The 53,481-nt window shown below is 31.1% G+C and overlaps 7 protein-coding genes across 7 annotated transcripts; 2 read left to right on the top strand and 5 right to left on the bottom strand.

Annotated features, from left to right (window-relative positions):
- Positions 1–1,855: 1,855 nt before the first annotated feature.
- LOC130946203 (uncharacterized) lies at positions 1,856–3,556 on the bottom strand. Its single transcript, XM_057874876.1, has one exon. It carries the CDS (start codon positions 3,554–3,556, stop codon positions 1,856–1,858), a length of 1,701 nt encoding a protein of 566 aa, XP_057730859.1.
- A 5,241-nt stretch (positions 3,557–8,797) lies between these two features.
- Positions 8,798–12,564, bottom strand: LOC130943952 (uncharacterized). Its single transcript, XM_057872056.1, has 5 exons — positions 12,163–12,564; positions 10,712–10,960; positions 10,148–10,226; positions 9,365–9,443; positions 8,798–9,274 (listed from the first exon to the last, which is right to left on the bottom strand). The coding sequence occupies exons 1-5, from the start codon at positions 12,439–12,441 to the stop codon at positions 9,214–9,216; spliced, it is 747 nt and encodes a 248-aa protein (XP_057728039.1). The 5' UTR covers positions 12,442–12,564; the 3' UTR covers positions 8,798–9,213.
- A 1,542-nt stretch (positions 12,565–14,106) lies between these two features.
- LOC130946202 (uncharacterized) lies at positions 14,107–15,144 on the top strand. Its single transcript, XM_057874875.1, has one exon. The coding sequence runs from the start codon at positions 14,107–14,109 to the stop codon at positions 15,142–15,144; it is 1,038 nt and encodes a 345-aa protein (XP_057730858.1).
- Positions 15,145–15,235: 91 nt separating this feature from the next.
- On the top strand, positions 15,236–16,108 carry LOC130946201 (uncharacterized). Its single transcript, XM_057874874.1, has one exon. It carries the CDS (start codon positions 15,236–15,238, stop codon positions 16,106–16,108), a length of 873 nt encoding a protein of 290 aa, XP_057730857.1.
- Positions 16,109–26,478: 10,370 nt separating this feature from the next.
- Positions 26,479–28,299, bottom strand: LOC130946828 (F-box protein At1g67340). Its single transcript, XM_057875687.1, has 3 exons — positions 28,020–28,299; positions 27,762–27,924; positions 26,479–27,675 (listed from the first exon to the last, which is right to left on the bottom strand). The coding sequence occupies exons 1-3, from the start codon at positions 28,178–28,180 to the stop codon at positions 26,899–26,901; spliced, it is 1,101 nt and encodes a 366-aa protein (XP_057731670.1). The 5' UTR covers positions 28,181–28,299; the 3' UTR covers positions 26,479–26,898.
- An 8,425-nt stretch (positions 28,300–36,724) lies between these two features.
- Positions 36,725–37,948, bottom strand: LOC130946199 (uncharacterized). Its single transcript, XM_057874873.1, has one exon. The coding sequence runs from the start codon at positions 37,946–37,948 to the stop codon at positions 36,725–36,727; it is 1,224 nt and encodes a 407-aa protein (XP_057730856.1).
- A 1,562-nt stretch (positions 37,949–39,510) lies between these two features.
- LOC130946198 (uncharacterized) lies at positions 39,511–40,611 on the bottom strand. Its single transcript, XM_057874872.1, has one exon. The coding sequence runs from the start codon at positions 40,609–40,611 to the stop codon at positions 39,511–39,513; it is 1,101 nt and encodes a 366-aa protein (XP_057730855.1).
- Between the last annotated feature and the right edge of the window lie 12,870 nt (positions 40,612–53,481).

Raw genomic sequence — 53,481 nt, 5'->3', positions numbered from 1 at the left:
TATAAAATATACCTAACTCGTGAATTTGAACTTTATTTAAAGATTTATTGTTAGTTAATATATTGTTACATGTACAAAATAGAATTTAAACAATCAACACTTTAAATTTAACAAAAATCTAGTTCAAATTATTTTCTAAATTCACAATAGATACATTATAAATACTAAGAGAACATTTATCCTAAATTATGCTATTTTTTCTTAATGTTATATCTAATGAATCCTTACCTTATAAATTCACAATAGATACATTATTATATCTCTTGAATGCACTTATAATAATGGCACTCAATGTCATATATAGTTAACATCCAAAATTCGTGAACCATAACAATTAACAACTACGTACGTAACATCCAAAATTCGAATTAAAATGTGAAATCTGTTTTATTTAATAACAGATGTAATACACACGTGTTTCATATGTGACTGTTATATGTTGTGTTATAAATCTTTTGTTTTTATTGATTTGGATTTGTTGTCTACGAAGCATTACTAATCTTCTTGATCATTTTTATTGCTGGCTAATAATTTAGATAGTAATTTCTTCTCCGGTCTAATAATTATATAAGAAAAGTAAAATTGAAAAAAAAAAGTTAACCATACATCGATTGTCAATTAACAATAGAAGTAGATTTAAAACTAATCAAAAGCTTGGGAGACTAAATTGAAATAAATTAAATATTAAAAATATTTTTAAAAGTTATGTTGTCCTTCATATGTTATAGGGCAAAAAATCCAAATAAATCAAGGAGAGATTTTGTTTACCCAAATCACTCAAAATGAAAATTTTTTCAGCATTTCACCAATGACCATTTTAATGTAATTCGAATCAACATGAGTCGAACTTAAAATGCAAGTAATTCGAAATAACTTGCTTCGAATTACATATAAAAGGAATTGCATGTAATTCGAATCAAGTAGTATCGAATTAGTCAAGCATAAATCGAATTGTCTCGATTCTAATTAGTAGGCTTACGTTACTTTATGGAGTTGGAATCATATTGATTCGAATTATTCATTGTTGGTGACATTTGGTAATTCGAATTTAGTTGATTCGAATTATTAGTGAGTTGCTTATATAAGGAGTTCGAACCAAGCTCATTCGAATCAGTTTTCCTTCCTCATACCCCACCAAATCCTAGAGAAAACGATCCAGAATCTGTTCGGCAAAGAGTCGAGAGGCATATTGACGCGATGGGGGACGATCCGGGAAGGTTGTATCGTTTGGATGGAGTCGCTCATATCGCCGGGGTGATCAACGACGAGGTTAGTGGTTTTTGATAGTGGTATATGTTTAGTGGTTTTTGTTGTTACTATATGTTAATGGTTTATTAAAGTGGTGTTGCTAGTGGTTTATTATGGTGGTATTGCTAGTGGTTTATATAAGAGGTTTTGCATGCGGTTTTGTATAGTGATTTTCTATGCGGTTTTGTTGATGGTTTATGCTAGCGGTTTACGTAGGTGGTATAGGTAGTTGTTATATTGAGCGGTTTTGGCCGGTGGTTTTTGTAAGTGGAGTTGCCCTTGGTTTATGCTAGTTGTTTTTTGTATGCGGTTTTAGGCTGCTGTGTTTCTAGTGGTTATTTGGATGCGATTTGACAATGGGTTTTTGCTAGTGGTTTGATACATATCGTTTTTCAAGTGGTATTTATTAGCTGTTTATGTCCTGATTTGTATTTGTAACCGGTTTTTGAATCTGTTCTAATCATGTGGTCCATGTATTACGCAGCCCCGGCGTTGCATTTCGAGTATGCGGCGCCAGCAGGGAATGCGACTTGATGAGCGATACGTTTCATACTTGCAGATGGCCGAATTATACCATCTTGCGAGACTGAACGACAGATGGTTCCGATTAGCAGAGCCGCTTGTGAGTGCATTCGTCGAGAGGTGGTGTCCGGAGACGCACACTTTTCACATGCCGTTCGGGAAGTGCACCATCACACTTTAGGACGTGACGTACCAGTTGGGAGAGAAAGAATGACCAGGACTCAGCATTCTCACCCTCGACTAGTGCGAATGCAACAGGGAGTATGTTGCAGTTCCCGTCCTGTGCAATCGCAACAAGTAAAGTACCCCCATATTTGCCATATAGATGGGTCTCATCAATACTCACCAATGACTTGCAAAGACGAAATGCCTCGATATACGGTGGAAAAGTCCAGAACAGTATGTGAAAATAAGCTTGAGATTCGTCCAGCTGTCCCCCAACTCGAACAGGGCTAGTTCGAAGAACTGCAATAGAACCAGGCATGGTCAGCTGCACTCCTAACACCCACATTGGGAGCTCATTGTAAGACTCATCCCAGTCACCATAAATGACGGCCACAGCCTTCTGCTTCGCCATCCAGACCCTCCTGTAGGTATGCCTAAACCCATAGTGTGAGGCAGTCGCATTTAGGAGCACCTTGATGCTGACGGATGCATTGGCTCTAACCATTGGCATAATGAATGCCGATATCACATGATAATCCAAACTCCTGTGATCGCTGGAGATAGAGCTGGCCAGACAAGTATGCAGTCCATTGTACCGTTTGACCTCCCAAATGCCCTTACGCTGCCGGAGACTCAGCCTAATCAACCATGTGCACCCATTCCCGAACTCAGAACACTTGCCAATATAACGACAATAATCAGACTCCACTACCTTGTACTGTACACCTCGGCGGATGCTGTAAGTCTTCACACTTGACAGGGCATCCTCCTTATCCTGAAATTGCTGACCAACCTGAAACTCTGTCATACCAGCTGACCCTTCTGCATCTCTAGCGCCAAATCCAGTAGGCTCCCCAGGTACCCCCGCCTCCCTCATGGCATCCAGGTCCAAAGATGAAAAATGAGAAGGGTATTGCTGTGTGCCAGAGCTAGAACCACCACCTGCACCGGCAGGCTCACTCGCTGTAATATCATCGCCACTGTCATCAGCAATCATATCCGGCTCTACATCATCATCCTCTAGATCATCAAACAATCCATCTCCAGCCCCAGCCGGTGCAACACACTGTACAGAGGTAGGTAGAAGTTCCACTGTTCCAACCTCGTCGCCAACACTGCCGTTGAGATCAACAGCAAACGAAGGGGAGGCGACAGGCGGGGCGGGTGGCTCGTACGCAGAGACTGAGGAAGATGCCACGGCAGGTCTTGAGCTAGAACCGGCAACCGTCGCTAAAGTGTTGGTATTCCAGTTCGAACCCCCCGAGTTGGACACCACATCAACCAGCTTTGCCAATAGCTCTGGTGTCCTCACTTCGAAAAACTGCCGGCGACAAAGAAACATGACCTGCAAGTCCTCATCACTCCCGATCGTGAAACAATCATACTTCACGCTATCTTGGAGCACCGAGATTGGAATGCGATAGAAAAACTTCTTAACCCTTTTCACACCATCCAGACCAAGTTTCAGCAGTACAGACCTAGCAAGGTCATAATAGCTTGTCGTAGAACTCACGATAATACAGAGAGGATCCTTATCGGTGAACTTGACACCGGAACGAGTTTTCCTCTTAATCGATCCTCTGTGGTGTACCAACAATATAAAACTGTCCTCACCAGCCATATGACCCCTCAATAATGAGAGCAACTCACGTTCATCACATATATATACAGGTCTCGAACACACTAATTCGAAACAACCTAATTCGCACTATATATATATATATATATATATATATATATATATATATATATATATATTCGAATCAAGTCAACTCGAATTAAGGATTGCTTCTTGTTTCTTAGTAATTCGAATCGACCTAATTTGAATTCTGTTTAGGTCATTTTTCCTAATAGTTCGAATCGACTAGATTCGATTTAACAATGCATAATTTGAACCATGTTGATTCGAATTACATACAATTTCTTTTATATGTAATTCGAAGCAAGTTGTTTCGAATTACTTGCATTTTGAGTTCGAATAATGTTGATTCGAATTACATTAAAATGGTCATTGGTTGATTGCTGATAAAATTTTGGTTTTGGCTGATTTGGGTAGAAAACTTCTCAGCCTGATTTATTTGGATTTTTTGCCCTATGTTATATGAATAAGGACCAAATTAAAAATTTATTTTTAATTAAAAAAATAAATTAAAAAATATAAAAAAAAGTTTGAATTTTCTCCTATTAAAATATGTAATAAGTGTTCTTAATTAATAGTTTAATTATTCTGTTAAACTTTATAATTTTATTAAATTTTTAATTAAATTTGTATATTTTTTTATTTTTAATTATATTTTTAAATTATTTTTAATTTTATAATTAAATTTTTTTATATCACAAAATATTTTTTTTAAATATAATTAAAATTTTAATTATAAATATCTTTAATTTATAAAAAAATATTCAATTAACTTTAGTTTTTTTTTAATAGCTAAACCCATAAGGGAAAAAAAATTTGTAGCGCACTCTTCTCGTGGCAAATTTTTAATCGGCAAATTTCAGTGCTCAATGACATTGACATCAAAACGTAGCTATAAAAGTAAAGTATTATTATTACTCTATGTTTCACTTAATTAAATGGCTAGATATATAATCACCGTACGTATTGAGATGAAGAACAACTAACCCTCATCATTGAGGAAAGAGAATGTAAAATATTAAACCTTTGTTTTTATCTTATTTTTATTTATTTTTATTTTTTATAAATAATATTCTAGATATATTTAAATTTATTTTTATAATTTTTAATTCAATAAAAAAACAATTAATCATCAATTTCAATCAATACAAAATATATTATTTTTTATTTTTTCTTTTATAATTCTATTACAAAGAAAAAAAGAACTGAAATAATTTTGCAACATCAATATTTTAAGATATCTAATTAAATCATACCGGTTTGATTAAGGATTTAAAAGAGCAGGATATAGAATTTTATGAATGTACGCAATATTATCCATAAAATCTACTTAGATAAAAGTTTATAGAAAAAAAATGTGTCCAATAAATTTTTTTAGAAGAATTATTTTCAAACTACACTAAATAGAGCCTCTCTCAATTGAAAAGATTTACTTCAATGGAAATGGACTAAGTTTTGAGCAAGCTTTAGATTTTTGGCAGTATTCTGTTTACCACTCTAGACAGAGCCTCTTGTTTTAAGTGGTCGATTACTTTTTGTTTTAAATTGTATTTTCCACCAAACATTAGGTTAGGCTTAGGCTGTCAAACGGACTATTTCGACTCATTTAGGTTTGGACCGTTAAGTTTGAGGGTTAAACGGACTGGTTCGTTTAAGTTCGTTTTATTTGTGGGTCAAGATTTTTTAGTCTCGACTGTTTATGGTAAGTCCAATGAATTAAACGGACCAGTCTATTTATCATTTTATTTTATTTTTTAAAAAATATTTTAACAAAAAATAATATTTTTAGGTCAAAAATAATTAAAAGATAATTTTTTTAATTGATGAGTCAGATTTTCGAGTCGGATCGGAAGAAATATTAGCTAAAAGTGCTATTTTTTTAAAAAAATGTAAAAAAAAATTTAAACGGGCCACCTATTTAGTTCGCGGACTAGTCCGTTTAACCCGTCTTTTTTTTTTCGAGTTAATCGGGTTCAGCCCGTTTAACCCGAAATTTAAACGGTCTTAATTTTAGAGGTAAAGCCTACTCATTTAAACGGATAAAATAGGCTGACTCGATGGATTTAGCCCATTTTAACGGCGCTAACTTAGGCTTGCCTTTATATATATAATTGAATTTTATAAATCAAATTTCAATGCAATTCTTCTATGAACAATTAAATGCTAATTAAAATACTTTTTTTAGTTGATTTGATTATACATGATGTGTTAAAGAATAATAAGTAGGAGTTCTAATTTATTTTTTTTAATACTTAAGTAAATAAAAAATTTAAATATATGTTTTTTTGAAAACATCACATTACATAAAAAATTTAAATCATTTAAAAATTAAAAAATAATTAGAAGAATCAATTAAGACTCTTAATTTTTTTATGCGAAAATGAGGACAATCTTCATCAACAAAGCATCTGTTTGTATATCTAATACATTTCAAATATAATATTTCTCTAACATTAGTCTAATACATGTATTTTTTGTCTCTAAATATATCTTAATAAAAATTAAAAATATTTTTTTAAATATGTTAAGATATAATTAAATATCATCATATGTCTATGTAAATTTTTATTCTTAAAATAAAATTTAAAAGTATATATATTATTATTTGTTAATATAAAAAATTATTTTATATAATTCTTATAATTAAAAAAAACGTTAAAATATTTTTAAAATTAGTTTGATACAACTAATTTATGTTTTATATATGTATCTCATACAAATATTAAAATTAATATATTCGCATAGCGTGTCATATCTCATATCATATCACCCTCCCATTCCATGCTTCGTAGGTCGCACATATAAATTTTGCAACAACGTGGTACGTCTCACCTTGATAATTTGGTATTGTAAAAAGCGAAAACTTACATATAGTTATTTTTATGTAAAGTTATTAAATTATTATTTAAAAATTTTTAATTAATAATTTCGTATAATGATAATTTTATGTGAAATTCACGTGAATTTCCAGAAAAAAATGAAATATAGCGTACAAAATTGAAAAAAGCAGTCAGTCCTTGACGTTTTTTAATTTTTAATATGCCAATTAGATTTGTGTAATACGTAAAAATAAAATTTTGGGTGTGTAATATATAGATATGGAATTTATAATGGTGCCTACAAAAAGTGATAACTTCAATTTGAAGAAATTGTTAATAACGATCTCACTGAAGAGAAGAGAGAGAAGGTGAAAAAAAATCAGGAACCGTTGGATCATTGATCAACGGCTGGGATCAATTTATAAAATTAAGACTACCGATTTTATAGTGACAGATATTTCAAAAAAAAAATATATATCCTACTTCAAATCGTTAGTCTCATTTTGATATTTTTTATCCCTTCCTAAAATCATTAATCACGTTTTTTGTGACGTTGACAACTTTCAACAGTATATTACACCAAATTAATATAATATTAACGTATTATACTCCTCACTTTATAATATCCAAAAAAATTAGCCGAATCTTGATTCTTGAATATCTACAAAGGAAAAAGACGGAGCCCTTTAAAAATTAAAATTTAATTGTCCCAATGATCCATTTTACATGTGTGTATAAATCTAAAAAAAAATATTCACACAACTATAAGATTTTCTAGATATAGCACTTTGTTTGTACACGAAAAAAAAATTAATATGTTATCTTAATATAACACGATTAAACTCCTGGACAACCAAATCGTCTTGATTTAAAACATGCATTAAGTATGAAATGTAATTAAGTTGAAATCACATATATTTTCAACCAAAAGCTATTATGGTTAATATTTAATATTTTGACGTCTTCTGTGACCCTGGAATATTTTATGACCAACTTTTTATGTACAATGTAATATGTATTCTCTAGCTGACCTGAACAGAACAAATAATGTCTTACAACTCACTTGAGCACTAAAATGTTGTAAATTATTCTATTCTAACCACTAAAAATTGTGACGAACAGTTTAAATTAAAAGATTATTTAATTTACATTCATTTTTTTTTCTTTTTCTCAATATGCCCTCTACTTAAAACGCAACCCTTGCTTTGTCAATCACCACTGTTACTCCATAATAAGCCATATAGTTGAGAGATTTGAAAATAATTTCAGTTCATTTCTAACTATAGAAAAGGCTATGGGAAAAGCGAATCGAGACAAAAAATTGGTCGCTAGCACAAAAAAATGATGACAAAAAAGAACTCACAAACGGTGAAAAGTTAGATCGCTCTATTTCGTTCTTGTGTTATTTTGGCTCATGGATACACGATGGTGATTGGTGGCACTGTTTTATGGCTCTCTTTTTCTTTTCCTATGTTCAATGGTGGACATTCACCTATAATTATTTTCATGTGAAATTATTTATTGAGAACTAAATAATTATTATCTAATTACTTTTAACTATTAAATTTACGTAAAAATCACATGTGGATTTTCACCATGTATAATGAGGTTGATGTTGGACAATAAGTGGTGTGTGTTAGCTATGGTAATAATCAGACCACATGGTGATTGTTGACAAGAGGAAGAAGATGAGAATATTCATGTACTTTGCTATTTTAGTTTTATTTTATTTTATTTTCTTTTATTGTCTTCCTCTCCCTTTTATTTAGTGTCCCGTGCAGCTATGCTGCTAAAGTTGAGTTTCATTTTCGTGGTGTATTTTCAGTTGGTTCATAGTAGTTTTGGACTTATAATGGTCTCAAGTTTAAAAGTTATATTCAAAATTGATTCTTGAAATTCCTTTTTACACATCAAGACCATATCTTTTTTAAATTACAATGACTACAAATGAAAAAACTACCTCATCGCAAACAGAAGTTCAATACAGATAAATAGAGAAAATGTCCGTTTTGATCCTTGACCATTTATACGAAGGAGTCTCTAACCATCTAAGTAATTAGTCTAAACCACATTTGTAACTGATTGTCAAATAGTGACCTAAAGTGTCAGTCAGGTATAAATGTTAAGTGAAAATAATTTTCTAAAATAAAAACTAATAAGCTCCTTAATTAAAACAAATATACCTCATTGAGAAAAGGGTTTAGAAAAGTGTGCATTAAACTTAATATCTTTTTTTTTTTCTATTGTAATGAAAAGAACACAATCTTTACTTTTCACCATTACATTACTCTAATAAAACTCATTTAAAACTCTTATTTTGAGTTTTTTTTTTTTTAATATCAGTATTCTAAGATATCCACTGCAATATATTTAGCAGTTAGCACATGATTGGATTCAGTGAAAAACTTAGAATTTGCTAAGTCCGATTTAAATCATCTAAAGTGAAGGTTAAGTGTAAAATAAAAACTTAGAAAACATTGCACAAGATACCCAGGGTAATGAATCATGCAATTGACCCGGTTAAACCTGAGACGCATCATTCATTCATTACCTAAGTTGATGAAAATGATGAATTACTTACAACGTAGATTAATGCTGATCCATGATTTCCTAAGTTGATGTAGTGGTCATCCGATAGAAATATAAATTTGCTACAAATAAGACTACAGCAAATATGAACTACCATCACTCCCTGTGGCGAATGGTTTTCTTACCTTCAAAGATAAATGTTGTGGAGCAGCAGCATTGCTTCAAGCCTACCACTGGAGTGGGGACACAGAAGGAAGTTCCCGGTCATTGTTCCGCGACTGTTTCTCTAGTTTATACCATAGTATGCTGCTTCGGGAATATTGGGGAGAGCAACTTCTCCAACTCCACTAAACTGAAACCAAATCAGCATAATGTAAACTGAAGTACGATGATAAAGATTTCGCACCTAAACCACATTAAGAAAACCTGCTATTTCACTTACATCTCGTATTTCTGATAGGCTTCGTTTCTTTTGGCCACGTACAAATCGCTATCTTTGGGCAGATTATTTATGGAACAACCTGCAAAATCGAGATGAAGGAAGAAGCTTTCGTTATAGTACTGCAGAGATTTCCAGTTTAGATCGCATGAGAAAAAAGCCTAACTATTCAACAAATTGAAGAAGCCTAACTCAGATATAATGCGAGTTTAAAATGGTCTGCTAGTATGCTATTTGTTTCCCATTACGAGACAATTGAGATGAATCGCTTCCAACCAACATATTTAGAAATGGGTTAGACCTATGAGTACAATTAAGATCTTGAACTAAACACCGCAAAGCCAACTAAATCTCCCTATCCAGAATAAAGAAATAAACTCAAAACCATAGAACTCTTTCCCACTACAGCTCACAGACCTACACATTGAGGGCTGCAAAGGCTACAGGAGAGTGAAAATTAAATGTTAAAAGAAAAAAGGAGTAATTTAGAGTGAATAGTAATCATCCTCGTCGACAGTGTAGCTCAACCCACAATGTATAGACAATAAAATAAATTTGATCACAAATAGCAAATTAATAATTACATTTTGCATTACTTTTCAAAAGTCTCATAATTGATCCCTAACCTCTTCCCTTTCCCCCAAACTAAGTCATGGCCCACTATGCTCCTTCTGTCCTACATATAGGCTAATTCACAGAAATGAGTCAATTTTGGCTGACTGAAAGTGAAACATTCTTCTGTACAGTACCAGAGAAAACTTAAAAGATAAGAGGGATAGAGCATACTTGGAACCGGGGATGCGTGTTTCATCGCTACATCTTTATGAACCATCAATGAAGTGTCTTTCTCAAGCTTTTCTATACCCTGTCCAAGTTAACAAGTAGCATGTGATATATATATTATATAAAAGCATTACCAAGTGTACAGTATTGCGAGGAATCAACTGTTTTCACACATAGGTAACCACTAGCTGGCAAAGCCATTAAATTTACACAGTATCTAACTTAGAAACTTCCACCAATGCCAACTCTCTCCCCTTTTTATTTGGGTGTGGTTTGTAAATTGACAATGGGGATGTGATGGATTGAAACCAATAACATCTCCACACAGCTCATGATAACTAGGGGAAATACCACTTGAACTGAATATGAAACCTTTTAAATGGCTATAGACATGGGAGATGGCAGACGAACACAACCAAATTAAATTAGATACAAGAAATTAAGAATGGGAAGGATGAAGCTGCCTTCGAACATGGATATGCCAAAACAGTACCCACTTAACTCAAAGTGCAAAGCAACCAAGGTCCCCTCCCCAATATTTAGAAATGAATAAATAAGATTGAATACCTTTTTCTTTTCCCTTCTTTTCAATATCTTTAAATGGCATTTTTTGATGTAGTGCATCAAATGATATTTAGAATGTCTTGAGCATAACTGTTCTTGGACCTTGGGGTTCTCTGTTAACCACTCAGAAATATCCTTGGACTTAACCACCTCATCCTTATCCAAAGTTTCTAACCATGAATAAACTGGTAACCATTGATCCGTGCGTTGAAACCGTGCATTTGGAAGATCAAGCTGATTTACTTCCTTTTCCTGCCACATTTGAAAGATTAAACAACGTCAAGTGTAGAAAATTACAAAGTTGTCCGGTTTTATGTTAAAGGAATCTTTTCAAGAAGCAAAAGCTTATACGTAGATCACCCAAAGGCAAGCAACCTACATACTATAAATCTCCTAGTTGTTTGGGACTGGGAGAAAGAAAAGGGGGGAGGGGGTTCTATTTATTGGGAAAAAAATGATATTGACCAATAGAAGATTGTAGTTTCCAACAATGAGCATCTTCAATGAACAGGGGTCTGATACATGACTAGTCAGTTACTAAAGCAAATAGAGGGTTGGGGAGCATTTGAAATCATAGATCAGCCATGTTTGCTCTGCATTCAGCTAAAACAGACACCTATAGAGCCAAAGTGTTGTGTCCCCAAACCCCAAGTAACCAACTAAATCCCGGTGCACATTCTTTGTATTCAACAACTAAAACAAAGCCTTCTCCCATTAGTGGCGTCATTTACCTAAATCAAATGATTACATTATGTCCTGTAACATTTATGTACTTCTTAACAATCCCTCTGTAATTTTTCTTAGTTTCTTTCTAACTCTAACATGTACAGCATGAAAGGACAACCAATAATAAAGAACAACAAAGACCATAAAAATTCAAGACATTCCTTACCTTATTACACATATAGAGATACTTTTGCGGCATATTCAAAATCAAATAAAATAATTAGATAAGAACATGGCATCCCAATATCACACTCTTAAGCAATTCCTCAAATTCATTCATTTTTTTCGACAACCAACCCCACAACTTCGGTGACTCTTTCCGACAATTTATTCTAATGAACAAATATAAAGGCCTGTTTGGTTTGGAAAATCATTTTCTATTTGAGAATAGACAAAACATTAAAATATTGTTTTCTATCTTCTTTTTCCTGTTTTCGTTCTTCGTTTCCTAAAATCATAAATACAGAAAACACTCAAAATAAAAACGAATATAAAAATGAAAATAGAAACACAAAAGTAAAAGCCATAAGTTTTCTTAGGTAATGAAGAAGCTTCTATACGTTACAAAACTCCTGGTCCTAATTAATGAGCTCATCTAACTTGGGGAACAAATCGTTTCATTAAATCCAAAATCATCAACAAAATTAATTAAAAAATCTCGTAATTAATTCCTTCCAAAGTTTAAAAAGAACAAAAAGCGATGTAATTATCGAAACTGCGGTAACTACCTCGGGGTTTTGGGAAGGGAGCCTCATGCAGTTCTGAATGGAGATGAGTCTGAGGCAGAGATCGGAGCGAGGCATGGATCGGAGACCTTCGGGGAGAGAAGCGAGGTTGGCGTCGAGCCATGCCTCAACCTCCGGCATCGTCACTTCTTTCGCCTCCGCGAACGAGCTCAGCCATGCACGCGCCATCGTCTCCCATTCTTGCTGCGACTGGTCGTTGTTCTGCTCTTGCTGTTCTTGCTGCGGCGGCGGCGGCGGCGCATCACCGGAGGAGTTGAACATTTTGTATGGTGGTGGTGTGGCGATGGAGTGTGAGTGGTGCAAACGGCATCTCCGGCGGAGAGTGAGTCAGGAGAAAGGGGTTTCAGAATTTAGATTGGTTAGCGTTTTGGGTTTAGGAAAGGCCAAAACGACACCGCTTCCTTCACTATTTTAGTGTTTTGTTTTGAGAGTGGTGTTAAATAATTTGAAATATTTCAGTAAATTTTTATTTATCAGCTCTCACTTATCAATTTTAAATAAAATTAATTATAAATCACAAAAAAATAATTATATCAATTTTTAATATTATTTAATAATTTTTAACTAATAATTTTATATTAATATCCGAATTTTCGCTCTCATAAATGCACACTATATGACTAAAAAAAAAGTGAAAAATTACATGAGTAATTAAGGATTACTCTAGCACATTTTAGTTTCTCAGTACCATGTCAAGAGGTGATTCTCATCTTATTTATCTTAAATGTACATTAAAATTAATTATTAATATAAAATATATATTAAAAATATAATAAATTATATATATTTATACACAAAACATATATAAATATTTTTATCGTATTAACAATAATATTTGGTAATTTTCTTATATACAAGGAATTTTATACAATATAGTAAAAATAAAACAAGATAAGTAATTACGAAGTATCTCATTTGTACTGCCAAAATAAATAATAGAAAAAAATTGTGAATCTTTAGAATGTATATATAATTGTAAATATTATATTTATTTAAAAAAAACCTTAAAAATGCATCAATAGAATACTAGCATTAATATATGTACACTAACCGTGGAGAGCTTTCGAATATCGGAGAGATTTTGGAGAAGAATTAAACGAGATAACATAAGATGAGAAGACACTATATCCAACTCAAAATCTTAAGGTGTTAAATTAATGGATTTCTCATTTTATAAACTCTTCACTTTTTCTTATTTTTTTTATGTGTGACTAACTTCAACACTTCTCACACTTGCAACATTAACACAATCATTGTAACAAGAACATTTCTAAACAATTTAGATGTTGTTCCATTAAATATAAAAGAAGAATATTTGTTGCAATTTTCTGCGGGGATATTATTATTATTATTATTATTATTATTATTATTATTATTATTATTATTATTATTATTAGTAGTTATATATTCACACGCGTCACACTCTCACACATATAATATTTTTTTTTAATCAAATTTATATTATATGAGACTTGAATCTAAGACCTCTTGATAAAAAAAATCATAAATTACTTGAATTAAGGTTCATTGGCAATGTGTTATCTCAACCAAGTATCGAAGGATATTTGTAGCTTTATGTTTGAATATAAAGTAGTATTGATCCATCACTCATACGGGAACAAAATCCTCTCTCCTTGTCGTTCTGCTAGGGCACAAAGAGAGTAGCGAACAGTACCGTTTCTTTAGCAAATCGTGAATAGATTCGCCATTCGTGCTGAGACAGCGGTACAATCCTGAAAAATGGAAGCTGCAACGTCAGAACCAATAAAGGAAAACGTTCAAACAACTGAGGTAAAAGAATGAACAGAGGAATACATTGAATGTGAAGAAAGAGATGTAGAAGAAGGGGTACAAAAGTGCAAGCACAGCGTGGTAGGTAAGTTGATAACTACAAAAACCATTAACCCTGTGTGGGTCCATACAGCCATGAACAACATCTGGAGAAAGCCTGTGGGTTTTAATATGATAGAGATCAGACCCAAACTATACCAGTTCTTTTTTGAAAGAGAGGCTGACATGAGGAGAGTACTCAAAGGCAACCCTTGGACATTCCGAAATGCATGGTTGCTTGTCAAGAAATGGGAAAGGAGCATAAACCCCATGGACATGGATTTCTCAAGTGCTAAAATACAGATTCAGATCTGGAACATGCCCGAGCATTGCAAAACAACAACTCTGGGAAGGAAGATAGCTAGCATAATGGGAAGAGTAAAGGAATGCGACCTCTATTCAGCAGGCCCAGGAAAAGGTAGCTTCATCAAAGCAAATATTCAGATGAACTTGGCTGAACCGGTGAGAAAAGGAATCTATATGGGAAGCAAGGAGGACGGGCAAACTTGGGTGGATTTCAGGTTTGAAAGGCTTCCAACCTTTTGTTACTACTGTGGCTTAATAGGACATGATGAGGTAAGTTGTGAAAAGCGTGAAGCTGAAGAGGATAGTGGTAGAGCGAAGTCAAAGGAGCTAGGGCCATGGCTAAGGGCAGAGATAACAGGAACAAAAATGGAGCAGTCAGGACCACAAAAGCAAACGGAAGAAAGACGACTAGTAGCTGGAGCAAAAGGAATAACACAAGCTGGGAAAAGAGATGTCATAGAGAAAATGGTTGAACTAACAGTGAAAGAACCCATTATTAGCACTGAGAAGAAAGCAGAGCAAAACCAAGGAGAGGAAGAGCACAGGAAAGCCCGAGAAGAGACCAAACAGAACCAAAAGACAGAAGAGGAAGGGAAGATAAAGGGGCCAAAGGGAAAAGATATAGATAGTTCCAAGAAGGTGGACAATATAGAAACAACCAAAGATAGCAACAACAAACAGAAGCAACAACCAGAAAAAAATAAAAGCCATGAAAACAACTGCAAGAAATGGAAAAGGATGGCAAGGAAAAACTCAAATACAACATCCACAGAGGAGGAAAAACAAAAGAACTGGGAAAGAGGAAGATGGATGAAGTCAGCGAAGTAGGGATTAAAGAGGGGGAGATGTCTACCAAAAAACAGCAACGAGGCACACTACAGAATATGGCAGAGGCTACTTTGCAGCCCTGCCCCCATCAATGAGGCTTATAAGTTGGAACTGTCGTGGGCTTGGAAACCCATGGGCAGTTAGAGCTTTGAATAAGCTCTTGAAACAACAAGCTCCCAACCTTGTGTTCCTAATGGAAACAAGGAGAAAAGCAACGGAAATAGGAAGGATAAGGAACAAAGGAGGCTTACAAAATGTGGTGGGTGTGGACTGCGAAGGGGAAGCGAGACATGGAGCAGGAGGACTAGCAGTTTTATGGGACGATAGCATAGACATGAGTGTTAACTCTATGTCCTTAAATCACATAGACATGGTGATTCAGGCTAAGATCGGAGGCCAGCCGTGGAGGGTTACTGGTTTTTACGGCTGTCCAGACTCAGCAAACAAGCAAAAATCCTGGGAGCTACTGAACACCCTAGGCCAAGCACAAAGTATACCATGGATGGTGTTTGGGGACTTTAACCAAGTTCTAGAACAAAAGGAGAAAAAAGGAAGGCTGCCCGTGACTTTCACCCAAACAAGAGGTTTTCAAGAAGCATTACAACTAAACCAGCTCCTTGATTTGGGGTTTGTAGGGCATTCCTTCACCTGGACAAATAACCAACCAGGTGACTCTAATGTCCAAGAGAGGCTAGATCGAGCTGTAGCAACTATAGATTGGCAAGAGGCCTTTTCGGAAGCAGTGGTACAACATCTACAAAGGTATAGGTCTGATCATTGTCCTATATTAGTTGATGTTGCAGGGACAAGGGTAAGAAGAAGGAAGAGGCCACATCTCTTCAGGTTCAAAGAAATGTGGTTGGAACGGGCAGAATGTAAAGAGATAGTGAACAGGGCATGGACAAATAGACAGAACAAGATCTGGGGAAAGCTAAAAAACTGCGGCAAGGTATTAGATGAATGAGGGCAGGAGAATTTTGGGGATATACCAAAGGAAATGAAAAATCAGCAGAGAAAACTAGATCAGCTAACAATAATGGAGCAATCTGAAGAAACAATCAGGAAAACAAAAGAGGTCCAAGAAAAATTGGATGAATTGCTTAAACTTGAGGAAATCTGGTGGGCTCAAAGGTCGGGGGCAAATTGGTTGAAATTTGGAGACAAGAACACAAGATATTTTCACCAAAAAGCATCCCAAAGGAGCAAGAGGAACCGAATAGAGAGAATCAGTGATGATGCGGGGATCTTATATGAAGAAGAAGGAAAAATTGAAGAGATTATTGTCAGTTTCTATGAAAAGCTGTTCAAATCTGAAGAAACAATGGACATAGAGCAAGCAACAGAGGTAGTAATAGGAAGAATTACACAAGAGGAGTACAGCATTTTGGAAGAAGAATTTACAAGAGACGAAGTTAAGAAGGCCCTCGATCAAATGCACCCTACAAAGGCCCCCGAACCGGATGGCATGCCGGCCCTTTTTTATCAGAAAATATGGGACATTGTTGGAGAAGATACTTCAAATTGGGTGCTGAATTTCCTGAATGGTGAAGGTGACCCAACCAAGATGAATGAAACCTACATTTGCCTAATCCCCAAAATAAAAAACCCCAAGCATACAAAAGAGTTCAGACTAATATCCCTCTGCAATGTGATTTTTAAGATAGCAACAAAAACCATTGCAAATAGGATGAAACAAATTCTGCCAAGGATAGTGGGTGAATATCAGAGTGCCTTCGTTCCCGGAAGACTGATTACGGATAATGGTTTAGTGGCTTTTGACATCTTCCACTATATGAGGAAAAAGAAAACGGGGGCAAGAGGATTCATTGGTATAAAGTTACATATGGCAAAGGCGTATGACTGAATTGAATGGCCTTTTCTTTTGGAAGTTCTCAAAGCTATGGGTTTTCCCCGAAAATGGATCAACCTGATTGGTAAGTGTGTTAGCATTGTTTCCTTTTCGGTTCTCATTAATGGTATCCCCTCCACAAAATTTAAGCCATCAAGAGGAATAAGGCAAGGGAATCCATTATCCCCTTACCTGTTTATTCTTTGCGCAAAAGTGTTGTCCGGACTACTTATCAGAGCTCAGGAAAGGAAGCTGATTCACGGGATCAGAATATCTAGAGAAGCACCTGAGGTTTCTCACCTTTTCTTTGCAGACGACAGCATTATTTTCACAAGAACATCAGACAGTGACATTCAAGAAGTCAAAGACATTCTTCAAATCTACCAACAAGCCTCCGGCCAAAGAGTCAACTTGGATAAATCGAAACTCTCCTTTAGCCGAAACGTGCCTCCTATCAGACAGACGCTCATCGAAGATTGGATTGGAATTAAGGCAGGGGAAAATCACTCAAAATATTTGGGAATTCCAACCTTTGTTGGAAGATCCAAGAAACAAATATTTGAGTTTGTTCAAGATCAAATTTGGAAGAAGCTTAAAGGGTGGAAGGAAAAATGTCTCTCAAAGGTTGGTAAAGAAGTGTTAATTAAATCCATCATCCAATCCATACCTTCTTATATTATGGGGTGTTTTCAAATTCCTAAGAGTCTTTGCCAACATATAGAAGGAATGGTCAGCAGGTTCTACTGGGGAAGCAAAAATGGAGAGAGAAAAATCCATTGGATAAAGTGGTCAAAGCTGTACAGATCGAAAGAAGAAGGCGGTAGGGGTTTCAGGAGTTTCGAAGCTTTTAATCAAGCAATCTTGGCGAAGCAAGGTTGGAGGCTTATTCAGAACCCGGACTCTTTGGCAGCCAAAATACTCAAAGCTAGATATTACAACAGGAAAAACTTTTTGAGATCGGATTTAGGCTACAATCCAAGCTACACTTGGAGAAGTATTTGGGGAGCAAAGTGGGTGATACAAATGGGGGTTTATGGAGAATAGGAACAGACAAGTCAGTTAGAATTTTGGGGGATCCGTGGCTTCCTAATCAAAACGGGTTTAAGAGTTGGAGCTCATGTCCAAGCTTTGATCAGGAAACCACAGTGGATAACTTAATTGACCAAGAAACTCTGCAATGGAAAGAACAACTCATAAGGCAAAATTTTCTAGCCTTTGAGACAGATCAAATTCTCAAAATTCCCATAGACATCAATCAACAAGAAGACTATTTCTATTGGAAAAATTCAGCAAATGGAGAGTATAAAGTGAAGAAGGCATACCACATGATTATGTCGCAAAACATAAATCAAGCACAGGCAAGCATCCAAAACCATCATCACACCTTTTCCTGGAAAGCATTTTGGGCGATCAAAGCTCCCAAAAGAACCTTGAATTTTGTCTGGCGGCTTATCTCCAAAGGTCTCCCCACAAAAACAAATCTGCAAAAAAGAGGGATAACCGGCTCAACGCTATGCCCACGGTATTGGCAACGAGAAGAAACTGAAACTCACCTCTTCAGAGATTGTCCTTGGTAACAGAGGTTCTGGTTTGCATCTCCCTTTACCCTTCGGACTGCCTTTACAGAGGATCAAATGCTGGAAGAGTGGATTGAAAAACTCCTAGAACAAATTGAAAAAAAGAAGAGGGGTTTCCTGTTGGAGTGTATCCATGGAATTTAGTGGGAGAGGAATAGGTTGATCTTCGATGGAATCTCCTCCAACCCGGAAGATGTCATCGAGCGCGCTGCCGCCAGGTTCTGTGAATTTGAAGAGACACAGAATCATCGCTCTTCACCCGTTGAAGCACCTCCACCGGGGAGTCTCAGTCACAGTTCATGGGAGATGCCACCATCAGGAGCGTACAAGCTTAATTTTGATGCATCTTGTTCCAGCGATGGGAAGAGGGGAGCAGGAGCAGTAATTAGAGGTGGTGAGGGAGTTATTATGGTAGCTGGCATATGGAAGCTCCCAACTGACTTATCAATTGCTGAAGTAGAGGCAACCGCGTGTCTTCTTGGCCTAAATATGGCGTTACAGGGGTATTTTTTTGATATAATCATAGAGGGTGATAACATAAATATTATTAAGGGGCTTAGGAATGCTCAGTCTTACAGGAATAGTTTGGGCTTAATTCTCTCAAACTGCAATCATCTTTTGAATAGGTTTAGAAATTTTCAGATTTTTCATGTAAAGAGAAATGAAAACCTTATTGCTCATAGTCTAGCAAAATTAGCCCTATCCAACTTAGATACTATATGGGTGGAAGAAGCTCCCCTTAAAATTTGTAATCTGGCCTATTTGGACTTGCTAGGTCCGCTTTAATCTAATACTTTCTCCTTCAAAAAAAAAAAAATAAAGTAGTATTGATCCAGTTGACAAAAACAATAGTGAAATTGGTCCAGCACAAAAAAAGAAAAAGAAAAAAAAGGTACAGGAAGAAATGAATTCGGTCAACGAAGGGTACTTGAGAAGAGATCATTACATGACCCAAAAAACTCAGTCTAGGAAAGGAAGATATTTTGCCATAGAATTATAATTTAAATAATATAATTTTTTTATTTTTTTTTTTAAATCTTAAATTTGAGTATATTTTTAATTTTAAAAAAAAAGAAAAATATTTTATTTTGTGAATATAAATTATTGATAATTATATTATTTGTACCATTATTTTCGTAAATATTTTTGGGTGTACTGTTTTAGTTTCTAAGATAATAGTAAATATGATTTAAAAAAAATCAAATACATAAATAAAGATTATTTAAGAAAACGAAAAATATATATAAAAAAATACAAATATTATTTCTCGTGCATAAGAAGCATCGCACGGGATAAATATTGCTTCATTGATTGAGTACCACTATAAATAAGAAATTCTTAACTTTCTAAATTTTTAATAGTAGTTTTATTTTCCTTAATTTTTTCCCCTTCAAATTTAATATGTTAAATATTGCTTGTAATTCAGTCTGTTGGAAAAATTAATCTGTGCTATCGCTTTTAGTCTAAGTGATATTATTTCTAACCTTATTCATATAAATAAATAATTACCTTTGTTAAAAATGCAAATAAATTCTAGTTTTTGTTCTTTATTCACATGAATGGTTTTATACTTTTTGCAGGAAAATAATAAAATTTTATAATCATTCCTTTTGATGGCCATTCTAATTACCAGATATAGAAAAAAAATAAATGTGTTTTTCAAATCTTTATAAGAAATTATTATTAGAGACTTTAAAGCTATGAACTCTTTATTAGCTTTTTAAAATTGTTAGAAAAATATATACTCCAAAAATCAAATTCCGATCACATAATGAGGACATGAGGTGAATTAATATTACGCCACACATCTAAAATTATTACAAGATGGCTAATTATATGAAGATATTTTGTATAAAGATGATAATTAAAAAATTTTAATTAGATAATTTAATATATTTAATTAAATTATTTAACATATAATATATATCAATATTTTAAATATTATTTTCATATGAATAGAAAACACATATTCATAGAATTAAACAATAAAGTGCTCTCTAATATTAATCGTCTGCATCAACAAGACTTTCAAGATTTTAATTTCATCATCAAAGTTTTTAAAACTAAAAAAATTGCACGCGTTGATTCTTCATCTCTTTATCTAATTTGTTTAAAATGGTAGGCTTTGTCTCTAAAAATAAGTCAGTTTAAATTTTAGACTAAACGGACTGAGTTTAATTAACTCGAAAAAAAAAATAACGAGTTAAACAGGTTAATCTGCGAACTTACGGATGGCCCGTTTTTTTTTGTACTTTAAAAAAAATTAGTACGTTTAATTGATATTTCTCTAGATTTGATCTAAAAATTCAATTCATCAACTAAAAGATATTATTTTTTTAAAGACTTTTGACTTTAAAGTAATATTTTTTGTGAAAATATTTTTCAAAAATTAAAATAAAATGATAAATAAACTGGTCCGTTTAATCCATTGGACTGATCATAAACGATCCAGACTGAAAAATTATGATCCGCAAGTAAAACGGATTTAAATGGTCAACCTATTTAACCCACAGATTTAATGGACCAAATCTAAATGGGTCGGATTAACCCGTTTGACGGTCCTATCTTTTATGTTGGACTAGACAAAATGATGTTATTTTAGTATTAATATTAAATACTTAATGACAGGGGTGTTCAAATCCAAACCGATCCAAATTAAAGCGTTTATCCAATCAAATTCAAATCGAAAACCGATTAAAACCTCACTAATTCGAATTTAATTGGATCTTATTTTTTGCAAACCGCTGGATCGGATCGAATTTCGGATATACTTTTTTACAACCGATCCAATCCAATACAAACCATACAATGTGTTATAATATTATTATTTTATTATTATGTTTACAATTATACTTATAACATATTTAATTTTTTATACATTTTTTGTATTTTTCATGTATTATTATTATTTAATAGATATTTTATATTCAAAATGTGATTTATTTATTTATTTTAACTACCGTATAATTTTATTTCTATTGTTATGTTATCATTGGTGTTTTAAGATATTGTTAAGAGTTGTTATGTCATTGTTGGTTATTTGAAATTTGATGTTGAGACATGTTATATATATTTAAATTTTTTAATTTACAAAATCGTAAATCCAATCTAATCCAAACCGCTCGAAATTGGATCGGATCGGATCGAATTTTTTTTAAAAAAACCATCCAATTCAAACCGTACCGCAAGTAAACATAGTGTTCAGATCGGACAAATTTTTGACTCAAAACCGATTCAAACTGCATTGTGAACACCCTACTTAATGACACTGATGTCATTTAATATTAATAAACCACAAAACGGCTTATGTGGTAAAAAAATATAATCATTAAGATTAAATGATATTATTTCATTAAGCTTTAGGACTAAAACTAAAACCTGATTTCATGTATCCTAACATAAAAAATATGTACTAGATCATTCACAGCATGAAAAATATTTCAACCAAAAAAAAGTGAAGAACTAAAATGATAATTTTAGTACAATTAAATTCTCAAAGACTTAAAGAAACGGTCAATCTCAACAACTATTTTAGAATTAAATTTCATTCTGGTATGAGTAATAATCACCTAATTATAACAATAATGTATAATTAGTTGTTTTGTGTTTGGAAGGGATCCAAGAAAAAAGAAAGAAAAATGGTACAAGTTGACAAGTGAGGTGGACCTTAGGCCTCAGTGTATCCGTCAAAAATAAAATCAAAATCATCATGAATCACGGCTTTGAATACCTTCATCTTCTTCTTCTTCTTCCTCTGATCTTCCTTATGCAATGTCACGACAACATCGATAACGTAATTAACATGGAACCTCTCTTTCTCTTGCACCTTCTCTTCACTTTTTATTTCATGCTCTCGCTTTCAAGTAACACAAAATTGCCACCCTCATCACCCTCCCCTTTTATCAAACTAATTTAATTATTTAATAACAGTCATCCAATCAATCCAAAAATTTTTAATATTAAACATTTTAATTCTGAAATTTTAAAATACACGGAACAATTTAAAACGTATTTTTATTAGACAACACAATTTTTTAATTTAATTTTTTTAATCAAAATAATTATTTTATAAATTTTAAATTCTTTTAGAGATTGTTTTGAAATGTTTTCGACTCTTCAAAAATTGTTTTATATTTTACTTGTGCAATAAAATTAACGTTTAATATTTTTGTTAGTTTTATAATTTTATTAAATTTTTAATTAAGTTTCTATATTTTTTTAATTAAATTTTAATAATATTTTTAATTTTATAATTAAATCATTTTGTATATAAAATGTTAAAATTAATATAATATTTTTTTTTAAATATATATAATTAAAGATCTAATTAAAATTTTAATTATAAATTTTTTAATTTACAAAAAAATATTCATTTAATTTTAATATTTTTTACATTAAAAATAATTTAATTATAAAATTAAAAATAATATAAAAATTTAATTATAAATTTGATAAAATTATAAAAATTAATAGAATAATTAAAAAGAAATTGTATTGTCTAATGCAAATAACATTGAAAATTAAAATATTTAATTTTAAATAATTATTCTGAATTTAATTAAGACTATATGCTTAATTAAGTGTTTAAAAACCCATTTGAGAAAAGTTCCAACAACGCCCACACCCACTATAGTTGGTATCTTTATTATACGGACACCATAGTACCACATGCACCAGTCACATACATTAATCCAAATCCAACAAACGCACACAATATAAACATGAAAGTTAATCACTTTTCTATTTTTCTTTTTGTTTTCTCCTTTTCTTTTTTGGCCTTAGATAATAGATAGAGATCACAACTTCCAATACGATAGACTCGAGCGACTAAGATAGGAACAAAGCAAAAGTAAATATTTTCATTTAGTATTTTTTCGAATTACGTTCTTTACAATTAATATTCGACGCTCCCTTCACTATTTTAGTGTTTTGTTTTGCGGGTCGCACAAACATCGAAAGGATTTACATGAAATTGATAGTTAAAAATATTAAATAATTTAAATAATTTAATTAAACTTTTATTTAATAATTTTTATTATTAATTTTATATCAAATTAATTATACTTAAATTTTTATTATATATAAAATTTATATTTAAAAAAATAATATTTAATAATTTTTAATTATTAATTTTACATTACTATAAGAGTTTTCACTCTCACAAATGTACAATATGACTAAATAAAAAATTGCATAAATAATTAAGGATTACTCTTGCGGTTAAAATTTTGATATGAATAATTTTAATGTGAAATATGATAATATTTATTCATTTTAATATTTTATACTGATATAATGATAGTGACGTTTTGTAAAATAAATATTTTTTTAAATATAAAAAGATAAAACGTCACCAACATTTTATAAAAAAATATTTTTTTATTATAAAAATGTCATTGACGTTTTGTAAAAAAAATATTATTTTAATTATATAAAGAAAAAATATCATTGACATTTTGTAAACACTCACAATAATATTTAACACCTAATTTAAATCACTTTTAAAATTTTACCACTCATAATCCAACATACAAAAATAAAAGTTCTTACTCTTGCACATTTTAGTTTTTACGTTATCATGTCAAAAGGTGATTCTCATATTATTTATCTTAAATATATTTTAAAATTAATTATTAAAATTTATTATTAATATAAAATATATATAAAAATATAATAAATTAAATATATAATGATTAATTTTTATATATATATATATTTATTGTATTAGTATTTGGTAATTTTTTTTTATATACAAGGAATTTTATACAACATAGTAAAATAAAACAAGATGTCATTTAACGTGTCTTATGTCGTAAAAAAAATATGATCATTAAGATTAAATGATATCATTTTATTAAACATTAGGACTAAAACTAAAACCTTATAATTTCATCTAGTATTTTTCTTTTCTTTTTTGGCTTTAGATAATAGATAGACATCACAAGTTCCAATTTGATAGACTCGAGCGACTAAGAAAGGTAAAAGAAAAAATAAATATTTTCATTTAGTATCTTTTAGAATTACGTTTTTTACCATTAATATTCAACAAAATAGAACATGAGTAAGAAAAACCACTAATTATTGATAAAAAGTAATTCCTAATTTTTATCTGTTATGTGTTTCGCTTTGTTAATTTGGACTAATAATAATATTTATTGGTTTTAACTTTTAATTAAGCCAATGTTGTCTTTCGGATTCAATAAGTTTAATGTTTTGGTTTTTTATTTAATAATATGCGTAACCTTTTATAGCAATTTTCAAAATCATCATTTAAAAATAAAGTTGCATACTTACACAATTATTAATTAACAACTATAACTTTTGATTTAAGAATGAGTTTATAAAAATTACGATCATCAATCAAATAAAATAGTGAATTTTAAAATTAACAGATTTCGATAATGTAATAATATACAATTTTATATTTATGTAAAATTCTTATACATTGTTAGTGTCTATAATTAAATTATTAAATTAATGGTATATCGTATTAAAAATTAAAATAAAGTCATGGATTTTTAAATAGATATGAATAATAGAAATAATTACTTATATGTTAAATTTTGAAATTAATTTATTTTTTACAGTTCATACTATGTCCTAAATATATCCGTCAACAATATGATAGACTTGACTAAAGAATATACTTGGTTGAGAAGTTAAAAATACGTGAAATTTCTATAAATATATGCAGACTCAATCATATTATATATATTTTTAATTTTAACTTTAATCTCAACCAAGCACATATTCCAAGAAAAGAACAAAGGAGAAGCAATTATTGAATGTCATGAATGTGTATTTTACTATGTAATAAAAAAATTTAAAAAGTAAAACCAAACTCTTTAGTGAGGACAAGTGGAGTAAGCATATGAATAACTTATGGCTTAATTCGTGGGGAACTAGAGAGCCCCCATGTAGGCATAGATTTTGTTGTGATAGCTCAATTTCAACCAAAAACATTTCATATTTAGTTAATGGATTTAATCACACCCCCACTTAATTGGATATTGAAACTGACACAAAACGCCGACGTTCATTTTCATTTCATGGTTGCTTTTATGAATATATGCAATTCCCTTTCAATCCTTTTCTTTTTTGAAAAAGTATAAGAACTCAATGATCTAAGCGTACACTGTATACAATAATAATTTAAAAAATATTAGAGATATGATTATCAGTATTATATTGTCTTGTCAAATTACAAAAAGTTAAGAGTTCGATTCTTAGTAAACCCCAAAATTAGCTTTAGTTTTTAAAATGAGTAGTTTTATAACATAAAATATTTATTATTTTTGGTATTCGAATAATTATTCTAAATAGTATAAATGATGTTCATTTTATTCATAGACTAAAAATTTAGCTTATTATACACTTAAACCATTGACTCATTGACTCCCTAACAGTACTCTTTTTTTCTCTCTCCCCAAAACTAAGTATCACCTCTCTTATTTTTCTCTCTAGTTATTTTTTCTGCCTTTTATATCTCTTTCTCGAATGCTCTTCTTTCTCTTTCCATTCGTAACCAAATTTGCTTCCAAAATGTTGCTTCCTTCCTCGTAATTAGTAGCAAATAGTAACCTAATGAATGTTCTAATGAAACACATCCACAATATAACATATAATTGAATATTTGTAGAGTTTTGTAACTTTCAAAGTTGAATATATTTTTCTTACTCTATTTAAATATAATTACTGCTTTGTACCTTTAATTAAATTTAAATTTCATATAACAATCTTTTTTTATCACTCATTAATTAAGAATAAAACGCAGCATATATTTGTAGCCACATTCAAAAAAGTGAAACACATGAGAAATAATATATTAAAAAAGGAGTAAGATAGCGTTTTATTTTTCCTTCCCACGTTTTCTGAATATTAAACAACAATTTGTAAATGAAAAATAAAAGAAAAGCAGCATACCCTCCATTCTAAATACACTGAATTTTAACTGTAATAAAATTTTTAAGTTAGAAAATTACTAAACCTTTTAAGTGTTAATTGTGTAACTCGTTTTAATTAGTACGACATTTTGTATAAGAAAATATAGCCTGGGGTAATCTAAATCATCACTACGTCGTTAATTAAGACTAAAAAAACAATTAAAAAACATGTTTAAAATGTACTATTAGCATCTAATCAGTATTCAGATTTTTCAAAGGAATCCTCTCAAAGCCTCCAAAATAGGCAAAAACCTTCCCATTCTGTCACTGTACACATAATCATTTCTGGAACGTACTAATCTCCATTTTTAAACTCATCGAATCCCTTTTCTTTTTTCTTTTTTTTTTTTCTATTTTTCACCTATTCGGATTAGTGTATTATACCTCAAACGACGCCGTTTCTCACGTCCACGTCGTTTCCCACTCCATCGCCGCCACCGCCACCAACAACAACCGCACCACCACCGTCCTCCTCCAACGGCCAAATCTCCGCGGGCGAACACTCCATCTTATGCCGCAGCTTCCAATCCAACGCCTGACACCCTCTCGAGCAGTAATTCACCTTACCGCAAACCGAACACCTTCGAAATTCGTGAGGCCGGGTCTCGGGTCGACCGCACCCGATGTGCGCGCAAAGCCTCAAACCGTTTCCCAATCTTCCCCGACCCGATTCAAACCACTCTCTCAGAAACCAATTCGCCGGTTGAACCTCGGGAACCGCAACACTGTAACCGTAATCACTAAGCAACGGACACACTGCAGACGAAACCGACGCCGCCGACGACGAATGGTTGCTCAGCGTGTTTCGCCACGTCAGCAACGACGCCGAAGAGGAAGACCGCGCCACGGCGCGTAACACGAACGCGAGCTCTCGCGCGTTTGCCTGGACGAGGAGCTTCCTTCCCTCTGCGACGTTCTGGCGAACGCCGTAACCGTCTTGGAGGCAGTGTCCGAGCTCTCTGAGCGCGTCAATGTGACCGAGAAGCGAGGCGCGTGCGCACAGCGCCACGCCCGCGCGTAGGTCCTTGTCGCCCTTCGTGCCTCCGCTGCCGTTGAACTGTATAACCGCCAAAGAGTACAGAGCCGGCGCGTGAGATTTCATCGCAGCCTTCGCCATCAACGATAACCCGCTCTCCCTGTTTTCCAAACAGTAAAATCGGATCTACACCAAAAAAAAAAAAGAAAAAAATAAGAGAATGTTGCGTTTTGAATGAGTGTGTCGTTTATTAGTGTTAACTGATTACTAACCATTCCGAGAGTGTAGGATGCGTGGAGGTTTCCGGCGTTAACGCAGTTTCTGAGAAACCGGTGAGCTGATTCCGACCAGTTTTTGGCTTTAATGGCGAATAGTTTTGGACCAGCTTTGGATAAAACGACACGGTTCAGGCCTAAACGGTTCAATCTCTTGCATCTGTTTTTATAATTTCATATTTATTTATTACTTAAATTTTTGAAATCTTTGTTACGAGAAAATGAACGAATGAATGAAGATACAATAAAACTTACGTGGAAAGAACGTTGATTAGATCGCAAGGAGAAGAGGCAGTGGAGGTGAGCTTAGAGAGAATTGAAACGACGACGTCGTCTGGAAGAGCGTCCAAGAGGTCGTGCTTCTTCTTCTTCTTGTGATGGCTGCTCACTTGTCTGTGTCTCAATGGCCTTCTCATGTTTCTTCTAATTTCTTCTTGTTTGCATTCAGGTAATTGAATTAAGGCCGCGTTTGGGTGTGTGTTTGCGGAACGGAGAAACGAAGGAGACAATGGTTAGAGAGAGGCATTTATATTTGGAAGTGGAATCAGCAAAAGCTAATGGGACTGTTGCATTGGACCCCACGTATCACAAGCGTCAGTTTTCTATATTCCTTTGCATTCTTTATTAGTCTAATCTCTAATGCAATGCAATAACTCCATTTTCTCTTTTTTTAAAATAGTTTTAAATTGTAATTTCTGGAAATGTATTCGTACGGTTTAGCGTGTTTGACCGTGTTGTATTGCGTTGGGTCCCTGTTATTAATTAAGATTCAGGTAAATATATAATATAAATAGGGGGTAGTGAAAATGATTGTAGTAGACTAATGGTTGATTAGTGTTAATAAGGGGGGAGATGAGGAAGGCGTTGGAGTTGCAGATTTAGAAGCGACTGGTCAAATGGAGTAATTAATAGTCACTGACTCACTGGTTAGTGCTTTCCACCCTCTCTAACTCGCATTCTGCTTTTTGCCTTTGCATTTTAATTTTAGCGAAAATTCAATGTAGTTAACTTCGTATAAAATTAATAATTAAAAAGGGTTAAATAAAAATTTAATGAATTTAATTAAATTATTTAATGTTTTTAACTGTTAATTTTATATAAAATTAATTGCATCTGAATTTTTATTTTTAGTTTTTAATTCTTAATATTAAAAGTTCATTTGAAAATTTTTAAAAGTAATTTTTTTGAGTTTTTGATTTATGAAACGTAATAGTATTAATGTCTAGTATAATTTTTAAAATTAAATTACATTTTTTTAAAAAAAATTTAAGAATTTATAAAAAAGTTTAAAAAATAAATTTTTTAATAGTATTACTACTTTTTATTATATTTCTATAAAATAAGCACTTTTAGAACTAAAAGTTCAAACACAAAATAATTTATTTATAAATAATTTTTAATATAATTATTTATTTTTTAAGCTATTTTTTTTAAAAAATTAATTAAATTATTTATTCAAACTGAATCATTAACTAAATTAATAATCAAATTTTATTTTCCGTAAACCTCTAATTAATTCTTAAAAATTTTTAAATATTTTTTATTAAAAATATAAACAAAATTTAAAATTTAATATATTTATTTTATATTTTACATTTATAGCTTATCCCGTAATAAAATTTATGAAGAATTTATTTGTAAGATATGCTAATTAAAAATTTGACTAGAGACAACTGGAGATCGAAATATCTGATTTTTTTAAAGACTAATTTAAATGTTTATTTCTTTTATTTGAAAAACTTTTCATTAAAATATTTTGTTTTGATATATTGGTAACTTAAAAATATTTTTATATTATTGGTTAATTAGATTTATGTGTTTATATAATTATTGAAGTAATGAAACTGTAAAATAATAATTATTTTTATGTGGTAATATATAATTAAATAGTTAAATGTCTGATAGTATGTTAAAAGAAAAAAAATAGAACCAATATTTTGTAGTCAATAATCAATTTAAGAGTCCTTATTTTGTTAGAAAAAAATCGCTAGCTCTCTTCCTTTTTTTTTAGTGTTTGCTCAGTCACCATTTTATTAACTTCTTAACTGATTATTTGCTGGAAAAAAAGTTTGTTTTCTAACAAAATTAACATTAATTTCATTTTTTATTAATAAATGAGAGAAAAGTCTAATACAATAAATCATAAATTAAGAGTAACACTATGGCAAAAAATATATATAGAAACAATATTTTGTTTTATTATTTCATTTTTAATCTTTTAAATTAAGTTTTACAAATAAAAAGATGAACATTTTTCATATTGTCTATTAAGTATTAACATTAAATTGGTTAAATAAAATATGAACAAATTCGTATTTTTTTTCAAAAGTAATACTGATTGTACATCAAGTACTTCTTATATTTGTCTATAAAGACAGTTATTATTAATTAATTGTGTCTTTAAATTATTTTTAAATAAAAAAAGAAAAATAATTATTTTAGTTCTTCAGGCCGGTCTGAAAAAAGAAAAATTGACTAAAAATTTAAATTTAAACTAGTGTGCTAAGTTACGCTAACCCGAAGCTCAACACATAAAATAGATCAGAATTTGTTTCTAAACGAAAGCGGCAATGTGAACTCGCTTTCAATTTTGATTTCAATTGCTTTTACTTATCGTTTTCTCATCAAAATAAAGCTATCAAAACACAATATATGACTTTATATAAAACCCCTTATATATATATATATATATATATATATATATATATATATATATATATATATTATTAGAAAGTTTTCGAGTATACCGATATTTAATAAATTTTGATCGTTAATTTTAGTTATATATTTTTTATAATTAAGATTAATAATTAAAAATTATTAAAATATAAGTATATTAGTATACTTAAAAATTTTCTTATATTATTAGTCTTTGTTTAAAAAAAGTTTATTTTCTTCACTTGTCTTGTGATGAAAGCTGCTTATTATTTTCGTCTTTCTTTAGATAAATGAGTTTTTAGTTTATTTTCCGATAAAAATTTTAGATGCAGTTAATTTTATATGAAATTAATAGTTAATAACTGTTAGATAATATTTTAATTAAATTTATTAAATTATTTAATAATTTTTAACTATCACCTGAAGTCAATTGTACTTGAATTTTTATTTTATTTTTCTCTTTTTTATAGTGTATGTGAATGTAACAAATAAAAGTGGATCAATCGTATTTTAAAATTTGGGAACACTCATATAAAGACGCTTAAAACGTCTTTTTTTAAAGATTTTTTTAATAATTAAAATTTAACATATATAATTGATCAAACTGTATTATTTTTGTCAAAATTAGACTAAACAAACTAATTTGATCGAAAATCGATAAATCAATTCTTAAATCGATCTATTTTTTTTTATAGAAAATGACTATAATATCCCAATTATAAAAAAATGACTTAAAATATTTCTATTATATATTTTAAAAACTCTAAATCCTAATCTTTCTCTTCTCTCTATGTCATCATTATATTAGAATTTAGGATATTTAAAATTAATATATATAATAAAAATATTTTAGTTATTTTTTATAATAAGAGTATTATAGCCATTTTCTATAAAAAATAATATTAATTTAGATCGATTTAAGATTTAATTTATCGATTTTTCAGTCAAATCAGTTTGTTTAGTCTAATTTTAATAAAAATAATACCGTTTGATCGATTATATAAGTTAAATTTTAATTATTAAAAAATATCTTTAAAAAAAGATGTTTTAAACGTATTTATATGAACGACTTCTTAAAATATATTTATTCAATTTTAATAAGAAAACTCCATCGTAGATTTTTTCCTAGTTAAAAATAAAATATGTTGGTCCTAGAAGTTTGAAGAGGACAAGATTTCTTAAATGTTATACAGTTCCAAGATGATAAGTGAAATCCAGTAATCAATATCCCATTTGACAAATGAAAAATAATTTAGTATAAGAAATTAGATATGTATAATACAAAGTAAGAATTAAATTTACAATTATAATTTATGTCCAAATTCTTTTTATTAGTGTTCTTTCAATATAAAATTTAAAAATTTCATGACCATGATAGCTTTAAAGTAAGTGCAATTAAAATTAAAATTTTATATTAAAATAATTTTGATATCTAAATAATGGAGTGTCACGGAAGATAAACTTCTAAGTTTTAATGAAGGCTGTTCGATCTTATCATCAATTAAGCTAATCTTAATTGACTTGCTCTACTTTTGTTTTTATTCTTTTTATTCTTTTTTTTTTTCTCGTTAATCATACACTTTTAACCTAAGATGAACAATCTTTTCTTTGATGAATAATTATCGAATTTTAGTTGACTATTATTACACTATGACTGCCGAATAATATAAGGTTGATTATGTTTGAAGAATATGGTGTAATCAAATTTGTGTTCTTACCATATTAATTTTCTAGATTGGTCTTTTGAAACCTTTGGTCCATTGGATTTGGAACTCTTGTCTTTCTTATAACCCAAGCGCTAGCTTGGTTTACACTCTATCGTCTACAAATATATATTTTAAATTTATTGATTGATTTATTATTATTATTTTTAAATGTTTTAATTTCTTGGTTAATTAATCATATACGTCAAGTCATAAGTGGAAGTAGAATGGACATCCCCCTCAATTATATTGGATCAATCAAACTAGCTAGGCGGCAATTATTTTATTAAAAAATTACTAGAAATCAATTAAATCATCAATAAATTGTTAGAATTTGGTTAGTTAACATTTTCTTATTGTACTATTCAATTGTTTTATGTTGTGTTTTACTGATTTTTTTTTATTTATTAACCACGATAATCAATTATCAATCGATGTGAATTGACAAGTTAAAGAATATATCAAAAGAAATTCAAAGATAAAAAGACGAAAAATAAAGAAACTTAGATTTTTTTTTTTGATGTATTCGTTTTTGTCAGTGTGGCAATAGAATATTAGTAGCGTTTTGTGGAGAGATAGAGACGGAAAGACTGAGATTGAGAGATAGAGATTAAAATAAATTTTAGTATTCTATTTGGTATAAAATGAGAAACAGAAATTGAAACAAAAATAAAATTTTAATTTAATTTGTACAAAAGGTAAAATTGGAATTAATTAATTGAAATGAAGGTATTTTAGGTATAAAATTTTATTAAAGTTTCAGTCTTTATCTCTAAAAATTTTAGTTCTCTGTGTCCTCATTTTTTGGAGGTACTGGAATATTGAAATTTTTAGGACAGAGATAGAAATTTTAGTACCAGTTTCTGAACCAACAAACATAATATTGAGTCTCAATTTCTCAGTTTCTGTCTCAGTATCTTAAAACAAACACTACAAGAGTACTTTTCAAATAGTTCCAACCCCCATTTTCTAATTCTAAGGATTTTATTCATAACTCATAAGTAATTTTCGATTTACTAAAATTTATATATAATTTTTATTTAAAATTAGGTTAATTAACATTATTTTCCTTGTACTGTGTAATTGTTTTATTAGGTTGTTCATTAACGAACAAAGGAAAATGGTGGGATACATGATCTAACTTTCACGGCTAGCTAGGTAGATTAGATAAGGAGCAGAAATAATAAAGAATAATTAAATTTATATCTATTAACACACATGGTAGGTGAAGCATGCCATGAACATATGAAAAATAATGAATACGTTAAGCACAGCCCCCAAGCAAAATCAATCTCTCTTTTAATTTTAATCTTTTATTATCTTTGTTACACTTTCATATTTCTACGCATAACGCAAGTTGAGGGTACATAGAATAAAAGCACACAAGTTGGGGTTTGTGAAAGAGTAGTTTTGCAATCAAGTTAAAGCTACATAGATATTTTTTAAGAAAATATATGGAATTGTGCATGGGTGGGGACATGACCAAACAAAAAATAAATAAATAAGAAAAGTAAATGAATAATAATGATTCTTGGTCTCCTAGTTTTTCTTTTCTCCTTATCGCCATACCCCATATGGAACTAACTAATTTGGTTTTGGATAAGATCTGAATTGAAGGTGTGTGGATGGAGTTGGTGAAACACAAATCCTTTTGCTCTCTTCTAAATAAATCCAAGTAGAAAAGTGATGAATATATTCGAACCTACGGTTTGGTAGAAAATAAGTGCGGCGTTTTAATTTGCCCTTTTCTTATTTATTACATGCAACATGATGAAACTTCTAGCACATAGTAAACCATTAATTAATTAATTAATTAATAACTAAAGTGAATAAAGGTTAATTAGATCAATAAGCCGAAGCCACACCTACCCAAAAAAGAAAATAAGGCTCAGCGTGATTATTGCAGGTTTGGCATAGTAATAAATTTTTATAAATTTTAATATTTTTGTATTTTATAAATTTGTATAAATTTTTATATTTTTGTATTTTTATATTTAGTTCTTTTATAAATTTTTTTATTTTTGTATTTTATAATATGTATGTAACACGAATAAGTATATATATTAGAATAATTATCATCTGTGTACAAATATACTGATAATTAAGTAGATCAAATTCAATTCTAAAAGTTAATTGATAAAAAATGAAATGAACTTCATAAAAAAAAATAAAAAACGAAATGAATTTTAATTTTTTTTTTTGAATTAAAGGGAGCTCAATACAATAGAGTGGAGCAAGAACAAAGCCACAAGGTCATGAAAACATAAATTACAAACAACTTCTTATTAACTTCGACATTGTGTCAACAATCAAAGGGTTCACCGCCAATCCATTCCTCTGCAGACGCAAATGACTTGTTTATAATTTCCCGCATACTGGAACTGTGATTTCGAAACAGCCTGCTATTCCTTTCTAACCAGATTGTCCAGATAACAGCAAAGAACCCAAGGAACCACCTCTTTCTCTCCACCTTCCATATTGCCATGTTTATCCAGTTTTTGAAGTGTTCCTTGAGATTACCGGGAGGGCACCAACTCCTACCAAACGCATGCAGCCAAGCACACCACACCTGCCAGGTGATATCACAACCAAGAAACAAATGGAACACAGTTTCCTCAGACTTAGAGCATAGCATACACAGCGTATCATTCTGATCAATAACACGTAGTCTACACAACCGGTCCTTAGTATTCACCCTTCCAATCAGCACAAACCAAGACAAGAGCTCAATCCTTGGAGGGACGAACCCTTTTCAAATGGCCCGCGTGAAACTATAACTTGTAACTTCAGCCGGAAGGGCTTCCGCTTGCATTATCTTTGTAAAAGAGTTCATTGAATAAACACCTGTGTTATCAAATTTCCAAGTCACCGTATCCTCTCTTTCATTTGTAGGCTTGGCTGACTGTAGTGTCTCATGAAGCTGTCCTACCAGATCCAACTCCCATTGAAACAACTCCCTCCTCCACTGGAAGCTCCAAATCCAGTCCAAGCCATCCCAAAACCCACAATCTCCTACGCAGGCGCCGGTAAGGGCTGAAACCGAGAAGAGTCTAGGAAACTTATCTTTCAACGTCCCGTTAGGCAACCAGCTATCCTCCCAAAAGCGGATCGTTCTGCCATTCCCGAGCACCCTGGACAAACCACTTATCATCTTTTCTCGCAGTCACGGCTCACAGACCTGAAGCTGACAGATATCCTTCCAAGGACCTCCTCGGGTGGGTACAGGCTGGTCACGCAGCATTACCGCAGGATCCATATTGGTACATGAGCAGACCACCTTCTTCCAAAGTGGGCAATCTTCTCTTGAGAACCTCCACCACCACTTAAATAGCAACGCAAAATTTCGAATAACTGCATCTCCGACCCCCAGTCCACCTGCTTTCTTTGGAGCCATAATAACTTCCCATTTTACAAGGGGTAACCCTTGCCTCCCCCCATCTGAACTCCACAAGAACTGTCGTTGTAAAGAAATCAGCTTCTCAGCCACTGCCTTTGGCATCTTGTATAAGCTGAGGTAGTAAATAGGGAGGCTACTAAGCACCGACTTAATTAGGACCAACTTGCCTGCCTTGTTCAGAGTCTTCGCTTTCCACAAACTCAGCTTCCCCTCAACCTTGTCAATTATTGGTTTCCACGTCTTCAACCTTTTCGGATTTGCACCCAAGGGAATGCCCATATATCTTGTTGGTAGAGACGCCTCTGTACATCCCAATAACCGACACATCCTGCTGACCCACAGCCTATCACAGTTGACAGGGATAATGTTGGACTTCTCAAAATTTATGCTCAGGCCAGACATCAGTTCAAAACATCGCAACAGTCGCTGATAATTCCTTATGGTCGCCTCTTCAGGTGGGCAGAATAGAATAGTATCATCTGCAAACTGCAAGTGAGACAACTCAATACGATCCTTCCCAACCAACAACGGAGAGATGCGTCCGTTCCTTACTGCCTCACCAATCATCCTATGCAGAACATCCACGACTAGAACAAACAGGAAAGGTGATAGCGGATCTCCTTGTCTCAACCCCCTCTCTATTTTAAATGGCTTCGACGGTGATCCATTGATAAGAACCGACATAGAGGCAAAACAAACACATTCCCTGACCCAGCCCCTCCATCTCTGACCAAACCCCATCTTCTGTAACACAATATCCACAAAGGCCCACTTGACTCTATCATAAGCCTTTTGAACATCTAGCTTGATTATCGCGGAACTCCTTTTCCTTGATTTCAACCAGTGCATAGTCTCACAGGCAATCAAAGCTCCATCGTGTATTTTCCTACCCTTCATGAACGCGCTTTGAGTCTCACCGATAAGATCCGGCATTACCCTCCTCATTCTCCGAACCAGCACCTTAGAAATTACCTTATAGACACACCCACCATACTAATTGGCCTTAGATCCTTTATTTCTCTCGCACCAGTAAACTTTGGTGCCAGCGCCACCCAAGTGACATTCGACTCACTAGGCAGTTTACCGGACTGGAAGAAACCTGACACCGCTCCAGTGAATTCGCCACCTAATTCCTCCCAGCACTTCTTTATAAAGTTCATATTATATCCATCGCTGCCTGGAGCCTTTGTTGACTCACAATCTCAAACTGCCTCCTTTATTTCTGTAGGTGTTGGCATCAGTTCTAGCTCCCTTGCATCTTCCTCAATAATCCGCTTTACTAGCCCATCCCTAAACCCAATATTCGGCGACGGCTCCTGATGGTACAAGTCTTTGTAGAAATCCCGTATAGCAATCTTTATCCTTGCTTGATTCCTTACCAACCTCCCATTAACCATTAAAGCATCAATCCGATTGGATCTCCTTCGCGAAGAGGCCAGGGTGTGGAAGTAGCGTGTGTTTTTATCTATCTCTTTTGCATGGCAAGACCTTGACATCTGCTTCCAGTGTAATTCCTGACGTATGTACCATTTTTTACAGCAGCTCACAAGCGCCTTTCTCCTAGCTTCAACAGTCCCATCATCCACTCCAGGGCTTGTTATATCATCCACTTTTTTAATTTCATCCTCAATCTGTGTAATCCTTTTATCCACATCCCCAAAGTTCTTTTTATGCCAACTGCTCAATGGACTTGTCAAAGCCTTCAATTTTTCCATGAACTGCCTGTCGCCTAGAGCTCTCCACTCTTCTTTTACCATCTTTAGAAATCCAGTATGCGTGAACCAAGAATCTAAACTTCGAAACGGCCTTGGCCCCCCTCTCAACTGATAGACCTTCAAGATCAACGGACAGTGGTCAGATAACCCTCTTGGTCCACCCCGCAGCCTAGTTTCCGGAAACATATCTAACCACTCCAAACTCACCAGAACCCTATCAATACGACTGCAGGACTGCCCTCTGAACCAAGTGAACAACCGGTCAATGATTGTCAAGTCCACTAACTCCATATCCTGTATCCATGATTTAAACTCCGCGGCAGTCACCGTCAAAGAATCAGCGCCCTTCCTATCCTCTACCTGTGTTATCTCATTGAAATCCCCCAGATAGCAAACCGGAACCTGACACATTCCAAACAGGAAACTCAATTCTTCCCATGTAGCAAGCTTTGCCCTCCTCTCATGCGGGCCATAAACCAGACAGAAAGCACAAGGAAAATTATTCCGAAGCAACACACCCTCCACACACAACCACCGACTCCCCTTATAGCAATTATTCAACTGAAATACTGTCTCATCCCACATCAATAACAGCCCTCCAGAAGCACCAGCTGACCCAATATACTCCCATTTAACAGCATCAGCACCCCACAGTTGCACTACATCAAAGGTTGTCACAACTTCTTTTTTTGTCTCTATCAATCCTAACATATTTACCTTAAATTTCCTACGAAAATTCTTTATCATGCTTAATTTACCCACTCCCGCTAACCCCCTAATATTCCAGGAACTAAAAATCATTTTGAAACATTTCCACACACCATTTTCTGAGTTTTCGGTCTACTCCGCTGTGCTTTCTCCTTCTGCTTAGCCAACCTTTTCTTCTCCGCCAGTGCCTCGTTCTGAGCCTGGAGTATTGCCATGATGTCATCTTTCTCATCATACTGCTCGGCTCCAGATTCCACAGCAAGCTTCCAAGCTTCCCGGTTTTCCATCATGTCAGCTTCCCTTCTATTATTATCGGACATGTCCTGTACGGCCTCATTCCCAGCCACAGAAGGTTCATTCGTCAATTCCACCCGGTGATCCCCTGCAATCCCCGATGCTGGACCTACTGCCCCCTTGGAGTCCCCTGTGGCATCAGCCTTCCCACAAGCCTCTCCTCCCGGTCTACCCCTCCACTTCTCTGGCTCACCTCCATGCAAAGTTATTTCCACCCGTGGGTTTCCTAGGCGGAGCCCGTCCCTCACCATCTGACCGCAAGCCCCAGCCCCCCGGCCGCCCGTACCTGTGCCACCAGCAGCCACCCCCGACTCCGTTTCTCCATGAGAGAGCAACACCACCAAGCCATCGTCCCTTACCAGCATGTTTCCCGCTCCGGCCTCCCCCGATCCCGCCTCCCATCGCGTTGGTTGACTGTCAAGCTGAGTGGCCCCGAGCCCCACCCTTCTACTCGTCCTGGCCGAAGTATCCGGTGCCAGACCCCGCGAACCCAGCCTAGCCCCACCGCCATCAGATCGAGTCTTGCCCGGAACCGATTCCCCTTCCGCCAGACCCACCACTGCGTCACCATCCGTCATCACCACCGGCCCGTCACCCGGACTCCCCTTGGCCGTCGTAGGCGCTGAGTCCCGAAGGTCGTAAGTCGGCCTTCTGCATCCCACCCTGATAGCGTCGTTAGTGCCATCAACCCTACTGCTATCCACACAGCAGCATTCCATGGGCGCGTGTCCTCCAACCCGACCCGCCCGCAAGACCCCCTTCCCAATGTCTTCATTCAGTTCCATCTGAGGCCCAGCACTTAGGCCCACTTCTAACCCATCAATAACCTCAACATTTGGGCCTTGTGTATTTTGTTCCTAGCTAGCTACCGTTTTTTTGGATGACTCCATTTGGGCCCCAACCAAATAACACTCCCTACCCGACCCATGTGCAGTCACCCCTCCTTGCACCGTGCTTGTTTTCCCATTCCCAACCAGCATCTGGTCATGTACTACCGATACTGCACCAGGATTAGCCATTACCATTCTAGGAGAAAAATCCGCACTCCTTTCCGTTGCAATTTTCAAATTCAAAAAATTGTTTCCCCATTCATTCAAGATCTCAGGCTGAATTAACGCTCTACCCTCCTCGATCTCCTCCACCGTACACGGCATGGCCATCAACTCGGCCGTCGTGTCCTGTCCCGCCACCGTGCTAGAAGTGCGACGACAGTCCGGCGGATCAATTTTGTTCGCATGATGTTGGGCCACAGCATCCTGTGCCAAGTCTCCCTATGGTTCCCACGCATCCTCACCCAACTCCGTTACATGGACGTCGAAGCCACCCGACCCAACAGTTAACCGGAGGCTGTCAGAGATAGTTTCTAACCTCCACGTATCAACTAACACACGTCTAGCCCAGAACGATGTGGCTGAGCGTGTTGCCGCATCTACCTCAATCACTTCTCCCCACTGGCCCCCAATTGCACAGAAAGTCTCTACCGTCCAAGCATGCAGCGGAACCCCATAACACGTAAGCCACACCCTTCTCTTGTCACAGCGTTCCCGTTCCTTCCAACGGCAGACTTGATGAAAAATCTGCGGGATCCCATCGCCAGAGCTTTCCAGTGCCTCCTCTGCACTTTGGACACTATCAAAGATCAACAGAGCCTTATATTTCCCCATGTCACAAATTTTCACAACTTGCGGCCAAACCTTCCGGACTGATTCGCTTAATGATCGAACATTGAATGCTCTCGTGGCACTCCCAACGACACTCCGATTCAGCCATTCTAAGTTATCCTTTGATACAGATATCTCCAATCCCCTCCTCTCCACCAAAAGTGGCCCCTCTGCGGGTGTAGGGGCTGAATTGACTAAAGGCATCCGACCAACCCCATGACTCCTGTGCTCAGATGACATTAGATCCCCTGCACGCATCTCTTTGCCAACATTGACCCCCTGCTGCTTGGGCTGAATCCGACTCCCAGCCATCCCCTCAACAATAGCTCCCCGCCCCTTTGACTCGTCTCTCCTATATTTGGCTTCCCCTACAAAAATCTCTGATCCCCTTATTCGCAAGTGATTCATCTCTGCAACCGCTTTCAGAGCTCCCCCCTTCGTAGTGTACCTTATGAACGCGAACAGGTAAACAACTCCATTCCTCATCTTCCTTGAAAGATAGATATCGTTTATCCTCCCCGTCCAAGAAAACCTATCAAATAACTCCCGTTTTGAAATGTCACATGGTAATCTGTCCACAAACACACTGAACGAATCCCGCTCCAGGCGCACGTACTCCTCACGATTCCAAACTCTCAAGTCCTTTTCCAATCTGGTTGAAGCACTATACCTACCCTGCGCTGTGTTCCCCCACCCTGCGCTATCCCTCATGGGCGCTGCTCTCATGATGACTCAATGTTACCCCTAAAATTATGACATCTAAGTTATAATTTTTTATATCCTGTTTGTATAAAAGAGTACAGTTTTTATAGATAATTAATCGTGTATATAATATATTTTATTAATAAAAATAATTAATTTTCAAATTTATTATACAAAAATATGATCTAAACGTATAAAATTAAACTCAAATAAAATTTGTCTCATAATTATAAAAACTATAAATTAAACATCCTTATTATTGCTAGCTATTTCTAAGGGTAACTACTTAGAAAGTATGATTTGATGACTTATATATATAACATTTCAAGAACTTGCTTAACGAGTGAAAATGACCTCAAATACATTTATAAGATCTGTCACTGCTTCTTCTCAATACAAGACTTTTATAAGTTTATAATTAAATTTTTATATTTTTTTAATTAAATTCTTACATTATTTTAATTTTATAATTAAATTTTTTTTATAGCACAAAATATAGAGTTAACTGAATATTTATCTACAAATTAAAGGTCTCCACAATTAAAAATTTAATTACATTTTTAATTTTATATTTTTTTAAAAAATATTTTATTAATTTTAATATTTTTGATATGAAATGATGACCTAATTACAAATTTAAAAGTAATATAAAGACCTAATTAAAAAGAAAAAAAATATAAAAACATACTTAAAATTTTGATAAAAATATAAAGACTAATAACATAATTAAATATATATTTTTTGTAATAATATAATATAATATAATTATAAAAAAATTAGTGTAATTTATGCTATTTAAATAGTGTGATCCAATAGATAAGTGACGCTAATTATAATTGACGTGAAGGCCACAAGTTTAATAGCTAAGAAGGGGTCATTATTGATCATAATAAATTTCGATGTATTTGTGAAACTAACTATATATAGGAAAGGAACTAATCAAAAGATAGATTAGAAATAAGTAAGGTTCATGTCTCTGACTTTTATTTTAGATGCTAACTGAAAATTCTAGCACTTGAATTGAAGCACGTAAAGACAAATGATTAAGGTGCCAAATAGTTTTCTTGGTCAGCCAGAAAAAGAAAACCAAATTAAAAGGTGGATGGAACATACATACACTGCGTAAAAATTTGACCTTATAATAATTACCAACCCACTTGTTCATATGAATTAGGTTAATGGAGATTTAAGCATCAATAACGTTACTCTAGTTCCATAATCATCATCATATGGATAAAAATTTTTAATTATTTATAAATTATTGATGATTTAATCTTATCGGTTGATGCTAATATTTGATAGACGTATTAAACTAAAACTAATGACACATAAAAATAGTCAATTTTTTGTTTATAATGTTGTGTTTGTTTATAAAGACAAGACAGATATAAAATCGTGTTTGACAGAAGAAATATAGACAGAGATAATATATCTAGGGACACTAAATTAGTGTATTTTGTATTTATCATAACAGAAAGAATACAGAGACACTAATAAAGGACAGCTTATTTTTTATTTTTCTTTCATTATTCTTGTTAGTTTTTTATAATTATATTTTTTATTATTATATTTATTTTTTGTCTCAAATTTTTTTAATGCAAAAAAAAAATGAGAATAAATTAGATTTTTATAATTTGTTCTAGTTTATTATCAAATAGGATATAAGAACACAAAATTTTGTGTCTCTATCTTTTATGTCTTGTTCTTTATCAGTGTCTTGTCTTATCCTGTTTTTAGAAACAAACGCAACCTGTATGACGTTTTACTGAAAACACTAAAAAACTGTTATCATAATAAACGTCTTAAAAAAATAAAAAAAATAAAAAAATCAATCTTAAAGTTTAATTCTATTATAATCAAAATTCATTATAATAACCAATCTAATTTAAAAATCACCATTTTTAAGATTTTAATTAATACTTTTGCTTAAATTAATTTCTACAATATATACTAAATTAATGAGTATTATTTATTGTCAAATCATGCATTGAAGGTAAATGATAATTAAGTAATTAACATACACATATGATATATATATATATATATATGTTTAAAATTGAATTAATTTAGGGGAAAATAAAAAGTAATAATAATAATAAGTAATTTTGCAAATAATATTCGGTAAATGATGATCAATGAGTGTTGACCCACATAAAAACCTTTTTTGCTAAAAAAATTCATTAAAGGAATGAGATGAATTTTGTTACCTACACGGATTATAATTGCTTCCTAATAACACTTTTTACTTTTATTTTTTTGTGTTGAAAATTCAGCAACGTCCAGAAGGTCATAATCCAACTAAAATTCGGGTGTCACGTCAGTCAGTGGATGCTTGCCAATTTCTTTATTTGATGCATTTTTATTTTTATTATTGTTATTAAATTATTTATCTTTTTCTTTTTTCCCATAAAAATATGTATGTTTTAGTGTGCATCTTTTTCATCGATTTCTTGCAAAATTATCAACTCATGACTGCATCGTTTTTCAGTCTTGGCGAATGTGGAATATTATCTAAGGCAAGAATTTAATTACTAAAATGAATATTATTGGGCTAATATATAATTCTTAAAGACATACACTCATAATTATTTTTAAATTAGCCACACACTAAATGAATTATTATATATTTCTAAATATATATATATTAATTTATATATTCTCCAATTAAATAATCAGCTATCAAAATAATTAATCATGCTATAATATAATAATTAAATTTATTTATAGTAATATAATAAAAAAAATTGAGATATTAAATATATATTTCTATATGTATAACTTTTTTTTTTGTATACCTGTAATATGATTTAAAAAATTCATAAATATTTTTTATTAAATATTGAGTATTTTACCGGATTATTGGCAAAATGTTAAATAATACTTGCTAAATATATTTTAAATAAAAGATTGATTAAATAATGCATTGTGATTGATTACATACAAAATAATAAAGTAGGACTAAGTCAAATTGCAACCATGCAACTCTCAATCACAACAATAATTTTATGATAAAATTTTAAATACAGTGAACTTTACATAAAATTGATAATAGTTAAAATTTTTTAAATAATTTAAAAGATTTGACTTAATTTTTATTTAATAATTTTTAATTATCAACTTTATATAAAGTTGAATGTATTTAGTTTCTATCTAATTTTATTTATATTATATTATCTCCTATCCTTTTTTGTCTATTTGGATGTCGATCGCCATAAAAGGGTTATATTTTTTGCATCATAAACGGAAATATGTGTTAATATTAGATTATGGTAAAGGTATAGACCAAATGTAGAAATATGAAAATAAAAGAGAGCATCAACTAAATCATTTTGATAAAAATTGTGAAAATAACCCATGAACTCTATTCATATACAGTGAGATTTTGAATTCCGTTTGGTTTTGAGAATAATACAAAATAAAAGACAGAAATATATAAATTAATGTTTTATATTTTTTGGTGATAAATTGAATATAAGATAAAAAAAATCCGATTTTTCTTTATTTTTTCTTCACATATTTAAGAATAAAATATATAATTATAAAAATTTAATAATAAAAAAATAAAAAATAAGTTGTATCTTTATTAAATATTTTAATATTTTTATATATTTATTATCTATTAAACATAATTTTGTGTTATGTTCATGTTTCAATGTCGTATTTTTATAAACAAACACAACTTTAAAGTCGGAATAGCAACAATTTTAAACTGCCACAAAATTTGTAATGAGAGTTCGCCAATCGCACTAATATTAGATATGGAAAAACGGTTCGCAAAATGGTTTATAAAGTAATCTATGTGCTTGGGAAGGACCATAACAAAGATGTTGAAAAATGAAAACTTTTCCATTTAAGTTATTAAAGTCAATAGAAGATTATATTATCAAAACCTTTAATTTGTCAACCACACATGTACGTGCTTGTCATGTAAAATCCTGAAGATATTGTGTTTGGTATTAATTTATTATTAGTAATTACTCCAGTAAAATATTTTTACATGAAAATAATATTGTGACCTGTATGTTTGATCTGATCTTTTGACATATTTTATAAAAAAAATTATAAATAAATAATTTTTAATTAATTCATTTTAAATAATTATAATTAATAATTATTAATTTTATAATTTTTAAAACATAAAATTTAAATAATTATTAATTAATAATAATTAATTAATATGAAGTAAAATTCAAAAATACTTATCAACTTATTATTGGCTAAACTTTTATTAAGTACTTAGTAGGATTGTTTTATAAAACATGTTTAATCTCATATATTATATATACGGGGATATCAATAATGTTTAAGAACCTACAATATTCTCATGAATACATTTAAAAGGAGATCAATATTATATATCATATCATGAATAATATTATATGTTCAACAAATATTTTTTTGTCAATATTTGACCAATATATTTATAAAAAATATATAATTTATATTTATATTTTTAAAGATATGCACATATAAATTAATAAATTTATTTATTAAAAATAATTTAATATTTATACTAGTCAAATAACAACTAAAAATATTAAAAATGACTGTATATGAGAATTTCTTATATTATTACCACACCATTGTTGAGTTGATAAGTGATAACAATGCTTAACCCAATATAGTATGTAATCCCTATACCGCTACATCCTAAAAACAGAAATGAAGAATTAATATAAAATAAAAAAATACCATTATATATATTATTATTCATGCGTATGTATAAAGAACAAATTGAAAAGACTAATTTGGCGACTGAATAATAATGCAATTTTGTTTCGTATAACATGAAGAGTCCTACGTTATCATTGCCGTCTTGCGTGTTACTTAATTCCTTCAATTCATTCATTCATTTCTTCAAAATAATTTTGTATTCATCATCATCTTCACTTGCAACTTGCAAATTAAATTATTTATACATACATATATAAAATAAAATTATATATAATCTATGAAACATGTCGTATTATGGCGTGCAACGTGAAGAGCGTTATGGGATTATTTCATGTTGGATCAATAATATAAAGGCATGCATATACTAGTGATCATGATCATTATATAATTCATGATTTTTCTCTTCTTCTTTTTTTTTTTTAATTTAAATTATGATCATGCAAGCAAAAACTTGTATTGGCCAGCATCTCAGTTTGCATGGAATTGTTTACATATTTATTTATTTTTGGTCGGGGGACAAATTCGTATATAATATTCTTAGTGCCGTATGCCGTATATATTTATTAATAATAATAATAAGAGAGTTATTCCGATAAAGACATCTAAAATAACTTTTTTTAAAGATATTTTTTAATAATTAAAATTTAATACATATAATCGATTAAATCGTATTATTTTTGTCAAAATTAGGCTAAACAAATTAATTTAACCGAAAAATAGTGAATCAAATTTTAAATCAGTCTAAATTAATATTATTTTTTATAAAATATGATTACAATACTCCTATTATAAAAATGACTAAAATACTTTTATTATAAAAAATATAATAAGAGTATTTTGAATTAGTCTAAATTAATATTATTTTTTATATTGTAGTTATTTTTTATAAAAAATAATATTAATTTAGACCGATTCAAAATTTAATTTATCATTTTTTGGTCAAATTAATTTGTCTGGCCTAATTTTGATAAAAATAACATGATTTAATCTATTATATGTGTTAACTTTTAATTATTATAAAACATCTTTAAAAAAGATATTTTTAACGTTTTTATTAGAGTGACTCCCTAATAATAATAATCAACAAGAATCCTTCTCGAAATAAAAAAAGTTATATTGATATCTGAATTAAATATGATTGAGTAAACGACTAATTAATGAAAAAAAAATGTATATTAATTGTTGTAAGATTAATGATATAAAAATAGTAGTATATATTTTCGTATTTGACAAGTCAAATAGTGAACTCTTAATATATTTTGTTTGACAAAATTGACATGCAAGAAAAAGGAATAACAAATTATTTTTTTTATAAATAATTAAACTTCTTTATTTGTCATTATTGTCCCTTCTCGTCATGTTTGACCTTCCGATCGATTAAGTATAATTAAGATGAGATCGAGTTAATAATAATTACTTAATTAGTTACCCATTGATCTAATTGTCGGTTCCTTATTGTAGGAGTAATAATGATAGGTGCAAGGGCCATCGTAATAATATGAATGAAAATTTTAATTTTAAAAAGGGAGCGAAATTAAGATAATACAAAATATTATTTCACAAGCAATTACGCAAAAATATACGTACGACGAGACTTTATGGTTTTATATATAGCCTTTTTTTATATTTTTTAATGATTTAAGTTTTTATTAGGTATAGGAGAGATAATTGGACGATATAATATTGAAATTTTATAATAAAAAATTTCAATTTTTGTTCTTGTTATTCTTATTTTTTAAATAATTAAAGGTCAAAATTTAGCACAAGACAATAATGTATATAATTTACTCTTCTGAAATCATACAATTAATAATATCGTTAAATCGTGATCACACACATATATATTTGAATAATATACAAAATCACTATAATTATATAATTTTAATTCACTCTCCTTGTGAAGAATTTTGTAAGGTATAATTCAATCTGATTCATGCATTTAGATATGACCTTTTAAATAATAACATTAAAAATTAATTATTTTTATTGATATAATAATATATAATTAATTAGTTATATAATTTTTTTATAATAATGATTCAATGAACAAAAATAAAATGGTATAAAAAGTAAATGCTCAAATTAATCCTAAAAAATTATATTAAACATTTTAATCCCTAAAAAGTATTTAAATATTTTTTTTCAAATGTATTGGTCTTTCGATAACTTTTAATATGCATATTGGACAAATAAATTTATAAAATATTTTAAAATAATTAGGTCCTAACAATATATATAACTAATAGAGAGATTAATTCCCCTTTAAAATAATAGAGGAATTAATCTTTTTGATAAAAATAATTTCCGATAACGAACTTCTATAAAATAAAAATGTATTGGTCTAAAATTGTTTAAGGACTAATTTCAGTATTTATTTTTGAATAAGCCACAATAATAAGATGGGTAATGTCTAATTCGATCCTTCAAATTTATTCAAGGTCATCAAAATAATTACTAGCTTTTGAAAATGAATAATAATAAATCTCTGATAGTTCTTAATATAAATTAATTACTGTTAACACATTATTGATATGAAGTGTTATAATATCAATATAATATCCATAAAAATAAGGTAATATGACTAAAATTTTAGTACGATTAAATAGATATCTCAAATTGATTAATTGATGAACTTATTTTAATATTTATACAAATATAAAACCATAACCAAAATGCGTAAACTTAATTAATCTATTTAAGATGCCTATTTGATCATATTAAAATATTAATCATATTATCTTATTTTTTAAAATATTACACTAACACTTTAACGCGTTATGTCATTAAATTATTGTATTAGTGGTAGTTGGATTATAAACAAATGAACAAATTTATAATTTATAAATTCGGAAATTAATTTAATTACTCATTTTTAAACGAGTGTTAAAAATAAATTTTAAAGATTAAATTCAACATTTATTTTGTGGTAATAATATTATATTCCAGTTGTAATTAGGTTGACGATGTGCATGGAAAGTGAATAATGGAAAAATGGAGAAGATGATGAGATATTAATGGTAACCCCACACATGATGAGTAGCACGCTTGAGAGAGGGCATAAAATGATGCCATCATCATCATCAGAAGAAATATGATATGATGATGTGATGAGATAATAAATATGAAACCCATAATAATTACAAACCCACTAATTGCTTCCACATGCATGCTTCGTATATTCATCTATGAACCTCAAAAGAAGCAAAACCAACTCTCCTCTTAGATTGTTATCTACTACTAAGCTATTCATACGTGCCTACATACACATATATACATAACAATTTTCAAATCAAAATACAGAGAAATTATTTTTAATATGAAGATGAAGATGGTGTGTTTTGATTGAATATTAATATTTAAAATGTATTATAGTATTGTAGAAGTGTAAAAAAAATGTCCAACACGTATTTTATGTTGTCAGAATAATGATACATGTCCAACACGCACTCTGTAAAATTTATCTATATGTAATTACGTCAAATAATTTTATTTTTAACAAAAATACTAATATTTTTTATATATAAAAAAACTAGCCCAAAATAGAATATGCTGGTTTTTTTTAATTATTTTGTCAGTGTTTATAATTTTTTAAATTTATAATTAGATTTTTATATTTTTTAAAATTTTTACACTACTTTTAATTTTGTAATTATACTATTTTATGTCAAAAGTGTTAAAAATTAAAAGAACATTTCTTCAAAAAATATATATAGTCAAAGATATAATTAGATTTTTTAATTGTGGATATCTTCCGTTTGTGGATAAATATTTGGTTAATTTTAATATTTTTTATATTAGGAAGGACTTAATTACAAAATTAAAGGTAGTATAGATACTCAGTTTAAAGAAAAAAATATTATAAGGACCTAAATAAAAATTAAATTTGATAAAATTATAGAGACTAATAGAATAATTAAACACTAACAAACTATAATTCAAATGACATAGTTTTTCTATACTCATTTAGAGGTTATGGGTCGAATCTTCCTATCTTAAAAAAAAAACAGAGTAATTAAACTATTTTTTTTCTATATAGCTAGATTTATAGATTTTATTAGAAGATAAAAAAATAAAAAAAAATCTTTTAAAATTAGCTAACTAATATTCCAGACTTAAAGATTTTTAAGAGATTGATATTAGAATCACTAACGAATAAATCAGTCATATATATTTATATATAAAGATATATATAATTTAATTTATTTTTAATACCTAACATCTAACATTGCTGTTTTTATTTTTCAAGAATTAAAAATTTTGGCACAAAAATATTTCAAAAATTTATTTATATTTTGTAATAATTTAAAAGTTTATCACAAAATTATTGAATAAACCTACTTATCTTAATTTAACAAGACCTAAACTTGAGGGTGGTCTAGTATTTATTAGAGACTTAGAGTCATTTGAAATCTTTGACTCTCTCAATATTAGTCAAACAATATTGGAAAACGGTTGAAAATGATGATTCCCTATTCATTAGAATTCACATATCAAAATATTTGAAGTATGAAAATTTGTGGCGACTAGAAGGATTGACGAAATCTACAACGTTACCGTTGGGAAAGGATTGGTGGTTGCCGGAATCGGCGACGGTGGTGGATGAGAACGAGAGGCTAGTTAGTGGGGGGTGTCCATCCGATCCAAAAATTATAAGATTTGAAATTGTTATGTTTATTCAATATAATTTTTCCATCGAATTTAGGTTATGTTACTGGTAGATCTAGTTCTACTGACCCGAAATCGTGATCTATAACTATAATACATATTTTATAGTTAAATTAGTAATAAAATGTTATGATTTTACACTCTAGTTAATATTCTTTATATTATATAGTATCAGTTCTATTTTTAAATAATTTATTTTGACCTAAATTTTATATAATAATATATTAAATTTAATTTTTAAGGTGTCATAAAAAAATTGAACAAACACCACAGTCAAAGTGTGCTGAATGTTATTGAATTGTGATAAAAAAAACTATTTTTAAAAAAAGAAAATTTAAATAGAGTTTAATTTTGATGCATTGGTAAAATATCATTTATGTAATTACAGTTGTTCTTCTGATTGATTAACAGTATAAAGCGTTTTACACAGTTAAAGTTAAATAATTAACGAAATATCTTACGTAACAGCAGTACAAGAACATAATTGATAATTTGGAGAACAAATACAAACGCCAAAGCACAAAATTAACCGTGAATACATTAATACATTTATTTATCATTCTCTTTAGTTCTATAGAAAATAATTTATTTAAATTGTAAGAAAAATGATAAATAAATGTATTGATGTATCCACGGTTAATTTTGTGTCTCTGAAACTTGTACTTGTTCTCCAGATTATCAATCTTGTTCTTATACTGTTGTCATGTAGGACATTCTGTTAATTATTTAATTTTGACCTCACGGTATGACTACATTAAAGTTAAATGAAATTTTTTTAGATTCAAATAAGATACTTTAAACCTTAAAAATCAAAACAGTAGGACCAATTTAATACTTTACCCTAGAACTAATAATACAATCTTTTGTTTTTTTAAATCAATTGATATGAATATCTTAATTTTTCATAATATTTTAAGGCTCACTAAAGAAAGACTAAAAATGATTTGAAGTTATGCTCCCTTCTTAAGGATTTCTATATTTCACCAATCAACTTTTTAGGTTGTTAATGGGCATAAGACAAAGAAGGGAAAGTAATGGTTAATGTTTTTGCCAACTACTATTGCTTCTTGGTGGTGGAAGCCATTCACTCACTTCAATTCATGACCATATCTCTATCTAGGGTTCCATTAGTACACACTACCCTCTATATATATATATGTGCCCTCCAAAACAGGACATGAGATCATGCATGAGAATGCCCAACTACTTCACCCCCATACCCAATTAGTAACATTTTTTTGGTTGTGCCAACTGTTCCTTATTCCAAGGCATGCTTGCTGCCACTCACAAAGCTAACAAATTTTGTTACAATATTCAATATTCTTGTCTTATATATATATTCTATTATTCTTTGTCTCCACTATTCACTCAAAATGATAAATATATGAATTCTTTTACAAGAAATGAAAATCAATTTTTATAGAAATATTTTTACTAAAAGTTCCTACATTATTCATAAAAGATTATAACAAATCAGATTGAGTTAGACTCTAAAGTAATTTCTGAGATTCATCGCATGTATTATAATAATTTTTAAGATTCTAATTGCATCACTTACGTTTTTGAGACTGACAATGCATCACGTTTCAGATAGATGCATTTTTTGCCAATTTCAATAATTTAACTAGAGCAGTTGAGATTTAAAAAATTATTTTTGCACGTCTAGTTAAAGAATTACTTTGAGATTTAACTCAAAAAATTTAATTTTAATGTACTATTAATGTAAAAATTACGTAATGTTACATTAGTAAAAATATCTACTTTTCACATTGACCGCGTGAATGGTCATCTAAAAAAAATGGATGTGATTGTACGACTGTGTAAAACACTTTATACGGTCAGTAAATCAATATTAAACTCTTAACTCAAATTAATTAGATTTTTGTTAGTCAAATTCTTAATAATATAATAAAACATGTAGTTAATTACTTTTTCGTCCCTAAAATTAATATGGTGACGACACGTGTAGAAACTTTGTAGTAGTAGCACATATAGTCATATAGATATATACCTTCTTTTGCAAGCTAAATTGGTTCAATTACAAACATCACCAATATTCATATTCTTCTTCATTTTTAAATTATGATCATAAGAACATAGATAGTGATCAAATGGCTGAAACATGGAGGTTGCATAAACCACAAGTGAGCATGTTTGTTTGGCCAATCTTGGCCTCCAAGTCTATAAAGTTGCACAGTAAAAACCCTATAAATGTTTATAAAGGTAAATTGTGTAACAAACATGCACCTAGTAAGTTTTATATGCATTATGAATCATCAAAAATGTTGTAGTCTGATCATGAATTTCATTGATAAACATCTCCATAGTAACCAAACAGAAAAGCTGATCCGTGACAAGATCTTGAGTATCTGCTCCTCCAATCATGAATTCGCCTCATGGATGCTTCCAACGTGTCGTTTTTATATCATATGGACCAAATTACCAATCATATCCTTTTCTAATAATTAATAAAACAATAATTCTACTAATCTACTTGGATTGGTGGAATAGTTAACTCATTCGTTCGCTTAAGTAAATGTTGGGAGTTTGAATTTCGCCTTGTACGTGTAGCAATTCATTGGCCAGCAGTAAACCCTTAAATAGAACTCAGATCCGCGATAAATTAGTTCTTGACTTGTTAAATTGGGAGATACCGTAGACAACAAAAAAAAAAAAACTAAATATATATATAAGAATTCAACTATCAAATGTAAAAATATATATTTGATATTTCATAAAAAAAATATATTATAAATGTGTTAGATTATTTATCAATCATAAAATTGATTATTCTAATATATGATTATTTAATCAGAAAAATATATAAACCAATATATATAAATATACATAAACATATAGTAATTAATTGGTGACTATTTTTTATTGTGTGTATAAAGTATTTTTATTAATGAAAAAGGATTTAAAGGGTTTTTTTGTGTAAAATACTAAAAATATGTAAATTTGTGTTTTGTTTTCTGTAATTTCTTTCTTTTATTCTTATATTTTTGTTTTTGTTTTGGTCACTATGGCTAGTTTGATTAGTTATATGCTCACATAATATATCTTGTCACTATTAATATTTTAATCTAAAATATTAATATTTAATTTATTGTGTCGGCATTGAAGAATATTATAAACTAATGATAAGAATTAAAATTAAAATTTTTAAATTTTAGAAGGACCAAAATTAAAAAATAATAAATTAATAAATACTAACACTATTAATACACTAATTTAAATAGTTAAAGCAAAAACCAATTGTGCTTACAATATTTTTATTAGCTAATAGTATATAAAATTAGATCTTTAAAATTCTTTATGATAATGATAATTCTCAATTAGGATGTATTAAATTTCAACACCTACATAATTAATACACCGAAAAAGGGGTAGCTAATACCATTTTATTCAAGTAGCTAATTAAAATAAAACCGACGCCCACAAGAACAGAGAAAAGAAAAATTGGTTTAAATTATTTAAGGCAGTGATGCAAGCCCACTAAGAATTATTGTGATTGTGAAAAGTGGGTAAAATGTGCAT

This window comes from Arachis stenosperma, chromosome 8 (assembly GCF_014773155.1).
Source record: "Arachis stenosperma cultivar V10309 chromosome 8, arast.V10309.gnm1.PFL2, whole genome shotgun sequence".
Classification (NCBI taxonomy): domain Eukaryota; kingdom Viridiplantae; phylum Streptophyta; class Magnoliopsida; order Fabales; family Fabaceae; genus Arachis; species Arachis stenosperma.
Note: the sequence above shows the minus strand (reverse complement) of the source record. Positions and strands in the feature narration are given on the sequence as shown.

Coding starts and splice junctions, on each gene's coding strand:
- LOC130946201 (XM_057874874.1), top strand. CDS start 15,236: ATGAGGCTTATAAGTTGGAACTGTCGTGGGCTTGGAAACCCATGGGCA.
- LOC130946203 (XM_057874876.1), bottom strand. CDS start 3,556: ATGGCTGGTGAGGACAGTTTTATATTGTTGGTACACCACAGAGGATCG.
- LOC130946202 (XM_057874875.1), top strand. CDS start 14,107: ATGAACAACATCTGGAGAAAGCCTGTGGGTTTTAATATGATAGAGATC.
- LOC130946199 (XM_057874873.1), bottom strand. CDS start 37,948: ATGTTAGGATTGATAGAGACAAAAAAAGAAGTTGTGACAACCTTTGAT.
- LOC130946198 (XM_057874872.1), bottom strand. CDS start 40,611: ATGAGGGATAGCGCAGGGTGGGGGAACACAGCGCAGGGTAGGTATAGT.
- LOC130946828 (XM_057875687.1), bottom strand. CDS start 28,180: ATGAGAAGGCCATTGAGACACAGACAAGTGAGCAGCCATCACAAGAAG. Junction 27,925..28,019: donor CTAATCAACGTTCTTTCCAC/GTAAGTTTTATT, acceptor TTATAAAAACAG/ATGCAAGAGATTGAACCGTT. Junction 27,676..27,761: donor CATCCTACACTCTCGGAATG/GTTAGTAATCAG, acceptor TTTTTGGTGTAG/ATCCGATTTTACTGTTTGGA.
- LOC130943952 (XM_057872056.1), bottom strand. CDS start 12,441: ATGTTCAACTCCTCCGGTGATGCGCCGCCGCCGCCGCCGCAGCAAGAA. Junction 10,961..12,162: donor TCCCTTCCCAAAACCCCGAG/GTAGTTACCGCA, acceptor CAAATGTGGCAG/GAAAAGGAAGTAAATCAGCT. Junction 10,227..10,711: donor AAAGAAGGGAAAAGAAAAAG/GTATTCAATCTT, acceptor TAACTTGGACAG/GGTATAGAAAAGCTTGAGAA.